Consider the following 60,948-nt stretch of genomic DNA (forward strand, 5'->3'; position numbering starts at 1 on the left):
TGTGAAGAGGAGGCAGAGAAAAAGGGGCCGGAGGTCGGACTGCCTTCTGAGAATTCGTAGGCGATCGAATAAACCCCCATTGCCTTGCGTTCTGCTAGCAAACGTGCAATCTTTGGAAAATAAAATCGATGACGTACGCAGAAGATTAAACTACCAACGTTACATTCAAAACTGTAATATCTTATGCTTCACGGAGTCGTGGCTGAACGACGACATTATCAACATACAGCTGCCTGGTTTTACGCTGTATCGGCAGGATAGAACAGCGGCGTCTGTTAACACAAGGGGTGGCGGACTGTGTATTTTTGTAAATAACAGCTGGTGCACGATATCTAAGGAAGTCTTGAGGTTTTGCTCACCTGAGGTAGAGTATCTCATGATAAGCTGTAGACCACACTATCTACCTAGAGAGTTTTCATCTGTATTTTTCATAGCTGTGTACATACCACCACAGACCGATGCTGCCACTAAGACCGCACTGAATGAGCTGTATTCTGCCATAAGCAAACAGGAAAACGCTCACCCAGAGGTTGCGCTCCTAGTGGCCGGGGACTTTAATGCAGGGAAACTTAAATCTGTCTTACCGAATTCCTGTCAGCATGTTAAATGTGCAACCAGAGGGAAAACAACTCTGGACCACCTTTACTCCATAGACAGAGATGCATACAAAGCTCTCCCTCACCCTCCATTTGGCAAATCTGACCATAATTCTATCCTACTGATTCGTGCTTACAAGCAAAAATGAATAAAGCATGAATAATGAATAAAGCACAATAACAAAGTGGTCAGATGAAGCGGATGCTAAGCTACTGGACTGTTTTGCAAGCACAGACTGGAATACGTTCCGGGATTCTTCCGATGGCATTGAGGAGTACACCACATCAGTCATTGGCTTCATCAATAACTGCATCGATGATGTCGTCCCCGCGGTGACCGTACGTACATACCCCAACCAGAAGCCATGGATTACAGGCAACATCCGCACTGAGCTAAAGACTAGACTGCTGCTTTCAAGGAGCGGGACTCTAACCCAGAAGCTTATAAGAAATCCCGCTATGCCCTCCGACGAACAATCAAACAGGCAATGCATCAATATGGGACTAAGATCGAATTGTACTACACCGGCTCTGATGCTCGTCGGATGTGGCAGGGCTTTCAAACCATTACAGACTACAAAGGAAAGCAAAGCCGAGAGCTGCCCAGTGACACTTCTAAGCTTGCTTCGAAACAAATAACACTGAAACATGCATGAGAGCACCAGCTGTTCCAGGAAGACTGTGATCATGTTCTCCGCAGCCAATGTGAGTAGACCTTCAAAAAGGGCAACATTCACAAGGCCGCAGGGCCAGACGGATTACCAGGACATGTACTGTGAGCATGCGCTGACCAACTGGCAAGTGTCTTCAATGACATTTTCAACCTCTCCCTGTCTGAGTCTGTAGTACCAACAAATTTTAAGCAGACCACCATAGTCCCTGTGCCCAAGAACATTAAGGTAACCTGCCTAAATGACTTCCGACCCGTAGCACTCACGTCTGTAGCCATGAAGTGCTTTGAAAGGCTGGTCATGGCTCACATCAACACCTTTATCCCAGAAACCCTAGACCCACTGCAATTTGCATACCGCCAACAGATCGACGGATGATGCAATCTCTATTGCATTCCACACTGCCCTTTCCCACCTGGACAGAAGGAACACCTTCAATTGAAGTCGGAAGTTTACATACACTTAGGTTGGAGCCATTAAATCTCGTTTTTCAACCACTCCACAAATTCCTTGTTAACAAACTATAGTTTTGACAAGTCGGTTAGGACATCTACTTCGTGCATGACACAAGTAATTTTTCCAACATATTGTTTACAGACAGATTATTTCACTTATCATTCACTGTAGCACAATTACAGTGGGTCAGAAATGTACATACACTAAGTTGACTGTGCCTTTAAACAGCTTGGAAAATTCTAGAAAATGATGTCATGCCTTTAGAAGCTTCTGAAAGGCCAATTGACATCAATTGAGTCAATTGGAGGTGTATCTGTGGATGTATTTCAAGGCCTACCTTCAAACTCAGTGCCTCTTTGCTTGACATCATGGGAAAATCAAAAGAAATCAGCCAAGATCTCAGAAAACAATTGTAGACCTCCACAAGTCTGGTTCATCCTTGGGAGCAACTTCCAAATGCCTGAAGGTACCACGTTCATCTGTACAAACAGTACGCAAGTATAAACACCATGGGACCACGCAGCCGTCATAACGCTCAGGAAGGAGACGCGTTCTGTCTCCTAGAGATGAACGTACTTTGGGGTGAAAAGTGCAAATCAATCCCAGAACAACAGCAAAGGACCCTGTGAAGATGCTGGAGGAAACAGGTACAAAAGTATCTTTATCCACATTAAAACGAGTCCTATACCGACATAACCTGAAAGGCCGCTCAGCAAGGAAGAAGCCACTGCTCCAAAACCGCCATAAAATAGCCAGACTACAGTTTGCAACTGCACATGGGGACAAAGATCATACTTTTTGGAGAAATGTCCTCTGGTCTGATGAAACAAAAATAGAACTGTTTGGGAAGAACACCATCTCAAATGTGAAGCACGGGGGTGGCAGCATCATGTTGTGGGGGTGCTTTGCTGCAGGAGGGACTGGTGTCCTTCACCAAACAGATGGCATCATGAGGGAGGGAAATTATGTGGATATATTGAAGCAACATCTTAAGACATCAGTCAGGAAGTTAAAGCTTTGTTGCAAATGGGTCTTCAAAATGGACAATGACCCCAAGCATACTTCCAAAGTTGTGGCAAAATGGCTTAAGGACAACAAAGTCAAGGTTTTGGAGTAAAGCCCTGACCTCAATCCCATAGAACATTTGTTGGCAGAACTGAAAAAGCGTGTGCGAGCAAGGAGGCCTACAAACCTGACTCAGTTACACCAGCTCTGTCAGGAGGAATGGGCCAAAATTCACCCAACTTATTGTGGGAAGCTTGTGGAAGGCTAGTTAAATACTTTAAAGGCAATCATACCAAATACTAATTGAGTGTATGTAAACTTCTGACCCACTGGGAATGTGATGAAAGAAATAAAAACTGAAATAAATCATTCTCTCTACTATTATTCTGACATTTCAAATTCTTAAAATAAAGTATTTATTCTAACTGACCTAAGACAGGGATTTTTACTAGGATTAAATGTCAGGAATTGTACAAAACTGAGTTTTAATGTATTTGGCTAAGGTGTATGTAAACTTTCGCGTTCAGCTGTATGTGAGAATGCTGTTCATTGACTACAGCTCAGCGTTCAACACCATAGTGCTGTCAAAGCTCGACAATAAACTAGAGACCCTGAGACTAAACACCTCCCTCTGCAACTGGATTTCCTGACGGGCCGCCCCCAGGTGTTAAGGGTAGGTAACAGCACATCCACAATGCTGATCCTCAACACAGGGGCCTCTCATGGGTGCGTGCTGAGTCCCTTCCTGTACTCCCTGTTCACTCAGGACTGCACAGCCAGGCACGACACCAACACCATCATTAAGTTTGCCAATGACACAACAGTGGTAGGCCTAATCCCTGACAACGACGAGAGGAGCCTATAGGAGGAGGTCAGAGACATGACCGTGTGGTTCCAGGACAACAACCTCTCCCTCAACGTGATCGAGACAAAGGAGATGATTGTGGACAACAGGAAAAAGAGGACCGAGCACTCCCCCATTCTCATCGAAGTGGCTGTAGTGGAGCATGTTGAGAGCTTCAAGTACCTTGGTGTCCACATCACCAACAAACTAACATGGTCCAAGCACAAAAAGACAGTCGTGAAGAGTTCACAACAAAACCTATTCCCCCTCAGGAGACTGAAAAGATTTGGCATGGGTCCTCAGATCCTCAAAAGGTTCTACAGCTGCACCATCGAGAGCATCCTGACTGGTTGCATCACTGCCTGGTATGGTAACTGCTTGGCCTCCGACAGCAAGGCACTACAGAGGCTATTGCGTACGGCCCAGCACATCACTGGGGCCAAGCTTCCTGCCATCCAGGACCTCTATACCAGGCGGTGTCAGAGGAAGGCCCTAAAAATTGTCAAAGACTCCAGCCACCCTTTTCATAGACTGTTCTCTCTGCTCTCCGCACGGCAAGCGGTTCCAGAGTGCCAAGCCCAGGTCCAAGAGGCTTCTAAACAGCTTCTACCCACAATCCATAAGCCATAAGACTCAAATGGCTACCCAGACTATTGACATTGCCCCTCCCCCCCTTTTTTTACACCGCTGCTACTCTCTGTTGTTATCATCTATGCATAGTCACTTTAATAACTCTATCTACATGTACATATTACCTCAATTACCTTGACTAACCGGTGCCCCCACACATTGACTCTGTACCGGCTCCCTCCTGTATATAGTCTCGCTATTGTTATTTTACTGCTGCTCTTAAATTACTAGTTACTTTTATTTCTTATTGTTATTCATATATATATTTTGAATTGCATTGTTGGTTAGTTAGGGGCTCGTAAGTTAGCATTTCACCTGTTGTATTCGGAGCACGTGACTAATAAAATGTGACTTGATTTTAAGGTGCTGGGGGCAAAAGGCAAAAACTCTTCAAATGTTGATCTTTGGTTGCGTTGACAATCAAACACAATTCAATATCACTAACTATCATTACATTCTAAGCACAGCTTGAAACCCTAGGCCTAATGATTTGTCTATTTTTAGTTGAATTCTGGGTTGAATTTAAGCAATAGCTGTCCTTGGCAAATGCTATAGGCTTAAATGGCTTCATTGATGATGAGTGATAAACTATGGTCACGCTTTATTTGCTCTGTTAAACCTTCCCTTTGGAATGACTTCGATAGCAACAGTGAATCTATTTTGTTTTTAAGTCGAGATCTCTCAACAATCGTTCTCAAGAGGGCACATTGGTAATAGTATCGCGGAAAACTACAAACTCTGTTATGCACATGCTCTGTATAAGCCTTGAACCTGTACATTTCCACTGTCTGTTTGTTTCATGTAAGAAGAAGCCAGTGTTTTTCCTCTCTTGTTTTGAGTAACTTAGTCATGCGGCCAAAGACAAAGGGCCATTTGAGAAGTGTTGCCAACTCATTTTCAGGGGAAGTTGCTAGAGGCAGGTAGATTTATTGCTAAAAGTTACTAAATGACGTTGTGACGTCATTACGTAGATTACACAATAACGTTACTCAAACTGACTGGCCATCTCGGTGAAAAATATGATTTGACATTTGTTAGTTTATTATCACATATTTTTATTTGTAAAAGTAATATAAACACAACACATTTGATATGATCAGATATTTTTATTTTTAAACACAACACATTGAAATATTGAACAATTACACATTACAAACTATTGAACAATTACATTTGATATATTTATTTTTTAAACTAGTAAACCTACACATTCTGAACAATTATAGTTTTAAGCAGTGTATTGGTAGTTAGTTAACATGCAAACTAACTGATCAACAATTATAGGTACAAGCTAATAACAAGGTATATATGCTATCTTTTTGAACAAGCAACTTAACTCAAATAATGATGTGTGCACCATGCATCTCTCTCCAGCTCTCTCCAGGTTGTTGTGCTGCTTGGCTGTCTCAATGGTTCAATGGCTCAATGGTTTCCTCCAGATATTGCCACTGTTCTCGCTCACACTGCAGTACACACTGCCACCATCAGCTGTGTGTCTCTACCAGTTCCAGAAAGTCCACTCCTTGCATACGTACTGTAAATATGATGAATCAAAGATTGGCAAGGAAATCCTCTTCCTCTATACTGTCCAACTACATTGTCATGGAGCTGGAACCAGCAGAAGAGGATGGAGTGGCCTAAAAGCTGTATGTTGCTGTGGTGCCAAACTGCTGCAGGACTTCACCTGGTAGTTTATGCTGGTAACAGGTATCACCAGCCAGCTTCAGTCCATATCGCACCAGGAGTATGGAGTTGAGTGTGCAGTGACATTCTATTTCTTAACTTTGACTTAACCACACTCATTTGGCTGAACAGCCGTTCAACCTCCTCATTTGAGTGTGGCAAGGAGAGGGCAGTGAGTGCAGCTTTGCACAGTTCTTCAAATGGATTTGACCCGGAAGAGTCCATGTAGTTATTCACTTCACTCCAAAACTCGACTGTATTTTCAGTTGAGTCCCACCTAAACAAATGGATGTTTCTCTATTTGGAAACAATTTTATCAATTGTTTGGGACTAGTACCCCAGTAGCTCAGCTACTTTAATAATTTCAGTGGTGCCTTTATTGTACTTTAGCTTTTCCTTAACACTGAACAAGGCCATGTTTCGCAAGGCGTCTAGGTTGTCTGGGATCCTTGCTTGCAGCTCCTTGCTTAAAGCAACAATGTAGTTGATGCACTGTCTCCGAATGACCTTTTCGTCCTCTGGCGCAAGACTAAGTTGGACACCGTGCTCTCGAAAAGGTACCCAAGGCATGGTGATGGACTGAGATGTCCATCAATGGCATCCTTCAGGACATCAATTTTTGCCATAGGGTTGACTACTAGGCTGCAAATTAATTTTAAGAGGTGTACCAGATTGTCCAAAAGCTTGACAGGATCTGTTTGCTCTCCCTCAGCTGACTTCACTACAACTTGTACGTCGGACAGGATTGATTTCAAGAATGTCAGGTAGACATAGTTGGTCTTGTCCATGTACATGGCGTGGAGCACATCCACCATGTAGCAATGCTCACTGGCCTTGGTCAACTCAAAGTCAACTCAAACCCAGCGTTGCTGGAGCAGACAGGACTGGCAAAAAGTGCTCTTCACTGACGAGGAATGAGCGTTACACCGAGGCCTGTACTGTGGAGCGGGATCGATTTGGAGGTGGAGGGTCCGTCATGGTCTGGGGCGGTGTGTCACAGCATCATTCGACTGAGCTTGCTGTCATTGCAGGCAATCTCAACGCTGTTCATTACAGGGAAGACATCCTCCTCCCTCATGTGGTACCCTTCCTGCAGGCTCATCCTGACATGACAATGCCACCAGCCATACTGCTCGTTCTGTGTGTGATTTCCTGCAAGACAGGAATGTCAGTGTTCTTCCATGGCCTGCGAAGAGCACGGATCTCAATCCCACGTCTGGGACCTGTTGGATCAGAGGGTGAAGGCTAGGGCCATTCCCCCCAGAAATGTCCGGGAACTTGCAGGTGCCTTGGTGGAAGAGTGGGGTAACATCTTACAGCAAGAACTGGTAAGTCTGGTGCAGTTCATGAGGAGGAGATGCACTGCAGTACTTAATGCAGCTGGTGGCCACACCAGATACTGACTGTTACTTTTGATTTTTACCCCCCCTTTGTTCAGGGACACATTATTCCATTTCTGTTAGTCACATGTCTGTGGAACTTGTTCAGTTTGTCTCAGTTGTTCAATCTTGTTATGTTCATACAAATATTTACACATGTTAATTTTGCTGAAAATAAACGCAGTTGAGAGTGAGAGGACATTTATTTTTTTGCTGAGTTTATATATACATCTACACAATCCCTTCGCATTAACCATCGATATATTTTCACAAATGTCATACTTCAAAGTCTTAAGAAATTACATAGTAGTAGAAAAAAACTACTGTATGTCAGATTATGAAACCCACCCAAATCAAAGATAAAATTTGATGACAGTTGCCTTGATGACAGCTTTGCACACTCTTGGCATTCTCTAAACCATCTTCATGAGGTAGTCACCTGGAATGCATTTCAATTAACAGGTCTGCCAGGTTAAAAGTTAATATATGGAATTAATGCGTTTGAGCCAATCAGTTGTGTTGTGACAGGTAGGGGTAGTATACAGAAGATAGCCCTATTTAGTAAAAGACCAAGTCCATAAGATTGTAAGAACAGCTCAAATAAGCAAAGAGAAATGACAGTCCATCATTACTTCAAGACATGAAGGTAAGACAATGCGGAACATTTCAAGAACTTTGAAAGTTTCTTTGAGTGCAGTTGCAAAAAACATCAAGCGCTATGATGAAACTGGCTCTCATGAGGACCGCCACAGGAAAGGAAGTCCCAGAGTTACCACTGCTGCAGAGGTCAAGTTCATTAGAGTTAACTGCACCTCAGATTGCAGCCCAAATATATACTTCACAATTAACACACACATCTCAACATAAACTGCTCAGAGGAGACTGCTTGAATCAGGCCTGCATGGTCAAATTGCTGCAAAGAAACCACTACTAAAGGACATCAATAATAAGAAGAGACTAGATTGGACCAAGAAACACGAGTAATGGACATTAGACCAGTGGAAATCTGTCCTTTGGTCTGATGAGTCCAAATTTGAGATTTTTGGTTTGAAACTCTGTGTCTTTGTGAGATGCAGAGTAGGTAAACAGATGATCTCAGCATGTGTGGTTCCCACCGTCAAGCATGGAGGAGGAGGTGTGATGGTGGGGGGGGGGCTTGGAAAAGCGTTCCTCATGAAGCTGGTTGAGAGAACTACATGATTCCATTTGTGTTATTCCAAACCCTTGAATGAGTCGGTGTGTTCAAACTTTTGAGTGCTAGTGTATATGTGAAATTAAATTAAACAGTAATGTATGTTAATGTTAATCCTATGCTAGTGCTAATGATAGCAATAGTTTAATATGTTCAATATGTGTCACGTTCTGACCTTAGTTCCTTTTTTATGTCTTTATTTTAGTTTGGTCAGGGCGTGAGTTGGGGTGGGCATTCTATATTGTTTTTCTATGTTTTGTTCTGTTGTTAGATTTCTATGTGTTTGGCCTAGTATGGTTGTCAATCAGAGGCAGGTGTCAGTCGTTGTCTCTGATTGGGAGCCATATTTAGGTAGCCTGTTTTCTATTGTGTTTGTGGATGGTTGTTTCCTGGGTTTGTGTCACCATTCAGGACTGTTTTGGTTTTGGTTTTCATTCACTTTGATATTTTTGTATTTTGTAGCATTCAGTTTATTATTAAAATATGACAAACACTTACCACGCTGCATATTGGTTCGATCCTTGCTACTCCTCTTCAGACGAAGAGGAAAACCGTTCCAATATGCTGTGATCTGTAGAGATAATATATTAGACAGCATGTGTCAAAGTGATTGATGAGCTATTTTTAGTGTCATGTGTTTATACCCTTTTATGGTCATCCTGCTCGGATTTTCTCACGCTATCGAGTGAGTGTTTATGTAACATGATAGCGCAGCTGTTCCTTTGAAGTAAAGCAAATGTTTGCAATAAAAATGTCCTGGTGATAATGTGTCGTGACCTTGTTGAACTGTTGAATGTGTTTGAACATTTGAAACAGTTGGGATTTTATGTAGTGTGTGGGGGAGGCCTGAGTTTGAAAAGTTTAAACATTTGGGAATTTTTGTAGTGAACTTATGGAGTTAGCTTGTGAGCCCCTTGTATATGAATAAGTAATTTCTGGGGTAGGTCTGTCTGAGTATAAGTAAGTGTTAGACTAGTCCTGTGCCATGTCTAACACAGATAAACTATAGAAAACATGTCTCCTAGACCAATTCTAGGTGTATTGTGTCCTTCATGTCTGGGACACAATAACAAAACCATCTTAAGCCATTTTCTGCAAATGATGGTGGAAAATAAGTATTTGGTCAATAACAAAAGTTTATCTCAATACTTTGTTATATACCCTTTGTTGGCAATGACAGAGGTCAAACGTTTTCTGTAAGTCTTCACAAGGTTTTCACACACTGTTGCTGGTATTTTGGCCCATTCCTCCATGCAGATCTCCTCTAGAGCAGTGATGTTTTGGGGCTGTTGCTGGGCAACATGGACTTTCAACTCCCTCCAAAGATTTTCTATGGGGTTGAGATCTGGAGACTGGCTAGGCCACTCCAGGACCTTGAAATGCTTCTTACGAAGCCACTCCTTCGTTGCCCGGGCGGTGTGTTTGGGATCATTGTCATGCTGAAAGACCCAGCCACGTTTCATCTTCAATGCCCTTGCTGATGGTAGGCTTTGTTACTTTGGTCCCAGCTCTCTGCAGGTCATTCACTTGGTCCCCCCGTGTGGTTCTGGGATTTTTGCTCACCGTTCTTGTGATCTTTTTGACCCCACGGGGTGAGATTTTGCGTGGAGCCCCAGATCGAGGGAGATTATCAGTGGTCTTGTATGTCTTCCATTTCCTAATAATTGCTCCCACAGTTGATTTTTTCAAACCAAGCTGCTTACCTATTGCAGATTCAGTCATCCCAGCCTGGTGCAGGTCTACAATTTTGTTTCTGGTGTCCTTTGACAGCTCTTTGGTCTTGGCCATAGTGGAGTTTGGAGTGTGACTGTTTGAGGTTGTGGACAGGCGTCTTTTATACTGATAACAAGTTCAAACAGGTGCCATTAATACAGGTAACGAGTGGAGGACAGAGGAGCCTCTTAAAGAAGAAGTTACAGGTCTGTGAGAGCCAGAAATCTTGCTTGTTTGTAGGTGACCAAAAACGTATTTTCCACCATAATTTGCAAATAAATTCTTTAAAAATCCTACAATGTGATTTTCTGGATTTTGTTTCTAATTTTGTCTGTCATAGTTGAAGTGTACCTATGAAGAAAATTACAGGCCTCTCTCATCTTTTTAAGTGGGAGAACTTGCACATATGGTGGCTGACTAAACTTTTTTGCCCCACTGTATATATATATATATATATATATATATATATATATATATATATATATTATTTAAGAATGAATGTATTAAAAATGAAGGCTATTTATCCATTGAGCAGTAGCTATTGTTTTTTTTCATACTGTAGACAATAACTTCTGCCCTCTTAGGTTCTATTTGACCCTCTTATTATATCAAAACCTCTCAGACTAGAAACTATGATTAGAAACTTTGGCCAACTATGTTCAAACTAGGATTTGAAACGATAATGAGAAACTATGAGAAACTATGATCAAAAACTACGAACAACTATCAAGCCATGTATGTGTGTGTGTGAGTGATGATCTATTATTTAATTGTGTAATATCTCTCTCTCTCTCTCTCTCTCAATGTATAACATTTCCCTCAATGTATACCAAAGTAACAAATGTTTAACAATGTTTCAATGTTTTGTATTGCAACAGTTATGAAAGACAATGACATCCAATTATTAGGGAATTATTAATATAATGTGTTACATAGTGTGCATCTGTGATAACTTTATGTAATAGATCCTCTCTCTCCCTCTCTCAGGCTACGAAAAATACAAAAGACATGACACTGACTCCTGAGTGTTGAACTTTTGCCCCCTCTATAGCCACCCTGGTTATTATATGACCCTGATGATCATCTATAGTATGAAAGTTGGAACATCTTGAATAACAATAAGGGGCACACGTACTCTTAAATGTCCACTCAGCACAGCCCTCGGAGCATGGTTCCTCTCTAATTTTGTTTCTAGGTTTATGACTTCTAGGGAGTGTTTCCTAGATGCTGTGCTTCGGCATATGCATTGATGGGTCTTATATTTCTAGACGGGGTAACTGTAAAACACTTTGTGACAACTGCTGATGCAAAAAGGGGTTTCAAGAAATACATTTGTTTGATTGACAGATTTGTATTATTATAAAAAGTGTCACGCCCTGATCTATTTCACCTGTCCCTGTGATTGTCTCCACCCCCTCCAGGTGTCGCTTATTTTCCCCAGTGTATTTATCCCCGTGTTTCCTGTCTCTCTTTGCCAGTTCATCTTGTATGTCAACCAGCGTGTTTTTTTCCCCGTACTCCTTTTCTATTCTCTTTTGCTAGTCTTCCCGGATTTGACCACTGCCTGACTCGACTTCTTTCCCGCCTGCCTGATAACCCTGCATGCCCTGACCTTGAATCTGCCTGCCCTTCGGGTACCTATTGGACTCTGAACTGGTTTTGACCACCTTTTTCCTGTACACGACCATTCTCTTGCCTACCCCTTTTGGGATTAATAAACATTGTAAAACTCCAACCATCTGCCTCTTGTGTCTGTATCTGGGTCTCGCCTTGTGCCTTGATAAAAAGAATAACAATATTATTATAATCATTATTATTATTATGTTACAGGTGAGACCTACCCAAATGTTCAAACACATTCAGCATTTCAACAAGGTCACAACACATCAATCACCAAGACATTTTTATTACAAACACTTGCTTTACTTCAAAGTAACAGCTGCAATATCATGTAATATAAGCAATCACTTGATAGCGTGAGAACATCTGGACAGAATGACCACAAAAAGGCATAAACACGACACTTAAAAGAGCTCATCAATCACTTTTTGCCACATTCAAACCTCAGGCCACCCCCATTCACCACATAAATTCCCAACTGTTTCAAATGTCCTAACACATTCAACAGTTCAACATCAATCACATCACATCACATCAATCACCAGGACATTTTTATTGCAAACAATTGCTTTCCTTCAAAGGAACAGCTTGCATTATCATGTCTGCTAAACAATCACTCGATGACATCTACTATATTCTCGCATTGTCTTTTAACAGTTTCACTCAATTCATTCTAATTAAAAATAATAATGACACACCACTCTCTAGTCATTAGTTTGCGCAAATTGCACTGTTTTGTCTACATAACCTGGTTCAAGCATTCATGACATCACCCTGAAGAAGGCACAGTGATGCAAAAACATTGGTGATTTACCCAATAAATTACGGTGAGTTTATACATAGAGTGTGAGACTCTCTTTGTTTTTATAGAAGCATTTATAATGAACATAAAGTTAGGATTATCTACTTTACATAGGTTACACATAGGCATCCATTTGATTTATATTTCTCTGTATTGCCAACTAAACTTTTTGGTTTTCTGTAAATCACTTGTATTACTGGGACATCAACGTCATGTTTACTATAACTATAATTGGAAAAATAACAAATTAATTTGCTGTTGACAGTGGGGTGTCAAGAAATAAAACTTACAGTGCAGATGACTGGAGTGACATACTTCCAACAGTACTTAATGATGGGTAATGGTCGATAACCGATCATGTCTTCCATATTATCGTACAGACGGTCTGCACCTGTGGAGTAAACATATCAACAGGGACTCAAAATAACAGCAGTCAATAAAAGGGTTTGGTCAGTTGGTCTGTCAAATACCCAGTTGGTCTGTCAAAAACCAAGGTAAACATTTTCAAACCACCAAGTGACAGACAGGTTTAAACAATTGCAGATTAGAAAACCTGGAAAACAGCTCTAACCAGGGTTTCCCAAACTCGGTCCTGGGCCCCCAACAGCTGATTCAAATAACCAACTCATCATCAAGCTTTTATTATTTGATTCAGTTGTGTAGTGTTATGGCAAAAAACTAAATATGCACCCAGGGGTGGGCCCCAGGACCGGGTTTAGGAAACACTGGTCTAAAGTACCTGTATTTCTTTGTTTAGAAAATCAGAGCTTACGTTATGGCCATTCTTCTGAAAAAGTGGTGAAAAAAATATAAGTAATATGAAAAGAGGACCAGTGTCACGTATACTCTCTCTCTGACGCTCATTATTACACACACCCATCATCATCATTACACGCACCAGCGCCTTATCAGACTCACCTGGACTTCATCACCTTCCTGATTACCTTCCCTATATCTGTCACTTATTTTGAGTTCTTCCCCAGGCATGATTGTTTCTGTTCCAGTGTTTGTCTGTATGCTACCTGTGTTTCTTGTTTTGTTCATTTCGAGAACTAGCTTCCCGAGTCCCAGCCTACACGCTACAGAATAACCCCTCACCAAAGGGGAGCATCAGTGTCTTTAGTTATTTTTGATGTCGGGTCCTCGGCCGGCTTGTTAGGCTTCCATGCCTTAGCTGGCTCGCCTAGTTCCCACGCCTCACCCAGTCTCGATAGGTTCCCGAGCCTCACCCAGTCTCGATTGGGTGAGGCTCCGGAACCTATCGAGACTGGGTGAGGCTCGGGAACCTGTCTCGATAGGTTCCTGAGCATCAGCAGAGGTCACCGGTCCGCTCCTGGTCCCCGGGATCGTCCCTCTGGTCGGCGTCCTGCGGCTAAAGCCATGCGTCAGGGAGGGGGTACGGTCACATATACTCCCTGTCCGGCTCTCTAGGTCATCAGGCTGCTCATTATTACACACACCTGTCACCTGAAATTCAAGACCTTCATGACTCCTAAACAGCTAATCAAAGGGCTACCAAGACCCCTTTTGTATGCTGCTGTTGCTCTGTTTATAATCTATGCATAGTCACTTTAACTCTACCTACATGTACATATTACCTCAATTACCTCAACTAAACGATGTCCCCGCACATTGACTATGTACCGGTGCCCCTTGTATATACCCTCGCTTGCTCTTTAGCTGCTGCTGTTAAATTAGTTGTTACTTTAATTTTCTATTTTTTACTTAACACTTATTTGTATTTATTTTCTTAACTTCTTAAAGCATTGTTGGTTAAGGGCTTGTAAGTAAGCATTTCACTGTAAGGTCTACTACACCTGTTGTATTCGGCGCATGTAACAAATAACTAATAATGATTTGATAACCTTCCCTACATCTGTCACCCCTTAGGTTCCTTCCCAAGGTGTTATTGTTTCTGTTGCAGTGTTCATGTCTGTATGTCTGTTTCTTGTTTTGTTCTATGTTCATTTAGTTATTAAATTCACTCCCTGAACTTGCTTCCCGACTCCCAGCGTACATGTTACAACCATAACCTGTGATGTGAATCATCAAGGACTCAGGACTATAAAGTTCTAACTGCAAAATGTATAGTTTTGAGATAATGATTATTTTTAAGTACCAGATCTCAGAACTGTTTTGTGATGTCCTCCTATTTTCAAGTATATCACCTTACTTATGTACAATTATTTGTTATTGACAACCCAGCATTGTGTGATTGGATTGCATGTAGAACCTTATAGCACCAAGTTAAAAGGTGTTTGCATAGATATAACTTTTTTCATTTTTTTCATTGTAAATGTACTTTTTCAAAAATCTGACTTATCTCACACGTAAAGGACCACCTAAAGAGCAACTCTATGTAAAATTCTAATTTTTGACCAACATGGTCAGAACCTTATAATCCCAAAGTAACGAGATGTCGTTTCACATCAATGTCCAAAGTGGCAATGTGTGCCAGAGGAACAACTTGGATAATGCCATAAACACCTTGAACAGAAACATCCTGAGGGAAGCTGACCTGCAATTAGGGTTTCTGTGATTGATTATCTGGGGTTGATGGAATGGGGCCAAGCAGGGTCTTTTACAGCACCTTGTTATCAGGGATCCTTGGGATGTTCCTACTCCATTGAAGTTGACATTTAAAATGGTTAAGGTTAGGGTTTAAGGTAGGGACATCCCAAGGATTCCTGGTAGCACTAATTTTACTATTATGTTTTCATAAAACCTACAATGATAGTGGTAACACTTAATAATAACTTACATGAAAATGCCTTCATTAATGTTTGTATTATAATACAAGGTTTAGATAGCTGACTAGACTAACTTACCTAGCAAACTATAACATGGTAGCTGACATGGGCTAATTGGTTGACTATCAGTGACTGACATAACAAGAGGAAAACTGCGGATGCACTACCACGTTTCAAAATGTCACATTGTGTATTCTACTATCTTAACTAACAGTAAGTTGAGACCCCGACTGACATTGAACAAAAGTGGTTGCGGGCCCTAAGAGACACTGGGAGTAGGCCGGGCTAACTCACCATAAACCCAGCTGATACACACTGACTGTAGTATAGCGAAGAGAAGCAGAGTCATCCCACTGCAGGCATAGTAATCAAACAGCTGGAAGATATACAGGCCTCCCTGCAAATAGAGGAGGGGTAGAAAGAGAAAGAAAGTATAAGGTCTTACTGAGCACAACAATAAGACTATAATCTACCTCCAGAGTCTACAAAACACTCAGACAATGATCGTAGGTGTGTCCACCAGCCCAATCGCTTACGGAATAAGTGGAATCAACCAACAATTCTGCGGAACGAGGTGGTATGTTGAAACACAGGGATATGTTGAAACAGATCACTTGGGAGGTACATAATTGATCATATATCTGGTTACTGTCATGATTGATCTAATAACGATGGCCTTGAAATTAAATATTTTATATCCTATTTCCTTATAGAATGGTGACTTCAAAGGACCTCTCACCTCTGTGACCATGACCAGGCCGATGAAGAAGCTACCCGCACTGATGATGATGAGGAGGATTTTACGCCGATGGCCAACCAGGAAGAAGGAGGGATTCATGTCTGAGATAGCTGTCATCAAAGCCTCCAGAGCTACAAACTGAAGGAGAGATGATGGGGAAGTTCAGTGGAAACTCTGTTCTTTGAAATACTAGCTACTTCTTCACAGTTTCACATCCATTAGTTTAGTGATGGTTGTAGCATATATTGTAGGTTATGTAATTATCCTTCACTAAGGAAATATTCCGTAGACCTTCAGGGCCACTCTAACACACCTCACTGTCTAACCCCAGTAGGATTATCATGATGAAGAATAAGATGGCCCAAAGCTGGTGTAATGGCATCATGGCCACGGCACGAGGGTATGCGATGAATGCCAGGCCAGGACCTGTATGCAGCAACACAGGTAAACTCATTACTGAACTCTCAGGGGCAGAGGGAAGAGTTAGATCCTTGAAATGCTAAGACACCTGTCTTGTAACAAAGCAGAACTTACAAGGGTTTGTTAATTTGTTTGTTTGTGCATTTGTTAACTTCATATCTCACTGCTGCAACACTTGACACCTGATTTGGCCACGGTTGAGATGTCTGTCCCTTATTCATAAGCCATGAAGCCCAGACAGAGAAGATAGCAAAACCGGCCACAAAGCTGGTTCCACTGTTCAACAGGCACAGGTACACACATTACCTAAAAAGATATTCACTTCCCTGTTAGTCACAACACGAAGGCATCCAAATGACCTACAATATGGAGATCATCAAACTTTCCAGATACCTTACCATTTCTGCAACCCAACCTCCAAAGAATTATGTGCACAGGGGACGTTTTTGCAGGCAAGAGAAAACGTTCTGCCAGCACATTTTATCTAGCAAGGCACATTTACTGTTTGTGTACATAATTCTTCCACTCACTTGTAACAGTTGTTGTCATATTTGTTGTAGCTGCCAAGAGCAGTCAGGCAGCCGAGGCAGATAGCATAGGAAAAGAAGATTTGTGTTCCAGCATCCATCCACACCTGTGAGACACACCAGAGAGAGACACAATAGTCTTCATAGTTTCACAATTCTTATACACTAGTCTCATCCCAGGGTGTTAGAGGCGAATTCAAATGGTATCTATTTTGACCTTGTATAGTGGCAAGAAAAAGTAAGTGAACCCTTTGGAATTACCTGGATTTCTGCATAAATTGGTCAAAAAATTTGATCTGATCTAAGTCACAACAATAGACAAACATTGTGTGCTTAAACTAATAACACACAAATGATTGTATTTTTCTTGTCTATTTTGAAAACATAATTTAAACATTCACAGTGTAGGTTGTAAAAAGCATAGGAGGAGGAGGAGATTTTACATACAAACATGGAAATAAAAAAGGCTTCTTCTGAGAAATATATGTGAGATATTGTCAAGCCCTGACCATAGAGAGTTGTTTATTCTCTATGTTGGTTGGGGCGTGATAGTGACTAGGGTGTGTCATCTAGGTGATTAATGGTTTATGTTGGCCTGGTATGCTTCCCAATCAGAGACAGCTGTTTATCGTTGTCTCTGATTGGGGATCATATTTAGGCAGCCATTTCCCTTTTGTGTTTTGTGGGATCTTGTCTACAGATAGTTGCCTGTGTGCACACCAGTAGCTTCACGTTTAGTTCGTTCAGTATTTTGGTTGTTTTTGTTCGGTATTAATTTAAATAAAACTAAATGTACACCTACCACGCTGCACCTTTGTCCAATCCTTACGACGATCTTGACACATATATTATATCCAATCACATTCTCAACCTAAAACATAAAAAAACATTTAACTGTGTTTCTTTTTGATGTGGATTAGACTCCTTTCAAATTCACCAGCCCTGATTAATAGGTTATGGTGCCATTCCAACAAGACAGACATTTGTGAATGTTGGAAGACAGGACAATTGTTCTGAATGCACGTGTCATGTCACAGGAAAGACTGTCACTTACTCTATCATGTAATAGCTCATGAATTAGTGTGAGCCAGTGTAATACTGTTGATGTTTAATCCAAGCTTCATCCAATAACTTGAATGAAATGTCTTGTTACTTTAATCCCTTTTCATTTTTGTTAAATCAGGTCAGAAACAGACCAGTCATCCAACAAGCAATCTAAAATGTATCCTGATATTGTTTCAAACTGGTAAAGCAGAGATTAAAATCATGGTTGACTGACTTTTACAAATACAATAGTGCAATATCATTTACAGAAGGAAAAGCCTGCATGTACTGTGTATCTATTGTACCTATTATGGCTAATTGTCTGGCCCTAAATGTCACCCTCAACCAGCACATTCTTGACAAAGGCTCCAGACAGAACCCTTGAGTTTACGTGCTGAATACCAATTTAAATCATATTAACATTTCTTTGGATTACAATGCTACTTTCTCAAGTTTGGATTTTGCAGCTAGGAGTTTTCCTGAGTACATACAACGAACAGACAACGTTTAGTGTACAGTCCCGCCTTTAATGTTTAATACATGTGCAAAAATGTCTAAATACCTGTTTGCTTCGTCATTATGGGGTATTGTGTGTAGATTGATGAAGATTTTTTAACATTTAATACATTTTAGAATTAAGCTGTAATGTAACAAAATGTGGAACATGGGAAAGGATCTGAATACTTTCCTAATGCAGTGTGCATACGCATGCTTCGCGTTATAAATCAGACCCCTCCTGAAACTATGTGTGCGTGAGCGAGTATTAAAACTCAGCCAGAAAAGAAAAACATCATTCACCTTTAATTTTCATAATAACGCCCTCATTTGCTGTACACTTTGGAAGTATTGGAATTATGCCAAGGCACCCACTGGGCACAAACTGCTTAAATCAGCTTGAATAATTAAAAAAATAATAATGGGCAAATATTGTACAATCCAGGTGTCACGCCCTGGCCTTAGTTATCTTTGTTTTCTTTATTATTTTAGTTAGGTCAGGGTGTGACATGGGGGATGTATGTGTTTTTGTATTGTCTAGGGTTTTTTGTATGTTTATGGGGGCAGTGTCTAGTATAGGTGTTTGTATGTCTATGGCTGCCTAGATTGGTTCTCAATTAGAGGCAGCTGTTGTTCATTGTCTCTGATTGAGAGCCATATTTAGGCAGCCATATTCATTGGGTATTTCGTGGGTAATTGTCTATGTCTTGACGTTAGTTGCTTGTGTCTGCACTTTCGTTTTGTAGCTTCACGGTCGTTTGTTGTTTTGTCTAGTTTGTATTAGTGTTCGTGTTCGTGTTCATCTTCTAATAAAAAAGAAGATGCTGCGCCTTGGTCCTCTCTCTCACAATACGAAGACAATCGTGACACCAGGTGTGCAAAGCTCTTAGAGTTACCCAGAAAGACTCACAGCTGTAATCGCTGCCAAAGGTGATTCTAACATGTATTGACTCTAACATGGGTGTGACTACTCATGTAAATGAGATATTTGTGTATTTCATTTTCAATATATTTTCAAACATTTCCCCTTTTTTTTATCACTTTCTCATAATGTGGTTTTGTGTGTAGATGGGTGAGATTATTATTTACTCCATCTTGAATTCAGGCTGTAATACAACAAAATGTGGAATAAGTCAAGGGGTATGAATACCTTCTGAAGGCACTGTATTTGGCCTTGTGTTTTTTGTCCTGCTGAAAGGTGGATTTGTCTCCCAGTGTCTGATGGAAAGCAGACTGAACCAGGTTTTCCTCTAGGACTTTGTCTGTGCTTAGCTCTTTTCCATTTATTTTTATCCTAAAAAAACTCCTTAATCCTTGTTGATGACAAGCATACACATAACACGATGCAGCCACCACCAAGCTTGAAAATATGAAGAGTGGTACTCAGTGATGTGTTGCATTGGATTTGCACCAAACATATCGCTTTGTATTCACGACATATAGTTAATTTCTTTGCCACATTTTTTGCAGTTTATTTTAGTGCCTTATTGTTTTGGAATATTTTTGTTCAGTACAGACTGTGTTATTTTCACTCTGTAATTTGGTTAGGATTGTGGAGTAACTACAATGTTGTTGATTTTATTTAACTTAACTAGGCAATATTGTTGATCTTCCTCAGTTTTCTCCTATCTATGGAAATAAAAGCGAAGTCAGACACCATTTCAGTTGATGAGATAGTGTGTTGCTGTTGCAGGCTTAGTTGTATTATATATTCACTACAAGTCATATTTTACCTGTTGTAACTCGAGTATTATTTTTTACTGCAGAACCCATAAGTACTCTGGTGGAGGTAATGTAAAATATCTTCAAGCAGAAATAATGGTTGTTATACTCAGGCACTAAGCTATCAGCTCTCTTCCCTTCTGGCCTGAAATGTCAAATAGAAAAAGGGTCCAAATGTCATATTTTATCATTTAACATATGAATGCAGATGGCACTTTCACTCATCACAGTCACACTGAGAGATCTCATAGTACCACATGCTGTAGGCATGTTGTACGACCCGATAACTGGCACACTTTTAATAGGCACTCTGTCTTACCTTACTCACAACGACAAACTTGTCAAGCTTCCTCATATTTGAATTGCAAGGAGCACAGAATATATATTTTTATTCATTTATTTTATTTCACCTTTGTTTAATTACTTCATACCCATCCCGGATCCGGGAGCATCCTCATCAAAAAAGCTGACTAGCATAGCCTAGCCTAACGGGAAGGGGATATCATATAATATAATTTTCATGAAATCACAAGTCCAATACAGCAAATTAAAGATAAACATCTTGTGAATCCAGCCATCATTTCCGATTTTTAAAATGTTTGACAGCGAAAACACAATATGTATTTCTATTAGCTAACCACAATAGCCAAAGACTCAACCGCATATTTTCACCATGTTTCTACCGCATAGGTAGCTATCACAAAACCGACCAAATAGAGATATAATTAGTCACTAACCAAGAAACAACTTCATCAGATGACAGTCTTATAACATGTTATACAATACATTCATGTTTTGTTCGAAAGATGTGCATATTTGAGGTATAAATCATAGTTTTACATTGCAGCTACTGTTAGGGTTCGTTCCTTACGTCCTTTGTCAATCATTGGTTCATTGGTGAAATTAGCATTATTACAATATCTTTAATTAAATCATTCAAAAACCTTTATTAATGCAATTGCAGACAGAAGTTGACAAACAGGAACATAGCACGCATGTAAGTAAGTTCTGCCCCCACCAAAAGGTCTCCAGTGGTTTTATTAAACCCTAAGTCGCGCCCTGGTGACGTCACTACCTATATCATCATCCTCTACTCCTGGGACCAAAACCATGCCTACAAAGCTGTATAAAGAGGGCCCTTATTGTTAGCTAAACACTTAGCAGTAAATGTCCCCTTCCCCCAAAGTTGACCCATTGTGGAATGTTTACCTAGTCTTATCTCCTTCACTCCCGTGCAGAGTTCTGTCTAAGGGCCTCTTTATAATGAGGCAGAGAGAGAGAGAGAGAACTAAAATACAAATGTAGAACAATACTAAACTTCTACAATGAATATATATATATTGTTAATCAGTAGTCTAAAACCCTATAAATGTAAGGGTCTTTTAACCCCTCCCCTTCTATTAACATAACATAAGCATAATCAATTATTCTAATACACCAAACATTTGTACAGCCCCAATCATGACCCCTAGGTAAATCCTAACACTACCATCAAAAATAGCACCGAAGCAGCCAGAATAATTACAGAGAGCAACGTGAAATAAATAAATACTCATCATAAAACATTTATGAAAAATACATGTGTACAGGTGTACAGGAAATGAAAGATAAACATCTTGTGAATCCAGCCAATATTTCCAATTTTTTAAGTGTTTTACAGCGAAAACACAATATAGAATTATATTAGCTTACCACAATAGCCAAACACACAACCGCATTTATTCACCACAAAAGGTAGCTATCGCAAAAACCAGCAAAAGATATAAAATTAATCACTAACCTTGACCAACTTCATCAGATGACAGTCTTATAACATCAGGTTATACAATACACTTATGTTTTGTTCGAAAATGTGCATATTTAGAGCTGCAAACCGTGGTTATACATTGTGAATATGTAGCATCGATTCACCAGAATGTCCGGAGCTATTTTGGACAGTCACCTAATCTGACCAAAGAACTCATAAACTTTACATAAAAATACTTGTTGTATGGCAAATGAAAGATACACTGGTTCTTAATGCAACCGCCGTGTTAGATTTTTAAAAATAACTTTACCATAACAAACAGCTTGCGTTATTGCGAGACAGCGCTCGCCAAAACGGCAGAGAATAGGTATCAACATTTTCCACAGAAATACGAAATAACATCATAAATGGTTCTTACTTTTGCTGAGCTTCCATCAGAATCTTGTACAAGGAGTCATTGGTCCAGAATAAATTGTTGTTTGGTTTTAGAATGTCCTTTTCTTCTGTCGAATTCGCGCCAACAATGCTAGCCAAGGTTGATAACATTCCCACCCTCTCTTGACGCAAAGAATGGAAAACTCCAAAAGTCCCAATAAACGTTGAATAAACTGATAAAACTCGGTGGAAAAAAACTACTTTACGATGTTATTATCACATGTATCAAATAAAATCAGAGCCGGAGATATTCGCCGTGTAAACCGAAAGCTTTTCAGAAGCTAATGTCGAGCTCCGCCTCGCGCCTTGGTAGACAAAGGAAATTCCTGACCTGCCACTCCAAAAGCTCATGTTCGACCTCAGATCAAGCTAGACACCCCATTCCACCTTCCACTGCCTGTTGACATCTAGTGGAAGGCGTATGAAGTGCATGTATATCGATAAATATAAGCCAGTTGAATAGGCAGGCCCTGAAACAGAGCCCCATTTTCAGAATTTTCACTTCCTGTCTGGAAGTTTGCTGCCAAATGAGTTCTGTTTTACCCACAGATATAATTCAAACAGTTTTAGAAACTAGAGTGTTTTCTATCCAATAGTAATAATAATATGCATATTGTATGATCTAGAATAGAGTACGAGGCCGTTTAAATTGGGCACGATTTTTTCCAAAGTGAATATAGCGCCCCCCTATTGACAAGAAGCTTTAGGGAACATTTGACAGTGATGGGGTGGTTACGCGGACCGCGGACCCATTACGCACGTAGGCATTGAGGCAGTGATCGCTGAGATCCTGGTTAAAGAGAGCAGAGGTGTATTTAGAGGGCAAGTTGGTCAGAATGATATCTAAGAGGGTGCCCATGGTTACGGATTTAGGGTTGTACCTGGTAGGTTCCTTGATCATTTGTGTGAGATTGAGGGCATCTAGTTAAGATTGTAGGATGGCCGGGGTGTTAATTACAATTGACCATATGCGATCAATTCACATATGGTCTCCCCAGCACAGCTGGGGGCTGAAGGGGGTCTATAGCAAGCTGCAACGGTGAGTGACTTGTTTCTGGAAAGGTGGATTTTTAAAGTAGAAGCTCGAATTGTCTGGATAGTATGACAGATCTCTGCAAGCTATCTCTGCAGTAGATTTCAACTCCGCCCCCTTTGGCAGTTCTATCTTGTCGCAAAATGTTATAGTTATGGATGGAAATGTCAGGATTTTTGGTGGCCTTCCTAAGCCAGGATTCAGACACGGCTAGGACATCCGGGTTGGCGGAGTGTGCTAAAGCATTGAATAAAACAAACTTAGGGAGAAGGCTTCTAATGTTAACATGCATGAAACCAATGCTTTTACGGGCACAGAAGTCAACAAATGACAGCAGCTGGGGAATGGGAGTGATGCTGGGGGTTGCAAGGCCTGGGTTAACCTCTACATAACCAGAGGAACAGAGGAGGAGTAGGATAAGAGTGCGGCTAAAGGCTGAAAGAACTGGTAATCTATTGCGTTCGGAACAGAGAGTAAATGGAGCAGGTTTCTGGGTGCGAAAGAATAGATTCAAGCAGTGGCGTGCCGTGGGCCTGGGGCCTGGGCCTTCAGTGAGGTATTACACAGTCCCACCCGAATTAATCCACCTCATTATGATGACATGGCTCTAGACACTATACATTTAGACAGAAACGCAGTATAACCAGGCGTTGCGTCACCTTGAAATTGACAAATTAACATTTTTGGGTAAACAGTGTTTACCCAAAAACATGACACAATCAATGAGTCTTTTCAATATTTCCCTTCACCTTTTCATTGTGCAGCTCCGTTGCCCTGCGCGCGTGTTCTTTGAGCTGTAGATCCACTCCGGTGTCCCCAAAAGTTTTCAAAAGCACCATTGCTTGTTAGTGCCCAGCCGTACTTTGGTGTCTCGTTGCTGCCTTGGTTAGACAACTCAAGTTTGCAAAGCCAGTGTGGCTCCAAACACCAAATCGATCACTTGCAAATAATAGGCATTCCCAGCAGTACAGTTTGCAGTGCTTCTCGGAGCCAAGGAGCCATTGACAGCGCTCGTAGTTGGAACTTTGAAAGTGGCGAGCGAACGAAGCCCTTTCCCGCCTGTGACAGGCTTTGTGGCGTCGGGCGACCTCTCCTTACAATGTCTAACTTTTATTGAAAAGTTTGTCTTGAGAATGGCGTTATAATTATATCCTCGACCAAATCGATATCTTCTCCTCCTTCCGCCATTGTGGGTTGAAAAAACAGCTTACTAGTACGCGAGTTAATTCGTTTATCAAATTCAATTCAATAGCCAACTCTAAAGCTGATTGGTTGACACTAAATTTTCATTTCCATTCACTATAAGAGACAAGCGCCCGCACTGTTGATTCTGAAGGCCTGAGGGCAGATTTTAGACCCCTGGCAACACATGATGGCTGAATATGATTGGATAAAAGATCTAACATAAAGACCAGCCCTTCAAATCTCAACCTGGGGCTGGAAGCAGTGCAACCAAGAGGAAAGCTATGAAATGAAGAGTATAACTCTTACTCTGGGGAATAATTTAATACATATTTGTGGGAAAATATATTTAAAAAAAAATTATATTCTGATGATGTTTAGGCCAGCAGAGAAGGCCTTGCAGGCCCTGACGGCCCACCACTGGATTCAAGGCATAATGTACAGACAAGGGAATGGTAGGATGTGAGTACATTGGAGGTAAGCCTAGGCATTGAGTGACGATGAGAGAGGTTTTGTCTCTAGAGGCACCATTTAAGCCAGGTGAGGTCACTGCATGTGTGGGCGTTGGAACATGAGTGCTAGCTAAGGCATATTGAGCAGGGCTGAAGGCTCTACAGTGAAATAAGACAAAATTGAATCACAAAAACAGCAATTGACAAGGCATATTGATGTTAGGGAGAGGCATGTGTAGTCAAGTGATCATAGGGTCCAGCGAGTAGCTAGGTAAGCTGGTGGCACGGCGATTCAGACAGCAAGCAGTCCGGTGCTAGCTGCAGGCTAGCAGATGGCCCTCAAGGGGACATCGCAACGAGAGAGCCTATTTAAACCCCCTCGAACGGTTACATCGGCAGATAAGTCGTGATGGATCGGCGGGGCTCCGTTGTCTGCAGCAAAGGGTTCAGGCCAATTGGCAAAAGAGGTATTGAAGCCCAGGAATTATCTGATGGATATCAGTTTTGTTCTGTTCTTTATTTACTGTAATGCAATAACATAACAGGGCAACAAGGGACCCTTTCAAAGGCTTGTTATGTTAACTTCGGCATTATACCTTGTCAGTCTCTCCCTGGATTGGCTACTCTTTGAAATTTCAAATCAGTATTAAAAAAGGTAGGAAACAATGGGCCAGTTTCCCAGACACAGACACGCCTAACCCAGGTCTAAAAGGCATTCTCAATGGAGATTGAGAGATATGTTGTGTGAATTCATTAATTATAATTCAACTTCTTCATCCAGAAAACCTGAATGACCCAGGACTCAATCTGCATTGCATAAATTCATCTTTGCAGAGTGATTGAGATTTAAAGGCAATGTTCCTGATTTAGTGGAGACTGCATTCACTGTAAACACTGTATATGTCGGTCCAATCGGAAATTACCTTGAGATTTATTGCAGAATCTGTAACGCTTCAGATTTACAGATTGAATAGAGCTGGTTAATTAAAGTTAAATACACCTCTGCTGTTTTCAACCAAGATCTCAGTGATCACTGCCTTATTGCCTGCATCCGTAATGGGTCAGCGGTCAAACAACCTCCACTCATCACTGTCAAACGTTCCCTGAAACACTTCAGCGAGCAGGCCTTTCTAAATCGACTAGGCCCGGGTATCCTGGAAGGATATTGACCTCATCCCATCAGTAGAGGATGCCTGGTGATTTTTTTTAAATGACTTCCTCACCATCTTAAATAAGCATGCCCCATTCAAGAAATTTAGAACTAGGAACAGATATAGCCCTTGGTTCTCTCCAGAACTGACTGCCCTTAACTTCTTATGGCTGGGGGAGGTATTGAGTAGCTTGGATGAATAAGGTGCCAAGAATAAACTGCCTGCTACTCATGCCCAGTTGTGAATATATACATATTATTATTATCCAACCAGGAAGTGGGAAATCTGAGGTTTGTAGGTTTTCAACTCATTGCCTATCGGAGATACAGTGGGATATTGGTCATTTTGCACTTCCTAAGGCTTCCACTAGATGTCAACAGTCTTTAGAACCTTGTTTGATGCTTCTACTGTAAAGGAGGGGGGAATGAGGGCTGAATGAGTCAGGCAGAGTGCCTCGAGCGCGCTCACGTGAGAGTTAGCTCTGTTCCATTGCATTTCTACAGACAAAGGCATTCTCCGGTTGGAACATTATTGTAGATTTACAAACTGTAATATGACTTTGTCTGAACTTTTGCTTGGACCTACCAGCGCGTCGTGAGTTTGGATTGTGTGCTGAACGCGCAACCAAAAAGGAGGTATTTGGACATAAATGATGGACTTTATGGAACAAATCAAACATTTATTGTGGAACTGGGATTCCTGGAAGTGCATTCTGATGAAGATCAAAGGTAAGTGAATATTTATAATGCTATTCTGACATCTGTTGACTCCACAACATGGCGGATATCTTTATGGTTGTTTTGAGCTCTGAGCGCTGTACTCAGACTATAGCATGGTGTGCTTTTTCCGTAAAGTTTTTTAAAAATCTGACACAGCGGTTGCATTAAGGAGAAGTTGATCTAAAGTTCCATGCATAACACTTGTATTTTCAACAACATTTATGATGAGTATTTATGTAAGTTGATGTGGCTCTCTGCAAAATCACTGGATGTTTTGGAAGCAAAACATTACTGAACGTAACGCGCCAATGTAAACAGATTTTTGGAAATAAATATTAACTTTATCGAACAAAACATACATGTATTGTGTAACATTAAGTCCTATGAGTGTCATCTGATGAAGATCATCCAAGGTTAGTGATTAATTGTATCTCTATTTCGGCTTTTTATGAATCCTTTCTTTGGCTGAAAAAATGGCTGTTTTTCTGTGAATAGGTGCAGACCTAACAATGATATGTTGTGCTTTCGTCGTAAAGCCTTTTTGAAATCGGACACTATGGTGGGATTAACAAGTTTATCTTTAAAAGGGTGTAAAATACTTGTATGTCTGAGGAATTTAATTATGAGATTTGTTGTTTTGAAATTTGGCGCCCTGCACTTTCACTGGCTGTTGTCATATCGATCCCGTTAACGAGATCATAACCATAAGAAGTTTAACCAACACAAAAATATAATTTGGTGTTCTGCATTAGCATCGAACAGCCCCCGTGATATGTAACTTTTCAGGGAAGTTAGAAGCCAATATACACAGGCAGTTAGAAAAGCTAAGGCTAACTTTTTCAAGGAGAAATTTGCTTCCTGCAACACAAACTCAAAAAAGTTCTGGGACACTAAAGTCCATGGAGAATAAGAACATCTCCTCCCAGCTGCCCACTGCACCGAGGACAGAAAACTCTGTCACCACAGATAAACCCACTATAATTGAGAAAAGCACTTTTCTACGGCTGGCCTTGCTTTCCACCTGGCTACCCCGGTCAACAGCACTGCACCCCCCATAGTAACTCACCCAAGCCTTCCCCATTTCTCCTTCTTCCAAATCCTGTCAGCTGATGTTCTGAAAGAGCTGAAAAATCTGAACCCCTACAAATCAGCTGGGCTAGACAATCTGGACCCTTTATTTCTAAAATTATCTGCTGAAATTGTTGCAACCCCTATTACTAGGCTGTTCAACCTCTTTCATGTCATCTAAGATTCCCAAAGATTGGAAAGCAGCTCCGGTCATCCCCCTCTTCAAAGGGGGGGACACTCTTGACCCAAACTGCTACAGACCTATATCTATCTTACCCTGCCTTTCTAAGGTCTTCGAAAGCCAAGTCAACAAACAGATTACCGACCATTTTGAACCCCACCGCACCTTCTCCGCTATGCAATCTGGTTTCAGAGCTGGTCATGGGGGCACCTCAGCCACGCTCAAGGTCCTAAACGATATCTTAACCGCCATCGATAAGAAACAATACTGTGCAGCTGTATTCATTGACCTGGCCAAGGCTTTCGACTCTGAGAATGTGGTGATTGACATCGGCAGACTCGATAGCCTTGGTTTCTCAAATGATTGCATCGCCTGGTTCACCAACTACTTCTCTGATAGAGTTCAGTGTGTCAAATCGGAGGGCCTGTTGTCCGGGCATCTGGCAGTCTCTATGGGGGTGCCACAGGGTTCAATTCTTGGGCAGACTCTTCTCTGTATACATCAATGATGTCACTCTTGCTACTGGTGAGTCTCTCATCCACCTCTACGCAGACGACACCATCCTGTATACTTCTGGCCCTTCTTTGGACACTGTTAACAACCCTTCAGACGAGCTTCAATGCCATACAACTCTCCTTCAGTGGCCTCCAACTGCTCTTAAACACTAGTAAAACGAAATGCCTGCTCTTCAGCCGATCACTGCCTACACCTGCCCGCCCGTCCAGCATCACTACTCTGGACGGTTCTGTCTTAGAATATGTGGACAACTACAAATACCTAGGTGTCTGGTTAGACTGTAAACTCTCCTTCCAGACTCACATCAAACATCTCCAATCCAAAGTTACATCTAGATTTGGCTTCCTATTTCGCAACCAAGCATCCTTCACTCATGCTGCCAAACATACCCTCGTAAAACTGACAATCCTACCAATCCTTGAATTCGGCGATGTCATTCACAAAATAGCCTCCAATACCCTACTCAATAAATTGGATGCAGTCTATCACAGTGCCATCCGTTTTGTCACCAAAGCCCCATATACTACCCACCACTGCGACCTGTACGCTCTCGTTGGCTGGCCCTCGCTTCATACTCGTCGCCAAACCCACTGGCTCCAGGTCATCTACAAGACCCTGCTAGGTAAATTCCCCCCTTATCTCAGCTCGCTGGTCACCATAGCAGCACCCACCTGTAGCACACGCTCCAGCAGGTATCTCTCTCTGGTCACCCCCAAAGCCAATTCCTCTTTTGGCCGCCTCTCCTTCCAGTTCTCTGCTGCCAATGACTGGAACGAATTACAAAAATCTCTGAACTGGAAACACTTCTCACTATCTTTAAGCACCAGCTGTCAGAGCAGCTCACAGATTACTGCACCTGTACATAGCCCATCTATAATTTAGCCCAAACAACTACCGCTTCCCCTACTGTATTTTTATTTTTCTCCTTTGCACCCCATTATTTCTACTTTGCACATTCTTCCACTGCAATCTACCATTCCAGTGTTTTACTTGCTACATTGTATTTACTTCGCCACCATGGCCTTTTTTGCCTTTACCTCCCTTATCTCACATAATTTGCTCACATTGTATATAGACTTATTTTTCTACTGTATTATTGACTGTATGTTTGTTTTACTCCATGTGTAACTCTGTTGTATGTGTCGAACTACTTTGCTCTATCTTGGCCAGGTCGCAATTGTAAATGAGAGCTTGTTCTCAACTACCTGGTTAAATAAAGGTGAAATAAATAAATAAAACAATTTGGTAAAGACCACGTCCATACGATAGCAAGAACCGCTCAAATAAGCAAAGAGAAATGACAGTCCGTCATTACTTTAAGACATGAAGATCCGACAATGCAGAACATTTCAACAACTTTGAAAGTTTCTTCGAGTGCAGTTGCAAAAAAGTGCTATGATGAAACTGGCTCTCATGAGGACCGCCACAGGAAAGGAAGACCCAGAGTTATCACTGCTGCAGAGGACAATTCATTAGAGTTAACTACCCCTCAGAATGCAGCCCAAATAAATGCTTCACAGAGTTCAACTAACAGACACATCTCAACATTCAACTGTTCAGAAGAGACTGCGTGAATCAGGCCTCCGTGGTCAAATTGCTGCAAAGAAACCACTACTAAAGTACACCAATAATAAGAAGAGACATGATTGGGCAAAGAAACATGAGCTATGGACATTAGACCAGTGGAAATCTGTTCTTTGGTCTGATGAGTCCAAATATGAGATTTTTGTTTCCAACCGCCGTGTCTTTGTGAGATGCAGAGTAGGTGGATGGATGATCTCCGCATGTGTGGTTCCCACCATGAAGCAGGAGGTGTGATGGTGTGTGGGGGGGGGGGGGGGGGGGCTTGGAAAAGCATTCCTCATGAAGCTGGTTGAGAGAATGCCTAGTGTGCAAAGCTGTCATCAAGGCAACAGGATGTTACTTGAAGAATCTAAGATCAAAAATATATTTAGATTTGTTTTACACTTTTTTGGTTACTACATGATTCCATATGTGTTTTTTCATTGTTGTGATGTTTTCACTATTATTCTACAATGTAGAAAATAGTAAAAAAAAAGAAAAACCCTTGAATGACTAGGTGTGTCAACTTGTGTGTTACTGTATATGTGAAATTAATTTAAACAGTAATGTATGTTAATCCTATGCTAGTGCTAATGATAACAGCCTAATATATTCAATATGCTGTAAACTATTATATTCTAAATGTTTCACTCAATTCATTCTAATCAACCTAATAACTATGACACACCCCTCTCTCGTCATTTGTTTGCACTAATTGCACTGTTTTGTCTACATAACCTGGTTCAAGCATTCATAACATTACCCTGAAGGAACAATGATGTCGAAATGTTGGTGGTTTACCCAATAAATTACAGCGAGTTTATACATAGTGCGACTTTTTTTATATAAGCATTTATAATGAACATAAAGTTAGGATTATCTACTTTACATAGGTTACACATCGGCATCCATTTGATTTATATTTCTCTGTATTGTCATCTTAACTTTTTGGTTTTCTGTCAATCACTTGTATTACTGGGACATGAACGTCATGTTTACTATAACTACACTGCTCAAAAAAATAAAGGGAACACTAAAATTACACATCCTAGATCTGAATGAATGAAATATTCTTATTAAATACTTTTTTCTTTACATAGTTGAATGTGCTGACAACAAAATCACACAAAAATTATCAATGGAAATCAAATGTATCAACCCATGGAGGTCTGGATTTGGAGTCACACTCAAAATTAAAGTGGAAAACCACACTACAGGCTGATCCAACTTTGATGTAATGTCCTTAAAACAAGTCAAAATGAGGCTCAGTAGTGTGTGTGGCCTCCACGTGCCTGTATGACCTCCCTACAACGCCTGGGCATGCTCCTGATGAGGTGGCGGATGGTCTCCTGAGGGATCTCCTCCCAGACCTGGACTAAAGCATTCGCCAACTCCTGGCCAGTCTGTGGTGCAACGTGGCGTTGATGGATGGAGCGAGACATGATGTCCCAGATGTGCTCAATTGGATTCAGGTCTGGAGAACGGGCGGGCCAGTCCATAGCATCAATGCCTTCCTCTTGCAGGAACTGCTGACACACTCCAGCCACATGAGGTCTAGCATTGTCTTGCATTAGGAGGAACCCAGGGCCAACCGCACCAGCATATGGTCTCACAAGGGGTCTGAGGATCTCATCTCGGTACCTAATTGCAGTCAGGCTACCTCTGGCGAGCACATGGAGGGCTGTGCGGCCCCCAAAGAAATGCCACCCCACACCATGACTGACCCACCGCCAAACCGGTCATGCTGGAGGATGTTGCAGGCAGCAGAACGTTCTCCACGGCGTCTCCAGACTCTGTCTCTGGCAAATGCCAAACGTCCTGCACGGTGTTGGGCTGTACGCACAACCCCCACCTGTGGACGTCGGGCCTTCATACCACCCTCATGGAGTCTGTTTCTGACCGTTTGATCAGACACATGCACATTTGTGGCCTGCTGGAGGTCATTTTGCAGGGCTCTGGCAGTGCTCCTCCTAATCCTCCTTGCACAAAGGCGGAGGTAGCGGTCCTGCTGCTGGGTTGTTGCCCTCCTACGGCCTCCTCCACATCTCCTGATGTACTGGCCTGTCTCCTGGTAGCGCCTCCATGCTCTGGACACTACGCTGACAGACACAGCAAACCTTCTTGCCACAGGTCGCATTGATGTGCCATCCTGGATGAGCTGCACTACCTGAGCCACTTGTGTGGGTTTTAGACTCCGTCTCATGCTACCACTAGAGTGAAAGCACCGCCAGCATTCAAAAGTGACCAAAACATCAGCCAGGAAGCATAGGAACTGAGAAGTGGTCTGTGGTCACCACCTGCAGAACCACTCCTTTATTGGGGGTGTCTTGCTAATTGCCTATAATTTCCACCTGTTGTCTATTCCATTTGCACAACAGCATGTGAAATTTATTGTCAGTGTTGCTTCTTAAGTGGACAGTTTGATGTCACAGAAGTGTGATTGACTTGGAGTTACATTGTGTTGTTTAAGTGTTCCCTTTATTTTTTTGAGCAGTGTATAATTGGAAAAATAACATTCATTTGCTGTTGACAGTGGGGTGTAAATAAATAAAACTTACAGTGCAGATGACTGGAGTGAAATACTTCAAACAGTACTTAATGATGGGTAATGGTCGATAACCGATCATGTCCTCTATATTATCGTACAGACGGTCTGCACCTGTGGAGTAAACATATCAACAGGGACTCAAAATAACAGCAGTCAATAAAAGGGTTTGGTCAGTTGGTCTGTCAAATACCCAGTTGGTCTGTCTGATACCCGGTTGGTCTGTCTGATACCCAGGTAAACATTCTCAAACCACCAAGTGACAGACAGGTTTAAACAATTGCAGATTAGAAAACCTGGAAAGCAGCTCTAACCAAGGTTTCCCAAACTCAGTCCTGGGCCCCCCACAGCTGATTCAAATAACCAACTCATCAAGCTTTTAGTATTTGCTTCAGTTGTGTAGTGTTATGGCAAAAACAAAACAAGCACCCAGGGGTGGGACTATAAGATGTGCAAAATGAATAGTTTTGAGATAATAAAAATGTTTCAAGTCACAGATCTCAGAACTGTTTTGTGATGTCCTCCTGTTTTCAAGTATATTCCCTTACTTATGTACAATTATTTGTTATTGACAAACCAGCATTGTGTGATTGGATTGCATATAGAACCTTATAGCACCAAGTTAAAAGGTGTTAGCATAGATAGAACATCCGATTTTTCATTTTGTCATTGTAAATTAACTTTTTCAAAAATCTGACATATCTCACACGTAAAGGAACACCTAAAGAGCAACTCTATGTAAAATTCTCATTTTTGTCCAACATGTCAGAACCTTATAATCCCAAAGTAACGAGGTGTCGTTTCACATCAATGTCAAAAGTGGCAATGTCTGCCAGCGGAACAGCTTGGATAATGCCATAAACACCTTGAACAGAAACATCCTGAGGGAAGCTGACCTGCAATTAGGGTTTCTGTGATTGATTATCTGGGATTGATGGAATGGGGCCAAGCAGGGTCTTTTACAGCTCCTTGTTATCAGGGATCCTTGGGACGTTCCGACTCCATTGAAGTTGACATTTAAAATGGTTAAGGTTAGGGTTTAAGGTAGGGACATCGCAAGGATTCCTGGTAGCACTAATTTTACTATTATGTTTTCATCAAATCAAATCAAATCAAATTTTATTAGTCACATACACATGGTTAGCAGATGTTAATGCGAGTGTAGCGAAATGCTTGTGCTTCTAGTTCCGACAATGCAGTAATAACCAACAAGTAATCTAACCTAACAATTCCACAACTACTACCTTATACACACACACAAGTGTAAAGGGATAAAGAATATGTACATAAAGATATATGAATGAGTGGTGGTACAGAACGGCATGGCAAGATGCAGTAGATGGTATAGAGTACGGTATATACATATGAGATGAGTACTGTAGGGTATGTAAACATAAAGTGGCATAGTTTAAAGTGGCTAGTGGTACATGTATTACATAAAGATGGCAAGATGCAGTAGATGATATAGAGTACAGTATATACATATGAGATGGGTAATGTAGGGTATGTAAACATTATATTAAGTGGCATTGTTTAAAGTGGCTAGTGGTACATTTTTACATAATTTCCATCAATTCCCATTTTTAAAGTGGCTGGAGTTGAGTCAGTATGTTGGCAGCGGCCGCTAAATGTTAGTGGTGGCTGTTTAACAGTCTGATGGCCTTGAGATAGAAGCTGTTTTTCAGTCTCTCGGTCCCTGCTTTGATGCACCTGTACTGACCTCGCCTTCTGGATGATAGCGGGGTGAACAGGCAGTGGCTTGGGTGGTTGTTGTCCTTGATGATCTTTATGGCCTTCCTGTGACATCGGGTGGTGTAGGTGTCCTGGAGGGCAGGTAGTTTGCCCCCGGTGGTGCGTTCTGCAGACCTCACTACCCTCTGGAGAGCCTTACGGTTGTGGGCGGAGCAGTTGCCGTACCAGGCGGTGATACAGCCCGACAGGATGCTCTCGATTGTGCATCTGTAGAAGTTTGTGAGTGCTTTTGGTGACAAGCCGAATTTCTTCAGCCTCCTGAGGTTGAAGAGGCGCTGCTGCGCCTTCTTCACAACGCTGTCTGTGTGGGTGGACCAATTCAGTTTGTCCGTGATGTGTACACCGAGGAACTTAAAACTTTCCACCTTCTCCACTACTGACCCGTCGATGTGGATAGGGGGGTGCTCCCTCTGCTGTTTCCTGAAGTCCACAATCATCTCCTTTGTTTTGTTGACGTTGAGTGTGAGGTTATTTTCCTGACACCACACTCCGAGGGCCCTCACCTCCTCCCTGTAGGCCGTCTCGTCGTTGTTGGTAATCAAGCCTACCACTGTAGTGTCATCCGCAAACTTGATGATTGAGTTGGAGGCGTGCATGGCCACGCAGTCGTGGGTGAACAGGGAGTACAGGAGAGGGCTCAGAACGCACCCTTGTGGGGCCCCAGTGTTGAGGATCAGCGGGGTGGAGATGTTGTTACCTACCCTCACCACCTGGGGGCGGCCCGTCAGGAAGTCCAGGACCCAGTTGCACAGGGCGGGGTCGAGACCCAGGGTCTCGAGCTTGATGACGAGTTTGGAGGGTACTATGGTGTTAAATGCTGAGCTGTAATCGATGAACAGCATTCTCACATGGGTATTCCTCTTGTCCAGATGGGTTAGGGCAGTGTGGTTGCGATTGCGTCGTCTGTGGACCTATTGGGTCGGTAAGCAAATTGGAGTGGGTCTAGGGTGTCCGGTAGGGTGGAGGTGATATGGTCCTTGACTAGTCTCTCAAAGCACTTCATGATGACGGAAGTGAGTGCTACGGGGCGGTAGTCGTTTAGCTCAGTTACCTTAGCTTTCTTGGGAACAGGAACAATGGTGGCCCTCTTGAAGCATGTGGGAACAGCAGACTGGGATAAGGATTGATTGAATATGTCCGTAAACACACCAGCCAGCTGGTCTGCGCATGCTCTGAGGACGCGGCTGGGAATGCCGTCTGGGCCTGCAGCCTTGCGAGGGTTAACACGTTTAAATGTTTTACTCACCTCGGCTGCAGTGAAGGAGAGCCCGCAGGTTTTGGTAGGGGGCCGTGTCAGTGGCACTGTATTGTCCTCAAAGCAGGCAAAAAAGTTGTTTAGCCTGTCTGGGAGCAAGACATCCTGGTCCGCGACGGGGCTGGTTTTCTTTTTGTAATCCGTGATTGACTGTAGACCCTGCCACATACCTCTTGTGTCTGAGCTGTTGAATTGCGACTCGATTTTGTCTCTGTACTGGGACTTAGCCTGTTTGATTGCCTTGCGGAGAGAATAGCTACACTGTTTGTATTCGGTCATGCTTCCGGTCACCTTGCCCTGGTTAAAAGAAGTGGTTTGCGCTTTCAGTTTCACGCGAATGCTGCCGTCAATCCACGGTTTCTGGTTTGGGAATGTTTTAATCGTTGCTGTGGGTACGACATCGTCAATGCACTTCCTAATGAACTCGCTCACCGAATCAGCATATTCGTCAATATTGTTGTTGGACGCAATGCGGAACATATTCCAATCCGCGTGATCGAAGCAGTCTTGAAGCGTGGATTCAGATTGGTCGGACCAGCGTTGAACAGACCTGAGCGCGGGAGCTTGTTGTTTTAGTTTCTGTTTGTAGGCTGGAATCAACAAAATGGAGTCGTGGTCAGCTTTTCCGAAAGGGGGGCGGGGGAGGGCCTTATATGCGTCGCGGAAATTAGTATAACAATGATCTAGGGTTTTTCCAGCCCTGGTAGCACAATCGATATGCTGATAGAATTTAGGGAGTTTTGTTTTTAGATTAGCCTCATAACACCTACAATGATAGTGGTAACACTTAATAATAACTTACATGAAAATGCTTTCTTGAATGTTTGTAATATAATACAAGGTTTAGATAGCTGGATAGACTAACTTACCTAGCAAACTATAACATGGTAGCTGACATGGGCTAATTGGGTGACTGTCAGTGACTGACATAACAAGAGGAAAACTGCGGATGCACTACCACGTTTCAAAATGTCACATTGTGTATTCTACTATCTTAACTAACAATAAGTTGAGACCCTGACTGACATTGAACAAAAGTGGTTGCGGGCCTTAAGCGGCACATGGAGTAGGCCGGGCTAACTCACCATAAACCCAGCTGATACACACTGACTGTAGTATAGCGAAGAGAAGCAGAGTCATCCCACTGCAGGCATAGTAATCAAACAGCTGGAAGATATACAGGCCTCCCTGCAAGTAGAGGGGTAGAAAGAGAAAGAAAGTATAAGGTCTTACTGAGCACAACAATAAGACTATAGTCTACCTCCAGAGTCTACAAAACACTCAGACAATGATCGTAGGTGTGTCCAGCAGCCCAATCGCTTACGAAATAAGTGGAATCAACCAACAATTATGCGGAACGAGGTGGTATGTTGAAACACAGGGATATGTTGAAACAGATCATTTGGGAGGTAGATTTTTGATCATATATCTCGTTACTGTCATGATTAATCTAATAACGATGGCCTTTAAATTCTATATTTTATAACCTATATCCTTATAGAATGATGACTTCAAATGACCTCTCACCTCTGTGACCATGACCAGGCCAATGAAGAAGCTACCCACACTGATGATGAGGAGGAGGATTTTACGCCGATGGCCAACCAGGAAGAAGGAGGGATTCATGTCTGAGATAGCTGTCATCAAAGACTCCAGACCTACAAACTGAAGGAGAGATGGGGTAGTTCAGTGGAAACTCTCTTCGAAATACTAGCTACTCCTTCAGTTTCATATCCATTGAGTTTTGTGATGATTGTAGCATCTATTGTAGGTTATGTAATTATCCTTCACTAAGGAAATATTCCGTAGGCCTTCAGGACCACACTAACACACCTCACTGTCTAACCCCAGTAGGATTATCATGATGAAGAATAAGATGGCCCAAAGCTGGGGTAATGGCATCATGGCCACGGCACGAGGGTAGGCGATGAATGCCAGGCCAGGACCTGTATACAGCAACACAGGTAAACTCATTACTGAACTCTCAGAGGTAGAGGGAATAGTTAGATTCTTGAAATGTTAAGAAACCTGTCTTGTAACAAAGCACAACTTAAAAGGGTATGTTAGTTTGTTTGTGCATTTGTTACATTTTTTATTCATTAATTCATTCGTATCTCACTGCTGCAACACTTACCTGATTCGGCCACCGTTGAGATGTCTGTCCCTTGTTCATAAGCCATGAATCCCAGAACAGAGAAGATTGCAAAACCGGCCACAAAGCTGGTTCCACTGTTCAACAGGCACAGGTACACACAGTCCCTAAAAAGAGATTCACTTCCCTGTTAGTCACAACACGAAGACATCCAAATGACCTACAATATGGAGATCATCAAACTTTCCAGATGCCCTACCATTTCTGCAACCCAACCTCCAAAGAATTATGTGCACAGGGGACGTTTTTGCAGGCAAGAGAAAACGTTCTGCCAGCACATTTTATCTAGCAAGGCACATTTACTGTTTGTGTACATAATTCTTCCACTCACTTGTAACAGTTGTTGTCATATTTGTTGTAGCTGCCAAGAGCAGTCAGACAGCCGAGGCAGATAGCATAGGAAAAGAAGATTTGTGTTCCAGCATCCATCCACACCTGTGAGACACACCAGAGCTAATGAGGCTAATGAGTTCTCCTGTGAGACACACCAGAGCTAATGAGGCTAATGAGTTCTCCAAAGGTAAATTGGAGTCAGGAGTCCGCTAACCTTGTGTCCAATCAATGAGACTAGATTGGAGATGTTGGTTCGAGCTGCCTTGCCTTCATAGTTTCACAATTCTGATACACTAGTCTCATCCCAGGGTGTTAGAGGCGAATTCAAATGGTACCTATTTTGACCTTGTATAGTGGCAAGAAAAAGTAAGTGAAACCTTTGGAATTACCTGGATTTCTGCATAAATTGGTCATACAATTTGATCTGATCTTCATCTCAGTCACAACAATAGACAGACATAGTGTGCGTAAACTATTTTTCTTGTCTATATTGAAAACATAATTTAAACATTCACAGTGTAGGTTGGAAAAAGTATATGAACCTCTAGGCTAATGACTTCTCCAAAGGTAAATTGGAGTCAGGAGTCAGCTAACCTTGTGTCCAATCAATGAGACTAGATTGGAGATGTTGGTTCGAGCTGCCTCGCCCTATAAAACACACTCACAAGATGTGAGTTTGCTATTCACAAGAAGCATTGCCTGATGTGATCCATGCCTTGAACAAAAGAGATCTCAGAAGACCTAATATTAAGAATTGTTGACTTGCATGACGCTGGAAAGGGTTACAAAAGTGTCTCTAAAAGCCTTGATGTTCATTAGTCCACCGTAAGACATAATGTCTGCAAATGGAGAAAGTTCATTACTGTTGCTACTCTCCCTAGGAGTGGCCATTCTGCAAACATGACTGCAAGAGCACAGCGCAGATTGCTCAATGAGGTTAAGAAGAATCCTAGAGTGTCAGCTAAAGACTTACCGAAATCTCTTCTGGCAGCACTACTGACTCAATATTCTGTGGACAGATGAAACTACAGTTGAGTTGTTTGGAAGGAACACACACGACTACGTGTGGAGAAAAAAAGGCACCGCACACCAACATCAAAACCTCATCCCAACTGTAAAGTATGGTGGAGGGAGCATCATGGTTTGGGGCTGCTTTGCTGCCTCGGGGCCTGGACAGCTTGCTATTATCGACGGGAAAATGAATTCCCAAGTTAATAAAGACATTTTGCTGGAGAATGTAAGGCTATCTGTCCGCCAATTGAAGCTCAACAGAAGTTGGGTGATGCAACAGGACAAAGACCACCCAAAAATAAGTAAATCAACAACAAAATGGCTTCAACAAAATAAAATATGCCTTCTGGAGTGGCCCAGTCAGAGTCCTGACCTCAACCCGATTGAGATGCTGTAGCATGACCTCAAGAGAGCAGTTCACACCAGACATCCCAAGAATATTGGTGAACTGAAACAGATTTGTAAAGAGGAATGGTCAAAAATTCCTCCTGACCGTTGTGCAGATCTGATCCGTAACTACGGAAAACGTTCGGTTGAGGTTATTGTTGACACATGAGGATAAACCAGTTATTAAATCCAAGGGTTTACATACTTTTCCCACCCTGCACTTTGAATGTTTACACATTTTGTTCAATAAACACATGGAACCTATAGTTGTTTGTGTGTTATTAGTGTAAGCAGACTGTGGATGTCTATTGTTGTGACCTAGATGAATTTCAGATCAAATTTCACGACCAATTTATGCAGAAATCCAGGTATTTCCAAAGGGTTCACATGCCTTTTCTTGCCACTATAGCTATAATAAGTCAACAGGAAATGCATTTGCTTTGAAAATCAGAGTATTTTTTTAATCAGGTATTGATATTGTAACAAATCTGATGCTCTTAACCACAAACTGTTGCACCAAGGGAGTTACGTTTCTTGTGTCAGTGGTAATGGTTGCTGCCCTCGGTCATGTTGACCAGCTTTCAAACACCGGCAGAAACATGACCATTTATCCCCCACAAATCACTACAGTATGTACTGATAGTTTTTGTTACACCTGAACACAAATTATACAGTAAAGTGTGTTCCTACCTGTGGGTCTGTGAGGCGGGCTGGGTCTGGGTAGAGGTAGAACTTGATACCATCTATTGCCCCCGGCAGTGTGAGTCCACGGACCAGCAACACCACCAGCATCAGATAGGGGAAGGTGGCAGTGAAGTAGACCACCTGAGGGGGGGGGGGGGGACCAGACCAGCGTTACATTCACTCAGTCTATGGCTCATCCTAACAACTCTACAGTATTCATGGTGTCATCAGGTTGAATGGCAGAGATCCCACCTTACCTTCCCAGTAGACTTCACTCCTTTCCAGACACAGAAGTAACAGAGAATCCATGACAGTAGAAGACACAGAGCCAGCTCCCAGCGAACACTGCCTAGCTTGTTTGGACTGTCTGTGAGATTCAAAACTCTTCTCCTGAAAATCATATTTTGAGTTACAATCCCACCACTTGCTTTTCACCATTCTCTCTGCGCCTCCTAAGGCAAATAGCCCTGATTTCCATCTGTAAGGACTTAATAAGGAGTTGATAAATTGGAATGATTTTGTGTACTCACTCCCAGAACTCTCTCACTGACGATGTTGCATTTCCTGCTACTGTCCAATTTAGATGTCCCACTACTCTTCTGTCAAACTCCATGCAGGTTGCTGGTTAGGAGGAAATTAGACAATAACAAGCATGTCTCAGAACTCTCTGAATCTTTCCTGGATAAGGAGACATTTACAAAAATAAAACTCACTTGTCAAAAACAGAATATCTCAGTTTGAAGTAGTGTACATAAATGTAAGATACTATCTATCATTTGGGCATGACAAAGTTATGTCAACGTCAACATGTCTACACACTGAAGTTAACCTGGTCCCAGATCTGTTTGTGCTCTTTGCAATGCCAACTCCATTGCTGTCCTTGTCAATCCAAACAGGTTTGTTATGACAATGAGTGACAAGCAGTTGGTATGACAGCACAAGCAGACTGGCACTCAGGCTATACTGAAGTACATACCTGTGTTCCAGCTGTTTCTACAACTGGCCCAGGGGAGCTCAGAGCTGAATGAGGAGAAGAGGTAGAAGAAGGCCCAGGCTAGAATGATGATGTAATAGATGCCGGAATATAGAACCACCACCTGACTACCATAACCCAGTCCTGAGGAGGAGGAGGAGGAGGAGGAGGAGGAGGAGGAGATTTTACAGACAAACGTGGAGACTCATTTCAATATCATCAACCCTGATTAATGAATGATTGCGCCATTCCAACAAGACAGACATTTGTGAATGTCTGAACACAGGACAAGTGTCCTGAATGCACGTGTCATGTCACTTTAAGGACTGTCACTTACTCTATCATGTAATAGCTCATGAATTAGTGTGAGCCTGAGTAAATCTGTTGATGTTTAATCCAAGCTTCATCCAATAACTTGAGTGAAATGTCTTGTTACTTTAACCCCTTTTTCATATTTGAAGTTATATCAGGCCAGAAACAGACCAGTCATCCAACAATCAATCTAAAATGTATCCTGATATTGTTTCAAACTGTTAAAGCAATGTGATTAAAATCATGGTGGATTGACTTTTACAAATACAATAGCGCAATATCATTTACCGAAGGAAAAGCCTGCATGTACTGTGCATATATTGTACCTATTATGGCTAATTGTCTGTCCCTATATGTCACCCTCAACCAGCATATTCTTGACAAAGACTCCAGACAGAAACCTTGAGTTTATGTGCTGAATACCAATTTAAATCATATTGACATTGCTTTGGATTGCAATGCTACTTTCTCACATTTTTTTACTCAACCACCTGAACCCCCCCCCCACACACACTTCAGGTTTGAGTACATCTCTACGGTCCAGAGAGGAGAACACAAGTATTTTTTATTCATATATATTTTTGGGGTGGAGGGGTGGATCGTCTTTAATATTGCAGATAGATTGTCGCTTCCATCAATGTAATTGTCTGCATCATTTCTAATCCCCCATATATTTTGGGGGTAAATATATTTATATACATACATACACATATCCACATATATATACATAAACATACATACATATACACATACATATATAAATATACATATTATTTAGAATATCTTTTTCCTTTATTATTCCCCACAAACCTGATGAGGTTCACCTTGGGGTCATGATAGGGGCTGCACCAAATGATTGATCTATTATAATAATTGATTATGCTTATGTTGTATTAATAGAGGGGGAAGGGCTATAAGACCCTCCCCCACTACATTTATAGGGTCCTGGACCACAGATTAGCAATATACGCATTATAAGGTTTAATATTGTTCCACAGTTCTTATCTAGTCTCTGCCTCTTATAAGAAACTGTCTGAGAGATGTGTGAGTTATTGCAGTCAAAACAGGGTGTCTGTGAGAAAGCGCCTCAAGGCTAAAAGAGATTCATAGACACAGAACCCTGCAGGGGAGTGAAAGAGATAAGAGACAAGTCAGACATACCACTATAAGCCACATGGGAATGGAAAATTACTGCTGAGCCCTTAGAAAACACTGGACTATTGTTTATCCTGCAAGTTTGTATAACTGTACATGCATGGGCTTGGTCTCATGAGTAGAAGGTGTTGACGTAGGCAGTTACATCACTAGGGGTTGACTGCAAACATATTAAAGCAACTTTGACCTTTTTTATTTTGCAGAACTTACTCTGAAACATGCGTGCTATGTTTCCGTTGTCAACTTCTGTCTGCAATTGCATTAAAAAAGGTTTGGTTTGATTGATTTACTTAAAGAAGATATTGTCTGATTGCTGATTTCACCAATAAGCCAATGATTGACAAGGAACAACCTTCCACTTGCCTCTTCCATTTTTGTGGTAATGTTGCAATTACTTGGTTGTAATTTTGGGTAGAGCAGACATTTCCATATGTCTGTGTTAGCTGCATGTGTGACATAACTCCACCAGTCCTATTTATGATATCATTTACAAAGATGATAATTTTAAAAAATTGTATCGAAAAATACAGTTAAAAAAAAAAATCTATTATTATATTTGAGTTGAACCACAGGAACGCAAATATTTGTTTGTGTGGCTGGCGGACTTAGCTAGCACCTGAAGTGTTGTGCGTCCATTTGGCATGTAAGTGTTAGGGATATTATCGTGGGGTATCTGGGACACGTTCAGTAGCCTAACATCATCGAACATTGCAGATAGAAAGGCCATGAATAGAGTCATTGTGATTCCTAATTCTACATGTCAGAGAGGCATGTTTGTTCTTCATAGCATATTTCTATCAGAGCGTAATAAAACGTTGTACAGTAGTGATGTGCATATCAGTATAGAGATTCTGGAAGCACCTAGAAGGTTTTGGTTCCTTTTGTGCACCCAGACATGCACTGTTGTTTTTATGATTGTGCCCGCCAGATAACATCTAGCCCTAGTGTGTAAATATCCCTATAATATTATAGCAACCACCGATATGTTTATATCAGGCCATGATTACACATATCTTAATGATTATTCCATTACCGTCTTGTAATTGTGTGATTTCAATATTATCCTAAGATATGAAAAGAACAACTCTGTACTGTCTCCACCACAATGAAGTTAAATGAAGTGACTAGCTCTTTTGCATTGATAATGTAAATGACAAAGGCTCACCTTGCCATAAATTTAATGTGAGTCTAATTGTATGACCATGTAAAGATGTGATGTGAGACTCACCTCCTCCATTTTTGTAGCACAGATATGGGAACCTCCATACATTCCCCAAGCCTACGATCTGTCCGGCCACAGCCAGGAGGAACTCCAGCTTGCTGGACCACTGTCCCCTGGTCTGGGTGCTTGGCACAGGGACAGGCTGGACCAGACCCATCTCCTGCTGGGAAAGCTTATTGAACCTCAAATTGGGATCATTATGCTTCTCCATAACACTGAGAAAGACAAAGTTGGTTTTATGCGGTGAACACACGTTTATCTAACATAGTCTGTGTGTTATGAAGACAGTATAAGGACACACAGTTAACAGCTACATATGACCAGCTACATATGAACTGCTACATAGGCACACCTACATATGACCAGCTCCATATGACCAGCTACATATGAACAGTTACATATGACCAGCTACATATGACCAGCTACATATGAACAGCTACATATGACCAGCTACAGTACATATGACCAGCTACATATAAACAGTTACATATGACCAGCTACATATGACCTGCTACATATGACCAGCTACATATGACCTGCTACATATGACCAGCTACAGTACATATGACCAGCTACATATAAACAGTTACATATGATGAGCTACATATGACCTGCTACACATGACCAACTATATATGAACAGCTACAGTACATATGACCAGCTACATATAAACAGTTACATATGACCAGCAACATATGACCTGCTACATATGACCAGCTACATATGACCAGCTACATATGTCCAGCTACATATGAACAGCTACATATGACCAGTTACAGTACATATGACAAGCTACATATAAACAGTTACATATGAACAGTTACATTTGACCAGCTACATATGACCAGCTACATATGAAGAGTTACATATGACCAGCTACATATTAACAGTTACATATGACCAGCTACGTATGACCTGCTACATATGACCAGCTACATATGACCAGCTACATATGTCCAGCTACATATGAACAGCTACATATGACCAGTTACAGTACATATGACCAGCTACATATGACCAGCTACATATGACCAGCTACGTATGAACAGCTACATATGACCAGCTACAATACACATGACCAGCTACATATGAACTGTGTGGGAGCAAAATTGCAGGATCATGTTATAATACTGTAATTGCAACAAATGGTTGTTTTATGCAACATAATAGAGGGTTGTTTTAACTCTATTGTGTGTGTGGGAACTGAAAGTGGGCCTCTGGGAGATTTAACACTGACAGGAGATTCACAATGTCTTTGGGTGATACCCATTCCAGAGCATTAGTTAATGTTTCTGTTCTATAAGGTACCAGGGAGAGATGGCTCGGGGCCAGACCCGGGTTTATACACAATGAGAACAGTTTTTACAGCAGATACTGTCTGCTGTGAATTCTAAGTATTTTTCATACAAATGTTTACCTTGTGACCCATTCCATACATCTGTTGTTTGTCATATAGACTGAAGGGGGTGTATCTTGGCTATTAAAACTTCTTATGGAACCCTTCGCGCGCCAATCCCTTTAGTGGGATTGATTTGACAACACCCAGTGAAATTGCAGCGCGCCAAATTCAAAAACAGAAATACTCATAATAAGAATTCATAAAACATACAAGTGTTATACATCGGTTTAAACTAACTAACTTAACCTGTTGATGATAGAGGGCGCTATTTACACTTTGGGGGAAAATCGTGCCCAATTTAAACGGCCTCGTACTCAATTCTTGCTCGTACAATATGCATATTATTATTACTATTGGATAGAAAACACTCTCTAGTTTCTAAAACCGTTTGAATTTTGTCTGTGAGTAAAACAGAACTCATTTGGCAGCACACTTTCTGACCAGGAAGTGGAAAGTCTGAAAATTATGCTCTGTTCAAGGGCCTGCCTATAAATGGTTATGATACGTATGAGTATACATGCACGTCATACACCTTCCCCTAGATGTCAAGAGGAAGTGAGAGAAGAAATGAAGTGATTATCTTGGTCTGAGGTGGAATAAATCCTCTTGGAATGACGTGTCCGCCATTTCCTGTTTTCTGGAAAGCGCGAAGATGGACCTGGAATTGCCTTCTGAAAAGCTGTCGTTATAGGCGACTACTATCTCCGGCTTTGATTTTATTTGATACATGTCACAATATCATCGTAAAGTATGTTTTTTCAATATAGTTTTATTAGATTATTGAAAATTTTTCGGGACGTTAGGCGTGTTGCTTTGTCTGTGTTTGTTGACGTTGGAGAGCTTCGCGCCACTCGGCCAGTGTGCTTGCTAATTCAAGAGGGAAAAAGGACGTTCGAAATCCAAACAACGATGGTTCTGGACAAAGGACCCCTTGTACAACATTCTGATGGAAGATCACCAAAAGTAGGACCCATTTTGTGATGCTATTTCATATATCTGTCGAACTGTGTACTAGTAGTTTTGCGCCCAGGTTTTGGCCACTCTCTCGCTATAACATAAGCCTTATGTCGTAATGAAGATATTTTTAGAATTCTAACACTGCGATTGCATTAAGAACTAGTGTATCTATCATTTCCTATACAACATGTATTTTTTTGTAATGTTTATGAATAGCTATTTGGTCAGAATAGGTGAGAGTCTAATAGAAATATCCGCACATTCTGGGAAAAAGATGCTATGTTAGCATAATGGATAACCACTGATTTCAGCTCTAAATATGCACATTTTCGAACAAAACATAAGTGTATGTATAACCTGATGTTATAGGACTGTCATCTGAGGAAGGTTTATGAAAATTAATATATTTTGCTGGTTTATTCGCTAACGCTAACGTGTCTATAGCTATCGCTAACGTGCCTTGATGAATGAATGCGGTTGTGTGGTAGGCTATTGTAGTAAGCTAATATAATGCTATATTGTGTTTTCGCTGTAAAACACTTAAAAAATCGGAAATATTGGCTGGATTCACAAGATGTTTGTCTTTAATTTGCTGTACACCATCGATTTTTCAGAAATGTTTTATGATGAGTATTTAGGTATTTCATGTTGGTCTCTATAATTACTCTGGCTGCTTCGGTGCTATTTCTGACGGTAGCTGTGATGGTAGCAGCAATGTAAAACTGATTTATACCTCAAATATGCACATTTTTCGAACAAAACATAGATTTATTGTGTAACATGTTATAGGACTGTCATCTGATGACGTTGTTTCTTGGTTAGTTTGGTTGGTTCTTGGTTAGTTTGGTTGGTTTCGTGCATGCTACCTGTGCTGTGAAAAATGTCTGTCCTTTTTTGTATTTGGTGGTGAGCTAACATAAATATATGTGGTGTTTTCGCTGTAAAACATTTTTAAAATCGGACATGTTGACTGGATTCACAAGATGTGTATCTTTCATTTGCTGTATTGGACTTGTTAATGTGTGCAAGTAAAATATTTCAAATAAAATGTTTTTGAATTTCGCGCTCTGCCTTTTCAGTGGAATGTGGGAGGAGTTCCGCTAGCGGAACGCCGGGGCTGTAAAGGTTAACTTCTTGTTATTCCAGCCGCAGTGTCAGATTTCAAAAAGGCTTTACAGCAAAATCAGACCATGCGATTATCTGAGGACAGCACCCAGCATACCAACACATGAAAATCAGATTTCAACCAGGCAGGTGCTACACAAAAGTCAGAAATAACGATATAATTCATGCCTTACCTTTGAAGATCTTCTTCTGTTGGCACTCCAAAATGTCCCATAAACATCACAAATGGTCCTTTTACTCGATAAATTGTTTCTTTATATCCCCAAAATGTCAATTTATTTGGCATGTTTGATTCAGAAAAACACTGGTTCCAACTCGCTCAACATGCCTACAAAGTATCTAATAAGTTACCTGTAAACGTTGTCCAAACATTTCAAACAACTTTCCTAATCGAACTTTAGGTATTTTAAAACGTAAATAATCAATAAAATTTAAGACGGAATATATTGTGTTCAATAGCGGATAAAATGAAAGTGGAGCGAGTTCCAGGTCGCGCGCCCCAAACAAAAAAGTACACTTGGCTTGACTCTCAGAAAGGAAAGGGCTACTTCTTCATTTCTCAAAGGAAAAACATCAACCAATTTATAAAGACGGTTGACATCTAGTGGAAGCCATAGGAACTGCAAGCATATTTCTATTAAAAGGGATTGCCAAAGAAAATTAATGGAAAACAGATTGAGCTCAACATTTTTTTTCCCTGGATGGATTGTGCTCGGGGTTTCGCCTGCCAAATCAGTTCTGTTATACTCACAGACATTATTCAGTTTTAGAAACTTCAGAGTGTTTTCTATCCAAATCTACTAATAATATGCATATCCTAGCTTCTGGGCCTGAGTAGCAGGCAGTTTACTTTGGGCACGCTTTTCATCCGGACATATAAATACTACCCCCCCCCCCCAAAGAGGTTACACCTTTGTAGCTTTGTCTCAGGGCTCTCAACGAATCATCTGAGGGTGATTCGTCGACTAGCTATCATTATCGTAGATCACTCAATTGATTCACTTTGTGTGTTGTATTGATTTGCTCCCTTATTAATACGTGAATAAAGATTTAGTTTAAGTATAACTCTGACTTGTGTGATTAGTTTGTTTGTTCTCATTTGATAGTAAATAAATTAACCACCACATTTGGCAATGAGGATGGTATGTGAATCTTCACTTGGTGACCACTCCTGACGACCTGGGTAAATGGTGCACGAGGGATCCCTCAAACTTGGGATCTCAGGGAGACCACACTTCGGGAACGAAGCAGATTTACCCACCTTTGATCTGAGAGACAGCGAGCCGAGTGGATACCACGTCCCGAACTTAGTTTAAAAAAAGAAAGAGGTGAGTGAAACATGCAGAGTTGAGTTTTTAAGAAAAGCTCTGAGTGTGTATTCCTGTATGAGGGGGGCACCTTGGAGGCGTAAACAGGGCCGAGTCAGTGGAGGATGATCTGAGAGTTAGTCGACTCAAAGACACCTAACATTGGTCAGTTGCGGGCAACCTAGAGCCGTCCTGACACTGAATTGATCACAGAGGGGATTGGTGGGGTCTGTAGGAGTGAGGGGCCAGGGTGACTGTGGATTCTGTGTGAAGCACGGTACCTGGTGAAGCCCTATTGGAAGAAGGACCTCATTCTGAAAAGTGTCTGTGTGACCGTCCAAGTGACCCTCAGAAGTGGTGAATTCCAATTATTTTTAATTTGCTAACCAGGTATGCCCTGGGTTTGGTCATTTAGCGTTAAACATCTAGTATCTGTGTGAACTAGTTTTGGCCATTTAATGTTAAAACATCCGGAATCTGTGACCTGGATGAAAACTAGAATCTGTGCGAACTAGGTAAGACCATTTATGATATAGAATAAGAAAGTAAGGTGCACCTGTAATTGTTTTAAACCTGTACCCCATTTTAGAAGTATTGAAAGATTTAAATGTATGAGTTGCATTATCATAGTAACTAACCATGAGATAGAAATTAGAAAATATTCCTGCAGGTTAAACTCTAATTGATTAGGCATGTTTGGGAATAGCATTGTGTGAATGTGATATGAGAGTTGTGTGAGTGTGTAAATAAGATTTAGACATTTGCATAATAAGATGATTGAAATTTGGTAATAAGAGTTGATATAATGTTATTTTGGGGTTCTGTCCACCACTGCCCATCATAGAATATCTCTGGGTGGCATTGAGAGCGGGATGTTAGCAGCAAGTCTATTGTTTCTGGGAGGCTAGACTTTGCCGTGGTTTCTGGGGGGTTAGAAAACCGTTGAGGATTCCATGACAGGCCGGCCATTGGCCGGGAAACAAAAGTTGGGAGTATGTTTGGAGAGCTGCTTCGTAGCTGTGGAGAGTCCTTGAAAACGCAAATGGAATGGTTGATGTGAGTACCTAAGAAATTCTTACGCTTTATATGGATTCTCTGACGATATGAAAATATGATGAATTGTATGTGTGTATAATCAATTACTGGAGCTTTGATGAAGTAATACTGGGAATATAATGAAAGGCAACTTAAACAAACCATACGTAGGTTTTGAGTTGGTCCCTTTAATGGATCATTTGATAAAGATGAGGTTTTGAGTTGATCCCTTTAATGGATTATTTGATAAAGATGAGGTTTAAGCATTATTAAACTGTCTACAAAGTCTGGGCAATAGTCTCAGAAACTGATTGGAGTGTTACATTTGATTACATTTTAAATAAAACTCCCCTTAAGGCCTGAAAATTCATTTTTTTCTTCCTAGTATGAGAGGAGTTATTGAATAAACCTTTTTCCATAAAGTTAGAGCGAATTAAGATGGAATCTCGACGTCATTTGTAACGTCAAACAAAGCCTAGGCTATCCATAAAACTAATTATCATTGCGGGATTAATGTGATGTAGTAAAGTAATTGAAATATGTTGCATGAGAAAACATAATCTGATTTTATTGAAAAGTGCAAGATCTGTTTCCTAGTCAATGAATGTCGATTTAACTCATTGACTGCAAATCCATTCCTTTTGCGCATGTGAGAATCTCTACAGAGAAACACTTTGACCATTAATTAAGACTATTTTCTGGGAATTGTGTCGTTATTATGTGCCAGATGTTAAGACTACAAACCATTGTAATTGGGTTATTTGTAGGATTTATTTGTCATTTCAATAGCACTGGGTCTATGATATTGACAAAAAATTGAAAGGCTAATTTATTCAACATAGATAGCGAGGCGATTTCGATGTAATACGTTGTCTGTTGCCTAAATGGTCTGCTGGAATAACAAATGAGAATGGAATCGTATTTAAATAACTTAGTTCATTTTTTTTTTTATGGACTGACTGATGGATTTTATAAATTTGGCGCATTACATGTTACTTTTAAAGTCATGTACTTTTCATAAGTAGGAAGCCGAAAGAGAAGAGATAATTGTCAAGTTTGTTTTTAACCTTACGATAGAGGTAAGCGCAGAACGTGGTTTGAGAATGGGTTATATTGTTTTCCTACTGGTAAGAATAGAAGAGTTAGTCGTGCTCGCTGGGCTATAAGGGATGCAGTGGGTCATTTGCAGTGGAGGTCTGAATAGTTGAATCGGAAACTTTCTGTGATTTCGGATTACTCTTGCTGGGTTTTATAGTTTAGGTAACCCCAGTGAATTTGAGCAGGAAGTTAATGTATTCTAACATTATAATCTGTTTCCATTACGTGGAACAATGTCCGGTCATTAAAGTGGATTGCAGTTTTGAGTTTATTTTTTACAGGAACAGTGCACATGAATCAACATTTCAGTAAAAGTGTCAGTTTTAGCCAGCAGGATCATTTTCAACCGCAGTCCCTGGGCAGGTTATCTTCTTATGGCTGCAGGGGCAGTGTTGAGTAGCTTGGATGAAAGGTGCACAGAGGTGCCCATAGTAAACTGCCTGCTCCTCAGTCCCAGTTGCTAATATATGCATATTATTATTCATATTGGATAGAAAACACTCTGAAGTTTCTAAAACTATTTGAATTATGTCTGTGAGTATAACATAACTCATATGGCAGGCAAAAACCTGAGAAGTTCCACTTCCTGTTTGAATTGTTTCTGAGGTGGCAGATTTTCAACCAAGCTCTCATTGAAATCACAGAGAGATATTGATGAGTTTTCACTTCCTACGGCTTCCACTAGATGTCAACAGTCAATAGAACTTTGTCTGATGACTCTAATGTGAAGGGGGGCCGAAGGAGACAGGAATTAGTAATCACTGCCATGAGGTGACCACGCATTGAACATGCGCCTTCACATGAGGAGGACATCCGTTCCACCGCTCTTCTGAAGTCAATCTAATTCTCCGTTTGGAACGTTATTCAAGATGTATGTTAACAACATTCTAAAGATTGATTCAGTACATCGTTTGACATGTTTCTACTGACTGTTACGGAACATTTGGACATTTCGTCACGTTATAGTGGATGCGCTTTGTGACTTTGGAATTGTTTACCGCTAACGCGCTAACCAAAGTAGCTAATTGGACATAAATAACGGACATTATCGAACAAATCAAGCATTTATTGTGGACCTGGGATTCCTAGGACTGCATTCTGATGAAGATCATCAAAGGTAAGGAAACGTTTATCATGTATTTTCTGGTTTCTGTTGACCCCAACATGGCGGCTAATTTGGCTATTGTTCTGAGCTCCGTCTCAGATTATTGCATGATTTGCTTTTTCCATAAAGTTTTTTTGAAATCTGACACAGCGGTTGCATTAAGGAGAGGTATATCTATAATACCATGTGTATATGTCACGATCGTCTTGCGGTGAGAGATTGGACCAAGGCGCAGCGTGTGAATAATACATCTTCTTTTATTCTTTGAAGAGAGAAAACACGAAACGAACACTAATCACAAACTAACAAAATAACAAAACTGACGACCGTGAAGCTATAAATACAAATAGTGCTGACACAAACACTACACATAGACAATTACCCACAAACACCTAAAGCCTATGGCTGCCTTAAATATGGCTCCCAATCAGAGACAACAATAACCAGCTGTCTCTGATTGAGAACCAAATCAGGCAACCATAGACTTTTCTAAACACCTACACTGAACACAACCCCATACATACTACAAAACCCCCTAAACAATACACACACCCTAAACTAGACAAAACACACAAACATCCCCCATGTCACACCCTGACCTAACTAAACTAATCAAGAAAATATATATAACAAAGGCCAGGGTGTGACAGTATAACTTGTATTATCATCTACATTTATGATGAGTATTTCTGTTGAAACCATGTGGCTATGCAAAATCACTTGATGTTTTTGGAACTAGTGAATGTAACGCGCCGATGTAAACTCAGATTTTTTGTTATAAATATGAACTTTATCAAACAAAATATGCATGTATTGTGTAACATGAAGTCCTATGAGTGTCATCTGATGAAGATAATCAAAGGTTAGTGATTAATTTTATGTCTATTTCTGCTTTTTGTGAAAGCTATCTTTCGCTGGAAAAATGGCTGTGCTTATTGTGGTTTTGTGGTGACCTAACATAATCGTTTGTAGTGCTTTCGCTGAAAAGCATATTTGAAATCGGACAATTCGGTGGGATTAACAACAAGATTACCTTTAAAATGATAATAGACACATGTTTGTTTGAGGAATTTTAATTATGAGATTTCTGTTGTTTGAATTTGGCGCCATGCACTTTCACTGGCTGCTGTCATATCGATTCCGGTAGCGCAAGGTGCAGCCATAAGAAGTTATTAAAAGAGAGGCTGGAATCAAGTATGATGCCTTAAAATGTACTATAATCAGATACCACCTGGAGCTTCTCCCCTGACACATAGACATCTGGCTCAGTAGCATCAGTTGCCCTCTTTGTGAGGAACATGCAGACTGTTTTTTGAGATGCAAACATGAGTCACTGAGCCACTTTGTAACCTGGACCATTACAATAGTGAGTTCTTGTGCAGCTTGTTGCTTGATCTTTGCATGCACATATATCGCTGTATCATCTGCATATGTTTGAACTTTAGACCCAGTACAGACAGAAGACAAATCATGAATGTACAGTATTGACTCTTGGGCGGCATGGTGGCAGGTAGCCTAGTGGTTAGAGCGTTGGGCCAGTAACCGGAAGATTGCTGGATTGAATTCCCGAGCTGACAAGGTAAAAATGTGTTGTTCTTCCCTGAATAAGTCCGTTAACTTCTTGGAACTATAGGGGGTGCTGTTCCGCATTAGCATATTTGTGTCTCCAAATTAAACTGCCTCGTGCTAAATTCTTGATCGTACAATATGCATATTATTGTTATTATTGGATAGAAAACAGTCTATAGTTTCTATAGGAGTTGAAATTTTGTCTCTGAGTGGTACAGAACAATTTCTACAGCACTTTTCATGACAGGGTTCAGATTTCAGAAATTTTTACCTCTGATCTGGGGTCTGTTTATAAGGCCACAGTGAATGCTATGAAGAAACCGACACTACCTACGTCTTCCTCTGGGTGTCTGTACGTCATCACGTTTTCAATGAAGTCTATGGGACGTTCACAGCCATTATAAATGACAAAAATGTACAGAGACCCCTCTTTCTCAACGTGCGCCTCAAGCGTGAAGGCCATCGGACCTGCCTCGTTCCAAATCGTTTTCTAACCAGCAGTATTTCTCCGGTCATGTTTTCAGTCGTTATAGTTGTTAAAAACATCATAATGTAGTGAATTTTAACCGTTTTATATCAATTTATATCCGTTTAGTGCGATTTTGAGGAATTTCTTTGTCGTGCACTCTGAAAGTTTGGACACGCTTTAGGGTGTCGGTCGTTGGTGATGGACATTTCGAAGGACAGAGGACATCTATCGACCAAAAGACGTTTATAACATAGAAAGGATACATTGCCCAAGAATATGATGGAAGATCAGCTCAAAGTAAGCAATATTTAATATGATAAACCGTGTTTCTGTCGAAATATTTTAAACGCATACATCGCCATTTTGTTTGGTATAGCTTCACTTGGCCAACCCTGTATTGAAAAGTAAGGATAATTTTAAAAATGTAAATCAGCGGTTGCATTAAGAACTAATTTGTCTTTCGATTCCTGTCAACCCTGTATTTTTTAGTCAAGTATATGATTAGCTTTTAATTAAACTAGATCACTCTGATAGATGACGTCAGACATATTGAGGCTTGATTTCCTAGTATTTTCATTGTGTAACCACGGTTTTGTATGGCTAAATATGCACCTTTTCGAACAAACTGTATATGTATGTTGTAAAATTATGTTACAGGAGTGTCATCGGAAGAATTCTGAGAAGGTTAGTGAAAAAATTAATATCTTTTGGCGGTGATTACGTTATAGCGCTCTTTGCCTGGAATCGATGCTCTGGTAACGTTTTCACATGTGGTATGCTAACTTATCGATTTATTGTGTTTTCGCTGTAAAACGCTTAGAAAATCTGAAATATTGTCTGGAATCACAAGATCTGGGTCTTTCCATTGCTATGCTTTGTCTATTCTTATGAAATGTTTTATGATGAGTAAATTGGTCATACACGTTGCTCTATCTAGTAATTCTAGTGGATTTGTGATGGTCGGTGCAATTGTAAACTGTGATTTCTACCTGAAATATGCACTTTTTTCTAACAAAAACTATCCTATACCATGAATATGTTATCAGACTGTCATCTGATGGTTTTTTTTATAGGTTATTGGCTATCAATATCTTAGTTGAGCCGAATTGGTGATAGCACCTGAAGGAGTAAGAAACTGATGGAGTTAGAATAGTGGTGTATTTTGCTAACGTGTTTAGCTAATAGATTTACATATTTTGTCTTCCCTGTAAAACATTTTAAAAATCTGAAATGGTGGCTTTATTCACAAGATCTGTATCTTTCATCTGGTGTCTTGGACTTGTGATTTAATGATATTTAGATGCTACTATCTACTTCTGAAGCTATGCTATCTATGCTAATCAGTGTGTGGGGGGTGGGGGGTGCTCCCGGATCCGGGTTTCTGAGGCAGTAGAGGTTAACCGCCTGTTCCCCAGGTGCTGAAGACGTGGATGTTGATTAAGGCAGCTCCCCACTTCAGAGGGGTTGGGGTACATGCAGAAGACACATTTCAGTTGAATACATTCAGTTGGACAACTGACTACGTATCCCCCTTTCCCTTGGGGCAAGCCCACATCATAGCTAAGAGTTGGCGACAGTTAGTTTTGACTATTACGCTGCTACGCAAGTCAGTTAAGAACAAATTCTTATTTACAATGACGGCCTACCGGGGAACAGTGGGTTAACTGCCTTGTTCAGAATGACAGATTTTTACCTTGTTAGGTCAGGGATTCGATCCAGAAACCTTTCAGTTACTGGCCCAATGCTCTAACCACTAGGCTACCTATCGCACCGAATGTGAATGCTGAAGGGACATGGATTTGTGTAATGTGAACAAATAAACTCTCTGCATTATGACTTTACAATGGATAGAGGATAGAGGGTGACAGAACTTGAGCACTTAAATGAATAGGAAAAGGGGGCATAATACATCTAATGTATATTACTTGCAAAACTTTTGAAATGTAATGGAGAGTGATAATGTTACATCTAGTTTGACAGATGTATGTTTTTATTACCTCATACCAAAGTCCACTGATTTCAACAGTTTAAAATATGCTGTACTTTATGTAGTATTTCAACATATCAGCATGATCAACAATTGCTAGTTGGATGGACGGTGTCTAATGACTGTGGATTTAATCTTAATAAACTTCAGCCAATGAAATAAGATTTAAATAAAAGCATTCTGTCAAGGCCTCTTTAAGGCCCATAGTGTCACGCCCTGACCATAGATTGCTTTGTATGTTTCTATGTTTTGTTTGGTCAGGGTGTGATGTGGGTGGGCATTCTATGTTTTATGTCTAGGTTGTCTATTTCTGTGTTTGGCCTAGTATGGTTCCCAATCAGAGGCAGGTGTCAGTCGTTGTCTCTGATTGGGAGCCATATTTAGGTAGCCTGTTTTTCTTTGTGTTTTGTGGGTGGTTGTTTCCTGTATCCTGTGTTAGTGTTTTCACCATACGGGACTGTTTCGGGTTGTTTGTTTGTACTTTTGTTATTTCGTTCAGTGTTCAGTTTGATTTATTAAATATTCATTATGGACACTTACCACGCTGCATATTGGTCCGATCCTTGCTACTCCTCCTCAGACAAAGAGGACGAAACCCGTTACACATAGTGTGATTCCATATGTGCTATTTCATAGTTTTGATGTCTTCACTATTATTCTACAATGTAGAAAATAGTAAAAAATAAAGAAAAACCCTTGAATGAGTAGGTGTGTCCAAACTATATTTTACAACACATAAATAACCAGCCATTTACTAAGAAATAGCATGCTAATGACACAGTAATTATGTTAAAGTAGTGTACACACATCCAGTGACCGGTGAGGGTCACGTCAAGAAAATCTGTTACATTTTACAATACAGTGTAAGTACAATATAACAATGAGTAATTACAATACTGTTGCACTAGACTTACAGGAAGAATACCACTGTACTAAGGGCACTGTAATATAAAGTGTTACCAAAACATCTATCTCAAAGCAATTAAGGAAAACTGTAGTGCTCACCATTCTCCATGCTTTGTAGCTGAGCAGTATTCTTCAAGAATTTCCTCTGGATGCCTTTCAACTTCATTCATCACAACGTTTTTCTTGTATTTTTATGATTTGAATGTTGTGCTATAATTGCCTATGTGGACCTACTGTCTGGCAGAGCGCTCTGAAAAGACAACACTGAGAAAGATGCTCCTTTATTCTAAATGTTAATAAATTATCTCCATTTCACGATTATGGCCAAAGGTTAGAGATCGCTAAACTGTGTCACTACACAAAACGTTATGTAAGACTGTGATATAGAGGTGATGTTAGTTACTTATAAACAGACCCATTTAGGCTCCTTCACTGTTATCCCCCTAAAACCCCTACCCCCTATAAAAAAAACAATCACCTTACTGTTATACTTGTTTTCTTGTACTAATAGGTGTCTTTTTCTACTAGCACTGACTTTGTAATGACTGGTTTTTACAAATACTGTCATATCTAGCAACCTTTATGTAACGATCGTCTAATGCCTCCTCCTCGGACGAGGAGGAGGAGTAAGGGTCGGACCAAAATGCAGCGTAGGTTGAATCCATAATGATTTATTATATCAAGACGAAACACAAAGAACACTATGAAAATTACAAAACGACGTAGACAGACCTGAACATGTGAACTTACATAAACACGAAGAACGCACGAACAGGAACAGACTACATACACGAACGAAAACGAAACAGTCCCGTGTGGTGCGACATACACAGACACGGAAGACAATCACCCACAAACAAACAGTGAACAGCCTACCTTAATATGGTTCTCAATCAGAGGAAACGTCAAACACCTGCCTCTAATTGAAAACCATATCAGGCAACACATTAAACCCAACATAGAAACACATAACATAGAATGCCCACCCCAACTCACGTCCTGACCAACTAAACACATACAAAAACAATGGAAAACAGGTCAGGAACGTGACACTTTAGTTGAATGAGCTGACTGTGTGGCTCTGGAGAAGAGTGTCTGATAAATTCTCAAAATGTAAAAATGTAAAATATTGTTAAATTAAAATATATTGAATTTGACCATCAATGGCCCTTCAATAATTTGGTGCGTGACACCTCTAGTACCATAATAATAGTCTTATTATTATTACAAAAGTATAATCAATGTATGTAGTTCAATCAATATGACTTTACGACAACCATATCCATGTCACAGTTGTGGTGCGTTAGTACCACCAACTGTTCATGCAATGTTACTACAGGTGGTTTTCAGTTCCTTGGTGAGTGAGTGGTGATTGTTTTTGTCCCACTGAAAGTAAGTCATTTATCTACAAGTAGTTGTACTGTAGGTGGCAATAGCGCACTAGTTTCAAGCACTTGTCATGCAGTCAGTCCCATTTGAATGATGGCAAAATGTAAGACTGTAGTGGTCTACGGGCATGGGTGGACTGTGACCAGAATTTGGCCCTGGCATTTCAAACACACCAACACATTTTTTTCCTTGTGGTCACAACACCGGCCCATTTTTCTTCTCAAGGACCCCATTATAAGCCAGATAGTGATTATTTTGAGCAAAAAACCTAAGTTAGACAGGCCCACTGGGCTAAAGATGGCCAGTCTGCCCCTGGCTACTGGACACTAAAGGCCACATATATTTGCTGTATGGTAAATGGTGGGATCTTACTGTACACAACAGTCAACAAATGAATTATGTGTTATACAATTACATTTCAAAAAGTTCCAAATGTTGTCCCCTCTTTTGTTTGATATGAGAGGAATGCTTAATGGAATGCATTTCATGTCAGATGGATTCGTCTTGTTTGCCTTCAGTTTGTCATTTTAGGTGCCAGTGCTATAATCCCCAATGTTGGTGCAAATGTTTGCAACAGTTTCGACCTCTAATATTAGCATTGTCTAACCAAAAATTGTATATAATAGGTGGAATCTACCGCACACCCAGAGCTGATTAGTGAATAGTTAGTGATCGTAAGATGGCTCCGGAGAAGAAGGCTGACGTTTTACATGTTCCTAACCAATTGTGTTTTTTTGTTTTTGTTTTTCATTTTTTTACCTATTTTGTACATAATGTTGCTGCTACCGTCTCTTTTGACTGAAAATAACTTCTAGACATCAGAACATCGATTACTCACCACGAACTGGCAGAATACTTTTTTTCCTTTAATGAGTCTGAGGAGCGCGACGTGAAGGACATACTGCTTTCTCGGGAACAGTTCCAGATCCCCGTCATTTGTGTGAAGAGGAGGCAGAGAAAAAGGGGCCGGAGGTCGGACTGCCTTCTGAGAATTCGTAGGCGATCGAATAAACCCCCATTGCCTTGCGTTCTGCTAGCAAACGTGCAATCTTTGGAAAATAAAATCGATGACGTACGCAGAAGATTAAACTACCAACGTTACATTCAAAACTGTAATATCTTATGCTTCACGGAGTCGTGGCTGAACGACGACATTATCAACATACAGCTGCCTGGTTTTACGCTGTATCGGCAGGATAGAACAGCGGCGTCTGTTAACACAAGGGGTGGCGGACTGTGTATTTTTGTAAATAACAGCTGGTGCACGATATCTAAGGAAGTCTTGAGGTTTTGCTCACCTGAGGTAGAGTATCTCATGATAAGCTGTAGACCACACTATCTACCTAGAGAGTTTTCATCTGTATTTTTCATAGCTGTGTACATACCACCACAGACCGATGCTGCCACTAAGACCGCACTGAATGAGCTGTATTCTGCCATAAGCAAACAGGAAAACGCTCACCCAGAGGTTGCGCTCCTAGTGGCCGGGGACTTTAATGCAGGGAAACTTAAATCTGTCTTACCGAATTCCTGTCAGCATGTTAAATGTGCAACCAGAGGGAAAACAACTCTGGACCACCTTTACTCCATAGACAGAGATGCATACAAAGCTCTCCCTCACCCTCCATTTGGCAAATCTGACCATAATTCTATCCTACTGATTCGTGCTTACAAGCAAAAATGAATAAAGCATGAATAATGAATAAAGCACAATAACAAAGTGGTCAGATGAAGCGGATGCTAAGCTACTGGACTGTTTTGCAAGCACAGACTGGAATACGTTCCGGGATTCTTCCGATGGCATTGAGGAGTACACCACATCAGTCATTGGCTTCATCAATAACTGCATCGATGATGTCGTCCCCGCGGTGACCGTACGTACATACCCCAACCAGAAGCCATGGATTACAGGCAACATCCGCACTGAGCTAAAGACTAGACTGCTGCTTTCAAGGAGCGGGACTCTAACCCAGAAGCTTATAAGAAATCCCGCTATGCCCTCCGACGAACAATCAAACAGGCAATGCATCAATATGGGACTAAGATCGAATTGTACTACACCGGCTCTGATGCTCGTCGGATGTGGCAGGGCTTTCAAACCATTACAGACTACAAAGGAAAGCAAAGCCGAGAGCTGCCCAGTGACACTTCTAAGCTTGCTTCGAAACAAATAACACTGAAACATGCATGAGAGCACCAGCTGTTCCAGGAAGACTGTGATCATGTTCTCCGCAGCCAATGTGAGTAGACCTTCAAAAAGGGCAACATTCACAAGGCCGCAGGGCCAGACGGATTACCAGGACATGTACTGTGAGCATGCGCTGACCAACTGGCAAGTGTCTTCAATGACATTTTCAACCTCTCCCTGTCTGAGTCTGTAGTACCAACAAATTTTAAGCAGACCACCATAGTCCCTGTGCCCAAGAACATTAAGGTAACCTGCCTAAATGACTTCCGACCCGTAGCACTCACGTCTGTAGCCATGA

General features: G+C 41.0%; 2 pseudogenes; both read right to left on the minus strand.

Annotated features, from left to right (window-relative positions):
- Window positions 1-12,542: 12,542 nt before the first annotated feature.
- Window positions 12,543-20,643, minus strand: LOC139540857 (sodium- and chloride-dependent GABA transporter 3-like; annotated as a pseudogene).
- A 2,530-nt stretch (window positions 20,644-23,173) lies between these two features.
- LOC139540862 (sodium- and chloride-dependent GABA transporter 2-like) lies at window positions 23,174-44,273 on the minus strand (annotated as a pseudogene).
- Window positions 44,274-60,948: the final 16,675 nt, after the last annotated feature.

The sequence above is a fragment of the Salvelinus alpinus genome, chromosome 2 (genome assembly GCF_045679555.1).
Source record: "Salvelinus alpinus chromosome 2, SLU_Salpinus.1, whole genome shotgun sequence".
Taxonomy (NCBI): domain Eukaryota; kingdom Metazoa; phylum Chordata; class Actinopteri; order Salmoniformes; family Salmonidae; genus Salvelinus; species Salvelinus alpinus.